The 70,797-nt window shown below is 53.7% G+C and overlaps 1 protein-coding gene across 1 annotated transcript; it reads left to right on the forward strand.

Annotated features, from left to right (window-relative positions):
* The first annotated feature begins 10,478 nt into the window (after window positions 1-10,478).
* Window positions 10,479-43,805, forward strand: H6PD (hexose-6-phosphate dehydrogenase/glucose 1-dehydrogenase). The gene is made up of 5 exons (XM_075550693.1): window positions 10,479-10,738; window positions 24,173-24,809; window positions 26,233-26,350; window positions 37,742-38,011; window positions 40,901-43,805. The coding sequence occupies exons 1-5, from the start codon at window positions 10,734-10,736 to the stop codon at window positions 42,262-42,264; spliced, it is 2,394 nt and encodes a 797-aa protein (XP_075406808.1). The 5' UTR covers window positions 10,479-10,733; the 3' UTR covers window positions 42,265-43,805.
* Window positions 43,806-70,797: the final 26,992 nt, after the last annotated feature.

A 70,797-nucleotide genomic window follows, 5' to 3' on the forward strand; every position in this document is an offset into this window, starting at 1 on the left:
TGTCTCACATCTATACTGCTTTATAATTTAACTGTTTATTTCTACTGTTATATATATATCTGTCTGTATATATATAATTATTAGCAATCCAATTTTGTCTCTCTAGAGAACCCTGGCTAACACAGCGTGTGTCAGGGTTGTATCCTTTCACCACACTGGATTCTATGAAGAGGCTGTGGCTCCAGGACTGGAGGAAGGCTTAATAACAAGCTGTGGTCTGCAGATGACACCACCTTGCTTGCTGAAAGTGAGGAGGACTTGAAGCCCTTGCTGATGAAGATCAAGGACTGCAGTTCAATGTGAGGACAATAAAGATCCTCACAACCGGACCAATGGTCAGCAGCCTGATCAATGGAGAAGCGATAGCGCTGTCCAGGGTTTCCCCTTACTTGGCTCCACCGTCAATCCCATGGAAGCAGCAGTCGAGAGCTCAAGCAGCACAGTCTTGGGCAAATGTGCTTGTACAAGTGTTGAAAAGCAAAACTGTTACTTGGAGGGCTGAGGTACTCCGGACCCAAGCATGGCCTTTTCCACAGCCTCCCACGCACGTGAAAGTTGGACATCGGATAAGGAAGACGGAAGATCTGATGAATTATGATGCTGGCAAAAAATATTGACCAGACCATGGGCTGCCATTAGCATAAACATTTGAAAAACAAAACAAACAAAAAAAGAAGCACAAACATTTGTTTTGGAAGAAATACAGCCGGGACGCTCCTCAGAGGCAGGAATGCAAGAGTTTAGGTCCTGTACTTTAGACCTGTTATTGTGGGGGATAGGCCAGCCTCCCACAACTAATCCTGGTTCAGTAAACATAATTGTACAGTTAAGATATATAAAGATTATAATAAAGTCATAGAGAACAATAGGAGAGAGTAAAATAAAGAAGGCAGACGCATTTCATGGCAGTATGCCCACCTCAGCTTCTCTTGGTGGTACAGGGCAGGAGAGAACCAGAGAGAGACTTATAGCTACCCAAGGCTTTTATATCTTTGGGGGGGGGCGTGATTCCGGGTAAGCACACACGTCACAGGAAGGGGCTGTACACTAGGCAACACGAGCAATAGGAGGAGGATATACGATGAGCATAAGCGTAACAGGCAGGGGATGAGCTAGGGGTGTAGACATGATAGGAAGGGGAGGGGCTAAGCATATTCATGTGGCAAGGGCGGACCCTAGACTCAATATGGCGGCCTAACCTTGGTGACTCTTGAGTGGGCTTGGCCTCTCTAGGGTCTCCTACAAGGAAACAGTCAACCACTATCCTTTTTTTTCTTCAGTTTTTAAATTTTATTTATTCATTATTATTATTTTGGGGGGACAGTTTTAAAGAAAGAGATTTTGAAGCTGCTAGAGCACACAGCAATAAGAGTAGAATAACTTCTCTACAGGATAAGGCATCAAAATTAACAAAATAAAGCCACAGATTGCGATGACAGATTCTTGTTCCCATTACTCAAGCTCGGCATGTGTCCCAGGATCAACCACTATCCTTATCAGAAGGGAGTGGGCCCTACTTATTGTGGGATAAACGGTGGTGTCTGCTGGTTCCCGATGGCTGATAACCCTTCGGGAGAATAACCCCTGACCTACTTTCGTTGACCTCCAAGTGTATAGTCATTTGCCACGTGTAGCAAGCAGCTAGGTTTGGCATATATTTGGGGGAGACAACTTGGGAGAAAGCTTTCTGTTTCCCGCACGTTATCAAGAGACCAGTCCCTGGGAAAGGACATTATGCTTGGTAAAGTAGAGGGACAGTGAGAAAAAGAGCAAGAACCTTGACAGGATGGATCGACATCTTGTCTGCAACAATGAGCTGAAACCCAAGGGAACTGGTGAGGGTGGCAGGGATTGGCAGTGCTGCCTTCTGTTCCACACGGGCACTGTGAGTAGGAACTGCCCCGAGGGCACCTGAGAAACAAATGAAAAATGGCATTTCTGTTTCTAGTTGTTTCAGGAAGCACCATATCACTTCCCCAAGGCTACATCTCAACTTAAAAAGACCGTTTAAAACAACAACCACCACCACCAAAAAGACAAATCATGCAATTTAAAATGGGTAAAATTGAAAAAAATTAATTTAATGGGTAAAACATTTGCACACTCATTTCTCTGAAGAAGAGATGCCAATGGCAATAAGCACGTGAAACGATGTCCAAACACCATTAGGCATCAGGAAATGCAAATCAAAACCCCAATAGGATACCATCTCGCCTGGCAGAGGCTGCCTAACATAACAAATGCAGATAACCACAAGGGTCGGTCAAGACAAGGACCAACTGGAACCCTCAAACACTGCCAGCGGGATGGTACAATGGTACCGACACTTTGGAGAACATGTTGGCCCTCCTCAAGAGGTTAAGCATAGTGTCACTGTATGACTGAGAAAGTCCACTTCTCAGTGGGATAAGAGACATGAAAGAATTACAGCCACAGGAAAACAGACACACAAAGCTTTGTTCATCATAGGCCTCAAGTGGAAACAACCCAATGTCCATCCTGGAGGATGCAGGTAAACAATGCAATAGCTGCACACAGTGGAGTACTACTCGGTCATCAAAAGGAAGTACTGATGTATGCTACAACATGAACACGAAGACAGAAGCAAGTCACCAAAGGCTACGTCCTGTATGATTCTATTTACACGAAGGATCTAGATTCTAGAAATCCATAGGTGTGAAAAGCAGTTGAGTGGATGCCTTGGGCTGGGGGTGTGGTGTGGGGTGTGTGTTACAGGGAAGTAGGCAGTGACTGCTAATGGGTATGTGGTTTCATGGTAGGATGACATTAATATTCTAAAATGGATTATGGTGATGGTTGCACAACTGTTAATATGTTAGAAACCATTGACATAAATACTTCATGTGGGCAAATCATATGGTATGCAAAATAGGTCTCAGCAGAGCTGTGATTGAAAAACAGCAGAGGGCAAATAGCCTGGGCAATCAAGAGGGTTTGAGAATCTGAGCATTTACAACCTGGTGGGGGGGCGGGGAGGGGGAGACAGGATACTATCCTCCTAAGAATGTTGAAGGGTCAGTGATGGTTAGGGCTAAGAGTCTCACCTCCCCCGAGAGAGACCCAACTTCCATTTCTAGCCAATATACCTTGCATGCAGCCTCCGTCCGTCTGTCTGCGGAGGTTTGTGTGTTGCTGTGATACTGATCAGAACTTCCAGATTAAGCTGGATTAGGAAGGAAGGCCTGGTGGTCTTCCAAAACTCAGTCAGTGAAAACCAGGCGATCGCAATGGCTGCCTGCGATCAGCCATCCGACTTCATGGTGTCCAACAGCAATGTACAGGTCTTCATCCTAATCCCAGTCACCTGTAAATATGCTACCTGACAGACAAAGGGGCCTTTGCTGATGTGATTTGGAGTTATGGACCTAAAGATGATGGGGAGATGGGCCCAAGCTATTCCCATGAGTCTTTAAAAGCAGAGACCCCTTCCTGTTGGGCCTGAGAGAGGAACCAGAAGAAGAAAGGGGAGAGATTCAAAGATGAGACCTACCCTAGCTGGCTCTGAAGGTGGAGGATAGGACACCAAGCCATGGAACAGGGTGGCCTTTAGGAGATGGGACCACCCCTGAGCTCACGGTAAGCAAAGAACCTGACCTCCTCTTCGGCCCACAACATTGAAGACCTGAATTCTGCCTTAATGCAAAACAGGCCCCCACGAGACAGTCCTGCCCACTGTGGTCAGCACTGTGAGCCTGTGTTGGGCCTCTGACCGCAGATGATAGTGCATTCATGTTAAAGCCAATACATCTACGGTGGGTTATTACGGGAGAAACAGAGACTGAATATGTAACTACAGATTTTATGAAGCCAATCTTAACAATGACAACAAGTTCCCTAGGCTTCTCCTGTTGACATTAAAAGGCCTCCACGTGGCAAAAACCTGGACCCCTGTTCAGCTTCCCGCCCCCCTCCCCAGCACCCCAGGGGAAGAGTCGTGTGAAGCAGAGGAGCAGAGTTGGTGAGTGGATACTGAAAGAGAAGCTGGGACACAATTGTGTTTCTAACTGCACAGGCAGCTCTAGTGAGTCTCTCAGCTTTCTGGGCCTCCCCTGCCTGGCGGAGGAAGATGCTTCACAAACATAGCCCCAGGGGGTCCTCATCTGGCTGGGCTAAACCCCAGGCACAGCGTGGCCACACAGGACACTCAGGGACAGCCCTCCTTTCTCTGGCTCCTTCATGGCGTTTGGGCACACCTGGGCCCTTGCGATGGGACCCGTTACCCTGTAACTGCTGTTAGAACGCAAACTCAAAATTCACTGGCATCGAGTCGATTCTGACCCACAGCAGCCCTGTAGGACAGGGTGGAACTGCCCCTGTGCGTTTCTGAGACTGTCACTATTTTAAAAAAAAATAACATTTTATTGGGGGGCACGTACAATTCTTATCACAATCCATACATCCATTGTCTCAAGCACATTTGTACATTTGTTGCCATCATCATTCTCAAAATACTTGCTTTCTACTTGAGCCCTTGATATCAGCTTATTTCCCCCCTCCCTCCCCGTTCTTCCCTCCCTCATGAACTCTTGATAATTTATAAGTTATTTTGTCATATCTTACACTGTCTGACGTCTCCATTCACCCACTTTTCTGTTTTCCATCCTCCAGTGAGGAGGTTATATGTAGATCCTCGTAATTGGTTCCCCCTTTCTACCCCACCTTCCCTCCACCCTCCAGGTATCGCCACTCTCACCACTGGTCCTGAAGGGGTCCTCTGTCCTGGATTCCCTGTGTTTCCATTTCCATCTGTACCAGTGTACATGCTCTGGTCTAGCTAGATTTGTAAGGTAGAATTGGGATCATGATAGTGGGGGGAGGAAGAATTTAAGAACTAGAGGAAAGTTGTATGGTTCATTGTTGCTACACTGCACCCTGACTTGATTGTCTCCTCCCACGACCCTTCAGTAAGGGGGTGTCCAGTTGCCTACAGATGGGCTTTGGGTCTCCACTCTGCACTCCCCCTCATTTACAGTGATAGGATTTTTGTTCTTTGATGCATGATACCTGATCCCTTTGATACCTCGTGGTCACACAGGCTGGTGTGCTTCTTCCATGTGGGCTTTGATGCTTCTGAGCTACATGGCCAAGGCTGTCACTCTTTACTGGAGTTGAAAGCCCCGTCTTTCTCCTGAGCAGCTGGTGGGCTTCAAAATGGACATATGCATCTCCAAATGGACAGCTGATTTCAGTAAACTTGATTTGGGAAAATTGGTTAAGATGGTCTCAAGAAAAAACAAAGACACTTCTCACAATAGCCCCAAAGTGGGAACAATTGAAACGGTCATGTGGCAGTTACATAATCTGGTGTCAACTTCAGATTATTAAGAATGAAGAGGTGGAGTTTAGCCTGTCAATCAGGTCTCAGCTTGATGGCCTCATTTAGAGGTACTATGGAGATAAATAGCTCCTTGGAGGCGGGACACTGGCTCACTCCCTGCAAGACATGCTTGCTGACAAGACACACGGAGCGACCATAGAGCCCTGGAGCTAGAGGAGCCATGTGGAGACCCCTGCCAGTGCTGAGATGCTTCTACCGCCACTGGATCCACAAGACTTCCAACCCACTGGCCTGTGATCTTCCTACATTCGGTGTCATTGCATGTGTTTTGTGAGTCTGAAGAGGAATTTATAGATTGGTATTGGACATATGGACTAATATTGGACTTATGGACTTGATCTGGACTGGGCTGGGATGTTTTCTCAATATTCAATTGCTCTTTTCTATAAAGCTCTTTTTTTCTACACATATGAGTGTCTGCCACAAACGGACCGATATTGGATACAATAAGCCACTATACAGAAACCCCCAATTACAAGTGGTCTCAGGGATGGGAGGGGGGGAGTTTTTGCTCTGGGGCAGTGAACCTAGTATGTCAACAGTGGAAGACTCGTTTTTCAGGGTGATGGAGAATGGTGGCCCAACTTGCAGACTGTCGTCAAGGTCACGGAACTGTAACATTGCACAGTTGTGAGGATGGCTCAGGACCGACAGCGTTTTGTCCTGTTGTACGTGGGGTGGCTCTCAGGAGGAATGGACACAACAGCAACAACATATTGATGAAATGGTGTGTTTATTATTATTATTATCATTTAATCATTTTATTGGTAGCTCATAACATTCCATAGGTCAATCACATCCTGCAGTGTTGTCCAATCACTTTCAAAACATTTTCTTTCTTCTTCAACTCCTTGATATCAGCCCCCCTTTATCCCTTCCCTCCCCAATCCTACCCCCAGGAACCCTCATTCCTTTTTCTTTCTTTTTTTTTTTTTGTGCGCAAGAAGATTTTAATGTTAAGCTCCTGACAACATAACACGTTATGCATAGGTGCGTCCAGTAATGCATACAAGCAAATATACCAAGGAAAATCAATTCCAAAATGTTTGCAGTGGTGAATGCTGAGAAGAAATGAACTTTACATCTAAATGGTCCTCAAATCTATTGTATCAATTGGAAAACTGAGTCCCAGAACCTCCCTTCATATTTCAGGACAAAATGTTGCGGCTCACTTTGATTTTCTGCAGTGACAACCGTTGATGCGCCCTCTTTCCCCCCAAACAAGAAAGCCAGAGGCGTGGTCCCCAGTGCTCAAGATCTAATTCGGGCAAGCAGGCTGAGAGTGACAAATGATTCAAGCAAACAGTGCTCTGGGAAGGAAACACTGGGCACGATGGGGAGGAAGCTTAGGCATCAGCCCCCCTCTGCCCTTCGGGGTTTCTCAGACCTGGAGGTGCCAGGCTGGCAAGATGGCGTTTCACCAAGCTAAGTTGTTCCAGGAAACAGTTGTTGGAAACTCGCAACGCAGAAATGTCTTCTTGATTCCATACAGTCAGGACGCTGACCTGAAGCGTCAACTGCATATCAATCTCTTCTTGGCAGCTTGGTGAAGCGAAGGTCAGGATATGTAGAGCATCCTCTGCCTCCAGAGGAGTCCGGAATGGAACAGCGATTGTGAATTCGAGATTTCGGTTTGCTGGACCTCCAGGTGCAGGCACCGCATCTCCGACTGGCTCTGGGGCAGCCTGGGGCTGCACTGCCCCAGGAGCGGGAGGGCCGGCTGTGTCCACGTCCTCTTCACCACTCGGGGGCTCAGGACTCCCAGGTGCCACGAGGCCTCCGAGGGCAACCGGGTGCTCTTGAGGGCCACTGCCAGGGCTACCAGTGTCATCCGGATGGATACCCCTGGAGCTACTTGCATCTTGGGGAACCTCAGGGCTCCTGGGCTCCTCTTGCTGGCTCCCATGGGCCCCATCCTGGCCTGCATGCCCGCAGGCAACAACAAGGCTGCCTTGGCCTCTGAGGCCTTCACGGCCACCTTGGTCATCGTTACCCTCGGCTCCACTGTGACCACGCTGGCTCTCAGGGTGGCGGGTACCTTGGCCGCCAGCCCCTTCGCTGGCTGAATCCCGGGCCCCTTCACGTTCTCCGCCACCTGAGGCCCACATGGTGCCTCCTGGACCTGCGACTCTCTGCTCTGAGCGCACGGGAAGCCCTCCTTTTTCTTTCTATAAGTTTCCCCATATCTTACACAATCCAATATATCCATTCACATGCAGTTAATTCAGTTGTTCAATCCCATTGGGTGGGGTCATACAGTCATCAATGCCATCAGCTCATCCCCCCCACTTCCCGTCCCCTTAGGGACCCATTACTCCCTTGATTGTTTCAGATGGATTCTCTATCTTGACTTTCACTTACCGAACAATCTTAAATATACAGATGAACATACACACATCTGACATGATGAATGAGGTAAAACAAATAAAAACCATAGTGGTAAGGGGAGGAAATATTCAAGAACTAGAGGATAGTTATGTGTTTCATCAGTGCTGTCCTGCACTCTGGACTTACCATCCCTTCCATGTGGCCCTTCAGAGAGAGACTGTCCAGTGATCTTACAGGTGGGTTTTGGGTCTGCCCTACATCCAACACTTCTTCACAACAATTTGGTTCCTTGTTTTTGAACTTCTGATCTATCTTCCTGTCATATGACCATATAGGCTGGTGTCCTTCTTTGTTGCTTCACTGCTAGATGGCTGCTTGTTTAACTTCCAGCCTTTAAGACCCCAGGCACTATATCTTTTAATAGCTGGGCACCATCCGCTTTCTTCACCACATTTGCTTATTCACCCATTTTGTCTTCAGGGATCTTGTCGGGCAGGTATCACTGCCACATTATTAGAACAAACTGTTCGTATACTGAGGTAAGAGTTAAGTACAGGCCCAAAGTCCAGCTGCTTCCTTGTTGCATTTGCATTTAGTACATATATATTTACATATATATATTTCTTCCTTCCTCTCCCTCCACCCTACTATTATGTTTACCCATCACTTACCTCTCAGAAACACCTCAATTGATCAGAGGTGACAGAAAAGCTACACCCTCCTCGACCTCAATTTTAGAACACTTACTAATCCCCTGTACCCGTCATTATTGGCTCTCCACTCACCTCCCCCCACTCCTCTGCTCCCATGCCTCCAGAAACCATTGATCCAGTTGCTGTCTCCGTAAGATTGCCTATCCTGCCTATCTTGTATAGATAAGAAATGGTGTATGTTTTGATGTATCCTGTTCACTACGGTAAAACTTAAAGAAAAAGACGGCACCTGCTTTCTCCCATCTGAGCCTCCACTGGTGTTCAGGGCTAGGTGGGTCCTAGGTACATCGAGGACAACGGAGTGTGGGAGGGGCCTCTGGGCCCAGTGCTGGCGCTGCATAAGTCTAGCTTGATTAGCCTTGGGCCAGAACCCTCAGGCCCACTTCAGCTGTGGAAGCAGTCAGGGGACCCTGTCTCCTAGGGGCTCCTGGCATGCCCTGACTCTGTCCTGTGGTCAGCAGCCCATGGCTGGCCCTCAGATGACCTCGGGCTCCCCAGCCTTCCTGGAACTGCCTTGCCCAACACCCTGTGTGGTAACCACACCTATTGGCCTGGCTTGTTGGTAACTGCCAAGTTCCCTCTGTTCCCAACACCCAGCCTCAGTGAACCTTTCTGAACTGAAAAGCTGTCTGGAGTCCCTTCTCAGGTCCAAGCCCAGGGTGCTTGCTCCTTTGCAGAGGGGCCGCTCCCTCTCCTGTTTCTGGGGGTGGGAGGGTGGTGGCTCTAGGAGTGGGCGTGGTGACCAAAGCCCAGGCCACCAAAGCCCAGGCCACCAAAGCCCAGGATGTGGCCCTGCCTGCATGGACCTGAGCTCACTCAGGCTGTGCTGAGGAAAAGATGCAGGGAAGGGCACAGCTGCCCCTCCAGAGGCAAGATCCCTTGGGGACAGTGACACTGTTGAAGGGTTTGGAGGATCGTGGGCACCAGGTGACTGCGTCTCAACAACTCTAACTCACTGCCATCAAGTTGATAGCAACCCTGCAGAACAGGGTAGAACTGCCTCTGTGCGTTTCTGAGACTGCAACTCTTTACAGGAGTAGAAAGTCCCGTCTTTCTTCCAAGGATCGGCTAGTGGTTTTGAACTGCTGACCTTGAGGATTGATGGGCAACATGATTTCATTTAAACACCTCACAATTCCCCCTACCAAACCCCATTCACTGTCATGCAGGCAATCCTGACTCAGGGTGACCCTGCAGGGCAAGGTATAACTGCCCCTGTGGGTTTCCTACCTGCAGTTCTTCATGGCCTAGAAAGCCTCTTCCCCCTGCTGAGTGACGGGCAGTTTCCAATTGCTCATCTCAGCGTTAGCGGTCCAACTTGTAACCATGGCGCCACCAGGGCGACCCAGTAACCTACAGAGAGGCCTTACGGTTCCCACGGACCGATAAACAGATTGTATCTCTTAGTCACGCAGGTACAAGTGGACATTTTCTGAACACTGATGTGGTGACTTCCACCGTCCGTTCCCATGGCACAGATGAACAGTCTCAGGTTAGTCTCCTCAAGGTCACAGAGATTTGCAACTGTCTAGTGGAAGAGTAGAAGGCGCATGCTCCCCAACCCTTCAACTTGACAGTGGGTGGGGCAAGCCCCTCATTCTGCAGATGGGGAAAATCCGGGGCCTGGGGACGGCCCAGATTTGGTGCCAGATCTTGGAGAGAAAGCCCCTGGCCCCGGGCCTTCCACGAGGACATAACCACCGCCCTAGGCGACTCGGACTCACTTGAGGATCGTCCCTAGGAAGCACGACAGAACCTGTGAGGCCCGAGACCCGCAGAGCGCGACTGCTGGCCCGGCCACCTCACTACCAAGTCCTGCGGCCTCCTAGGAACCAAGGAATCCTTCCGGAGGCCCCGCCTCCTCCACTTTGGACTGGCAGCTCCGGGGCGTGGCCTTGCTTGCGCCCCGCCGGTGTCCCGGCCCCTGGGCGCTTGGGACCTTCCTCTGCGCGCGCTGCTCCCCTGGGCTCCTGTGCGTGTGTGCGCGCGCGCGCGCACCCGGCCCCCAGGCTTGAAGCCCTCTCGCAAGGGGATGGGGGTGGGGTGGGGGCGGGGAGGGGGCGGGAGCGCGGGGCCGGGAAGGGGCGGCGGCCTCGGGGGCGGCCTGGGCCTCGCACCGCCCCTCTCGCCGCCCCCCACTCCGCTGGCGAAATTCGAGCGGCTGCCGGGCGCGGAGCCTCGTGACCACGCGCACCTGTTGGAGCCCGCGCCCGGGCCGGCCGGCCACCCGCCCCACGGACGAGCACGGGTGGGGGCCCTGGTCGCACGCCCGCGCTGGGGAGCGCCCTCTCCGCGGGGTCCGCGCCCCTCCCCCCACGGCCCAGACGAGCGAGATGAAGTAAGCTGCACCCCCGCTTTCCCTCGGGCGGCTTTCGCCACGGGTGCTATTTATAATCGGGCCGCGTCGGCGGGCGCGCGCGGGGCCGAGCCGGAGGGCGGTCGCGCGCGCGCGCGGGGCTGGCCGCTCGCCGGGGCGCACATCTTTGGGCACTTCGCTGGTTAGAATCCGGCGACGCGGGCAGGGCCGGACCCTGCACTTGACCTTCCTCCAGCCCGCCTTCCGCCCAGTGCGCGGCGTGCACTTCCTGCTTTCCATCCCACGCGGGGCGGTGCTGGGAGAGGCAGCCAGGCCCTTCAAGGGCAGTGCGGCAGGGGCCTCGCTCTCCCGAGCTTCTGGAATTTAAGTTCTAGGAGCGTAGGCAGCCGACACTTAAATATATATATAGCCTGGGATCGATTTAAGCTTTGCATCCGCCACCTAGGTTTCAACAGCGCCCCCAATGCACCGTGCCCCGAGTGATTGATTCACCAGGGACGTACCGCACTGGATCGCTGTATGTCGCATGCTTCCTCCCACCTGAATGAAGTCTATCCCAAAAGGACCTAGCACAAGATTGGAATTCCCCCTTGCACCCGGCACATGGCAGATGAGGGGTAACGGGCCCCATGAGCATATTTTATGGGCAAATTATGGTCTATATTCTCTGGAACCGGTGTGGGTTACTAAATCAGGCTGCTAAACTACTGACCAGTCGCACTGCGGGAGAAAGATGAAACTGTCCACTCTGGTCAAGAGTCACCATCCCAGAAACACATAGGGCGGTTCTACCCTGCCCTATAGCGTCGCCATGAGTCACCATCGACCCCATGGCACCGGGGTTGATGGTGTTTGGGGCTTTTTTTTGGACGCCTGATAAGGTTTCTGCTTCTGAGACTAATCCTTTAGTAGGTTTGGGGACATTGGAGATACAGTGTTTCATGTGTGGCTTGGGTGGATCCTGGTGGCATTGTGGGTTAGCACTTGAGCTGCTAAAACCCCAAGGCTGCCGGTTTGAAACTGCCAAGCAAGTCTGAGGCATGAGGACGAGGCTGTCTGCTCACCTTAGGATTTAGTGTCAGGCAGCCACAGGGGCAGTTCTGCTCTGTCCTGCAGAGGCGCCTAGAGTCGGAATGCACTGTGTGGCAGTGGGTTTGGAGGCTTGTTTGAGGAGAATGACTGCTCACAAGGAGGCAAGCTTGCCTATCCATCTGTTTTTGATAACCCAAAGACTGGAGTGTACGAAGTTACTGTTAACCATCCCTGGTTTTGTTGCTGGGTGCCATTGAGCAGACATTTGACTCTTGGTCACTTCTTCGCACAGCGGAGCAGGTCCCCTCTCTTCTCCCGTGAGTTGGTAGGTGGGTGTAGCTGCCCATCTTTCAGTTAAAAAAATCAAGTCTTCGGGCAAACCAAGGGCAGCAGAGGCATCTTGGATCATTGAATAAGGCAGGATGTACCTGCTTGGTGCAGAGGCCTAATTGTGACTTTCTGCCATGCTCCACCAACTTGGGGAAGATAGAACCTGCCTGAGTTAGGAGGCAATGGATCTGGGAGATTTCTTATCTCCACGCCCTCCCATGGCCACGCCCTCCCAAAGAGCTTCATGACCACGCCCTCCCAAAGAGCTTCATGGCCATGGTAAGGTGGTTTATTGTTTTGTGTTTTGAGAGGCGCAGGGGACAGACATTAAACTGGAGTGGGTCATCCCTACTTCACAGCTGGAGAAACAGAGGCTGGGCCCTTAAGGGATAGGCTACAGGATAAGAGGTGTACACTTCACTCTTACATTCTCTGAGTCAGATCATAAACCCTTCAAGGGCTTTTTGACTAGTAAGCATTTCAGCATTACATCCTTTAAATTTTTCCTCATTGTGATTCAGAGATCAAGATAAGGTGTAACTTGGCTTTTTCCCCCATCTTTCTTTTCTTTTATGATGGGGGTGGTTCCTTGATTTTGCAGCAGTTCGAAGTAAGAAAAGCTTCTCTTTTTGTTCTTTAAAGCTTCTTCTTAAAAGAAGGGGGGTAAGCACTGGACCGCTAACCACAGCGTTGACAGTTTAAGCCCACCAGCTGCTCCGCAGGAGAAAGGTGAGGCTGTCTCTTCCGGTAAAGATCTATAGTCTTGGGCGCCCTGTATAGGGTTGCAATGAGGGGGCTTGACTCGATGGCAGTGGACTTGTGGTTTTCCCCTCTTTTTGTGATGATGTTGTTTGTCGAATAGGGCCAGAGGCTACCATTTTTTTGAGTTTGGCAAGAATCAGGCCCAGGTCCTTATGTAGATGATCTCTTTTGTGCCAAAGGCACAAGAGAGTAAATCATTTGTCTCAGGTCACAAGCAGGAGCCCTGGTGGTGCCGTGGGCTGATGCCGGGCTGCCAATCTCAGGGTCTGCAGTTTGAACCCACCAGCGGCTCCTGGGGAGATTAGGCTCTTTGCCCTCGGAAAGAGTAACTGCTTTCAGAGCCCCCAGGGGCCTTCTACTCTGTCCTCCAGGGTCACTGTGAGTCTCGATCCACTGGACGGCAATGGGTAATGTCACACAGTTACAGACACAAAGCAAGGATCTTAATTCAAAGTTCAAGCCTATAACTGTTTCTCCAAAGTCAATACCTCAGGGCTTTTCAGGCTTTAACTAAACTTTCCAAGCTTGCTGGTTTACAGGGACGATAGCTCCCTGGCCACTGATGTAGAGATTCATATTTGTGCCCATTCCAAAGAAAGGTGACCCAACAGAATATGAAAACTATCAAACAATATCATTAATCTCAAGATACAAGTAAATTTTTTTGAAAATAATTCAGACTCCACGGTAGCAATACATTGACAGGAATCTGCTAAAAATTCAAACTGCTTTCAGAAGAGGGGGAAGCATCTGGGAGATCATTGGGGTGGATAGATCTTGGCTGAAAGCAGAGGATACCAGAAAGATGTTTGCTTGTGTTTTGTTGATTGTACAAAACGATTCCACTGTGTCAGTCATAACAAACCATGGATAACACTGGGAAGAATGGGAATTCCTGGACACTTCCCGAACACTTCGTTGTGTTGATGTTATGTGGAACCTGTACTCAGACCAAGAGACAAATGTTCAAACAGAACAAAGAAATACCATGTGGTTTAGTGTCAGGGAAAAGGTGTGTCAGGCTTGTCTCTTTTCAATCTGTATGTGAAGCCCAAAGAGCCCTGTTGTGCAGTGGGCTCTGCATTGAGCAGCTACCCCAAGGCCAGCAGTTGGACCCCCAGCCACTCTGAGACAGAAAAGCGAGACTGTCTGTCCCTGTCACAATTTAAAGTCTTGGAAACCCAAAGGGATCAGTTCTGCTTTCTTTTTTAGAGTTTCTAGGAGTCAGAATGGACTCAATGGCAGTTGGTTTATGCGGAGCAAATAATCTGAGAGGCTGGACCGAATGAGGCATCAGGAGGAAGGCTCATTAGCAACCTGTGACATGCAGGTGACACAGGCCTGCTTGCTGAAAGCCAGGAGGACTGGAAGCACTTGCCGATGCAAAGCAAAGACTATAGCTTTCAGTTTGGATCGCAACTCCGTGCAAAGAAAGCCAGAATCTTCACAACCGGACCGATAGACAGCAGAGAAGAGGTCGACGCGATCAAGGGTTCCCTGTTGCTCGGATCCACAATCAATGCTCATGGAAGCAGCAGTCGGGAAATCAAACCATGTACTGCGTTGGGCACATCTGCACAAGGCTGCTTTTAAAGTGCTGAAAGCAAGCATGTCCCTTTGCAGACTAAGGTATGGCTGACCCAAGCCGTGGGCCTTTCAGTCGCCTCACATCCACGTAAAAGCCGGACAAAGAGAAAAAACAAACACAACAGGTCTCTTTCTATCTTGGAAGAAGTAAAACCAGAATGCTCCTTGGAGGCGAGGATGCTAAGACGTCACCTTACACACTTAGACGTGTTGTCAAGAGAGACCAGGCCCTGGAAAAAGACATCACAAAGACTACGAGAAGGAGGAAGACCCTTGAGGTAGGTTGACGCCGTGGCTGCCATCATGGTGTCAGACCTCAGAGTTGTGAGCCTGGCGCAGGGCTGGGCAGGGTTCATTCTGTTGTACAGAGTGGTCACGAGTCAGACCAACTCCACAGCGCCCACCACCAACTACCACCGCCCGAGCTTGTCTGTGATGTCTTCAAGACATCAGAAGGAAGGAGGGGAAACCCCTGTTGGGTCTGGAAGGCGGAGGCTACTTCCGGCAGTGTAAATATGTTCAGATCAACTTGACTTCAGGGAGCAGCGCAGGGTGCCAGCCTGAGCAGCTTCGGTAACACAAGTAACCGCTCTGGTTTAAAACGCCGCCGCTTCAGTCTCTTGGATGTCCACACGGCACACAGGGTTGAAAACGTTGCCAATTGGAATTGCCACACATCCTGCAGATGGGTAGTATGAGTCTTCCTCTGAAAGCGAGAGCTTTGGAGACCCACGAACTGCCTGCGTTCAGAGTCTCCCAGCCCCAAGCTGCCAGGCCTTCAGTGCGTTGTTTTATTGCCTCTCCGTGCCTCCGTTTCTGCTCTGCTCCCGGCTCACAGTGGGGAGAATCATAGTGCCCGGTGAATCCATGTGAATCAGAACGGAGTCGATGGCAGTGAGGTTTTTTTCGCGTTGCTAATCTTTTTGGTTGCTGCGTGGTGTGTTCCCGTGCTCGAAGTTTCCCCCGTTGGAGATGGACTCCTTTGTGCCCCCGTTGAAATGTGGAGACCGCCAGAAGCTGTGGATGAACGAGACTGACTTGGGCAGGAAGTGTTTATACGGTGCCTTCGGCGTACCAGGCCCTGTTTCGGATACTGGAGATGCGTCAGTGGATGAAACCGACAAAAGTCCACACCCACATTGTCACTTCACATTCGTGGTGCAAGGGATCGACAGACAAGGAAATTCTTATAGAGTATATTAGAAATGATATGTACTACCAAAAGAAACGAAGAAAACCTTTTTCTGTGGCATCCACCCTGCTCGAGGTGACCTGGTGTTACAGAGTAGAATGGCTCCGTATAAGATTTTCTTGGCGGAAACCTTCATAGAAGCAGATTGCCAGACTTCTCTTCCACTGTGCAGCTGGGTGGATTCGACCCACCAATCTTCACGTTAAGACTCGAGGGTAGACCCCTTGTACTGCTTGGGGAAAGTAACAAACTATTAAAAAAACCAAAGCACCCCCCACCCTGCCATCGAGTCGATGCTGGCTCAGAGCCACCCTGTAGGACAGGGCAGAACTGCCTGTGAGTTTCTGAGACCATCCCTCTTTATGGGAGTAGAAAGCCCTGCCTTTCTCCCAAGGAGCGGCTGGTGGTTTTGAATGTCAGACTTTGCAGGTGGCAGTCCCACGTGTAATCTCACCACCAGAGAGAAGTATAGCAGGGGAGGAGGGTGGAGAGCATGAGGCGGCGAGCGTGACTTATGGTTTCTCACAGGGGTCTGAGAACCCTCTTGAGACGGTGACACTTCAGCCAAGCATTGATGCCGCAGAGGCTGTGAACCACGGATGAGGGGAAAGTGGGCCAGGCGGAGAGAGCAGGTACAAAGGCCCTGAGGCAGGAGCCTGGAGAGACCAGAGGAGTAGAGGAGGACAGCGAAGAGATGGTGGCCGGCAGACTATGTGCACCCCAAAGGTGTCAGAATAGGAGTGGCAGGGACTGAGCTGAGGCTTAGCAGTAGAAGGAGCCAAGGCAGGTGCTCCGGGCAGTAATGCAGACCAAGATGACGGTGGCTAGGGCCGGCGTGGAAGGGCCCTGGTGGCGCCCTGGTTAAGTGCTCACCAGAGGACTGAATTGCCAGGGGGTTGAAGCCAGCGGCTCTGTGCAGTGCAGCGATGTGGCAGTCGGCATCTCATAGGGAACCGTTCTACCCTGCCCAACAAGGCACCAGTCAGAATTGAGGTGAGGACGGTGGTTTGGGTTTTGAGGACCTGCGTGGAGTGTTGGAAGGTGGCCAGGAACGTTTGTAATATAGATACAGTTTGAAGATAGAAGCTATGGGATTTCCCTGAGGACGGGGACCCCGTTTGAGCAGGTTGGAAGAGCAGCCAGTGAGTCGCGCAGACGGCCACGCGACGCCTGCCGAGAGGCAGTCGGTCGGTTGAGCAAGTCGAGTGCAGGAGGAGACACCAGACTGGAGGTAAAGATTTGGGACTATAAACCGTGATGCACCAATAAATATGGATTAGTTGACTTTGCTGGGGCCAGGGCTGTCTGGGGACCTCTGTTTTATAGTCCTGGTCAATTTCTGGGGTGTAAGTAAGTACTCCCCCCTGGCCAGTACTTGAGGATCCCCGGCGGTGCAGTGGTCACACGTTAGACTAGACTGCTAACCACAAGTTCAGCGACTTGAAACCCCCGGCCATGCCTCGGGGAGAGATGAGCCTTTTTACTCCCCTAGAGTCTGCAGGCTCGGAAACTCACAGGGGCAGTTCTGCCCTGCCCTTCAGGCTCACTATGGGCCAGCAAGGACTTGACAGCAATGAGTTTGGTTTGGCTTTTTGACCAGCGTTCAAGCACAGCGCCCCAGGATGACCACAGCCGTCCATCAGGCTCAGAGTCAAACCTAGTAAAGTGATGAGGCAGTGGTGGGTCAGAGCATTGATACTTACCTTTGTTTTTCATCAACTTTATGGAATTGCAACTTTATGTAATTATTCCTAATAATGACTGTTTGCTAACGGGCTTAACAAAACCTCCTGAAAACCTGTGGGTGCAGAGACGAACTGACTCCAGCACACCGCTGCTTATAGTGACCCAAGGGAAGTCGTGGAACCCAGGATCCTCTGAGATCAGGGAGGAGTCAGGGCAACAGGTAGGAACCCTGCTGGCACAGTGGTTAAGCACTCGGCAGCTAACCAAGAGATCGGCAGTTTGAATCAGCAGCTGGATTGTGGGAGAGAGAGAAGTGACAGTCAAGATTATAGCTCTGGGTGACCCCCCCTTTCCCCCTCCCCAGTAGATTGGCTCTGGCTGGGTTGGAGTGGGCCTCCCAACCACAGGTTTAAGTGCAGCAGAGCCTGGCCTCCACACTCCAGCCCCTGCTCCTGCCCCGAGGGAACGAGGGCAGATCAGAACTCACTGACTGATGTCTGCACTTCGGGCTTTGGCACGGGAGGACCGGCCGGTCTAGAAGAGCAGCACTGGAAAAAGACTTGAGCTGGCCTTTGAATCCAAGCCTGGGCACATCTTGTGCATTAGTTAAGATGATCTTGGGCTTGAACTTTTGTCTTCTCCCAACAGATTCTTTCTAAATTTCCAGACTCCGTGGGCTGTGATGATAGGGAAGTTTCCATTTGCCCTCCTGCCCTCGGCAGAAGCCAAAGGTGCGAGGTGGAGTTGGGAAAGGGACTGGGCAGCAGCACTGACCTTTTCCCAGCTCCTTTGTGCCGTGACCCCCTCACCCCCAGCAGGGAAGAGAGGCTCTGAGCCGAAGGCTGTGGGTGACCAGAAGCCGCTCTGCCACGGGGACTCCCGTCCAGGCTAGGCTGTGTGGGCTGACCGGGGACAGCTGGGACAAAAACAAGGACCGAGCCCTGGTTTCCTCCAGACCCTCTGGCTGGCCAAGTTAGTACTCACGCCTTTGGCAATGCCAGCTGAGCAGGGCCCGAGAAGGTGAGTCTATGGGTTGCCTGGTAGGAGCCTCTGAGATGCACAGTTGGGGCAGCGAAGGGGGGCCCTAGACATGACCATGGCCAAGGGAGCCTGTTAGAAAACTGACTTATATACCTCCCTGGAGCGTGACCCTCCATGCATGCACACAGCCCGTGCTTGCTTTGTGTGGGAGTTTGGGGCAACTCTGGCCTGAGGCTTGTCGTGGATGAACTCTCCCCCTCATGGGAATGTGCGGCTGCACCGTATTGTCTCCTCACGTCTGAAGGACACCTGCCATCCCATGTGTCCGCTCACCTCTCTGTACTTCGGAGCTCTCTCCTCCTCCCCTGCTACAGGGGCTCGGCTGCAAGCCCAAGGGGACTTCCTGGTCCAGAGGTGGCCCTGGCGCCCTGGTGGTGGTTGTTCGGTGCTGTCCAGTTGGTTCAGACTCAAGAGTGACCCTGTGCCCAGCAAAGCAAGCCGCTGCCCGGTCCTGCAATGTTCTCACCATTGTCCTTATGTCAGAGCCAATTGTTACAGCCACACTTGCCCAGGGCCCATCAACTTGCCCAGTCAACCCATCTTGCCCAGGGCCTCCTTTTGTTCGCTGTCCCTCTACTTTACCAAGCACCATGCCCTTCTCCAGGGCCTGGTCTCTCCTGACAACCTGTCCAAAGCACCTGAGATAAAAGCTTGCCACCCTTGCCCAGGGGGTACAAACAGTTCAGCATTTGGTTGCTAATGAGAAGGCTGGTGACTGGAACCCCCTCAGGTCTCTGCAGGCAAAGCCCCAGGATCTGCTTTTGCCAAGAGGACAGTCCAGCAAACCCTGAAGGGCAGCTCCGCTCTGTCATGTGTGGTTGCTGTGAGTTCGAATCCACTCAATGGCACCTAATGCCTTTCCTTGGGAAACAGGGCTTAGGAGTGCCTGGGTGGTATCAATGGTTAAGCACCCAATTATTAATGGAAAGGTTGGTGGTTCCACTCCATCTGTAGGTGCCCAGGAAGAAAGGCCAGGTGATCTACTTCCAGAAGGTCACAGCCTCGCACACTCTGGGAAGCCCAGTTCTCATCTGCACAAGGGGGTTCACTGAGTCTGAATTGGCTCCACGGCCATTAGTTTTGTTTCCTGGGTTGAGAAAATGTCATAGACACATTTCACCCAATTCCTTCATTTCAGGGGAGAAAACTGAGGCCCAGTCCCTTACAGTTGTTTGTTCAACGTCAGGGCCTGGACAGGAATCCCCAGAATCCAGTGTCCAATCAGATGGCCCGTGCTTCTGGCCCCACAGTGGCTCCAGCGCCTACCCAGGGGCTCCTAGGCTCACCTCAGTGCAGCTACTTAACTTCCAGAGTTCTTTCCCAGCTGCGAGCCGAAAGGTTGGTGCTTGGAGCTCACCGGACAGCGAATGCCAAGGAAGCAAACACTGACGGGTTGCTTCTGGGAGGGTGATCGAGCTGTGGAGCCGGGCTCTTCTGTAGCGTAGCGGTTTTCCTGGAGGCAGGAGGGAGGCAGGAGGAGGAGGTTTGGACAGTGCGTGAGTGAGTGAGTGTGTGTGTGTGTGTGTGTGTGTGTTTGTCGGGGAGGACTTGTTCGCCATCCCTGCTGCAGCCCTAGATGAGGTAGCTATACACTAAGGCCCTGTGCCCCCTTGGGGACCAGGGGACGCTTTGTATTCAACTAATTTAATGAACTTAATTCGCACGTGGATGAGGGTGGGCCACATGTCTCAGCTCATTTCACCTTCACAGCCTCCTGTTGAGGTTGGTGGTATTAGCCCCGCGTGGTCGATGCAGAGACATGGGCCCAGATAGCTTCGCTGGCTTCATTGAGGCAGGCACCTAAGGTCACTCCCTCGAACCTGCAGCTGTAGGGAGTGACCGCTAACGAAGCTCTGGCCCGAACTCCCTGCACCTCCTCGGGGCCAAGGAAGCTGTGCAGCCTCGTGACCGGGGGCGTGGAGTCTGTGGCTTGCCAGTCTGTTATCTCACCTCCCTGTTTGCTGGTCTGTAAAGTGGGAGTCACCGCAGGACTGCTGTCAGGAAGGATGGGGGCTGAGCATCGAAGCAAGGGACTTCCAGCAACGACTTGGTTAACATCGGCTGTTACTACCGGCCGGTTTGTAGCTAGCTACCCATCCACTTTGCTGGGGGTGAGAGACTAAATCGCCCAGGCTCCTTTGAAAGCCCTTCCCTGGACCTCTCTCGGCCCTGCCAGACCTGCCTCCGGTCCCGTGAAGAGAAGGGGTGGGGGGCCACACATGCACTGGACCCCCTCCTCTGCTTGACTTCTCCCCCTCAATGCCACTGCTTGGCGTCCCTGGCCCCTTCCCAGACCTTCTAAATCAGAATCTACATTGAAAACCAGGTCCCTGGGAGTTTGGAAGGCACATGAAGGATTGAGACACACATTAAGATGGGGAAAGAAAAAACAACCCTGTGGTAATGAAAAAAGATCCACCTTGAACACACTCACACACTCTCTATCCCCCCGACCCCAGCTTGGGCGAGAGTCCTTCCCTGGCTGTTCAGCAACCACACAGCAAACACTCGTGTCGAAACGCCTGGTAACTTCCAGTTTGTACTTGGAGATGGAAGTGGGCCTGAGAACTGGGGCCCAGGGCAGAGCTGGGCAGGCAGGACCGCAGCAAGCCAGAGTCAGAGCAGGGCCCATGGGGTCAGGCATCAAGCTTAGCTGCAGTCTTAGGGGGTGAGGTGGGGTTGGGGCACCCCCCCCCCCCGCCCCTTCCTGCCCGGGCACTCTGAGGTTCTTGGGCTCCTCCCCTTGTACCAGGCACATCCTGGAACCCTGGCGCTCAGGAGGACTCAGGAGCTGCCAGCTGGCGGCTGTACCTTCACCAGGCTGTTCTCTGGGCTTCGGGTTTCTCCCTGCCTCCCTCCCGCCCTGACCTTGCAGTGTTTCCTTCCCTCCAGACAGGGGCGACCGCCAGATGGGGAAGGACTGCTCTGAGTGCCAGGGACAGGGGTTGGAAAGCAGGGGAGGAGGGTGGCCCTGTGGCCCTCTGTGGATCTGGGGGTGAGTGCCGATGGAGGGACTGTGGAAGAGGAAGGTGGGTGAGCCCCTCAGATGGTCCCGTCCCTGGCTCCTCCGGAAGCTGAAGCTCCCTTTGAGGGGAAGTCTCGATGAGCAGATGGCTGGTGTTCTGCAGCCGCCAGGCAGGCACTGCGGAGTCCTTGTCATCTTCAGGCAGGAAACGGGAAGAGGGGTCTGATGCCTGCGTCCAGGGGCAGACCTGACCCACGTGGGGAGAATGGTTGAGAAGGTGAGCTGGCAGTTTCTGCAGTGCTAGGTGCCAGGGTGTTTCATAAGAAATTGGTTTTATAAACCAATTTCTCTTCCTCTGGAACCGTGGGTGGCACCAACAGTTAAGCACTGACTAGCCCAAAGGTTGGGAGTTTGAATCTCCTCAGAGGTGCCTCAGAAGACAGTCCCAACAATCTGGTTCTGAATAGTCTCTGCCTTGGAAATCCAGCAGAGCCCAGTTCTACTCCGCACTAGTGGGGGCAACTCACGTCGGAACCGGCTTGGTGGCAGTGGGCGTCAGTGACATAAGCTAGACAGCATCAAAAGATTGTTGCAGTCTTGCCAGACATCCACCTGAGAGGGGTCCCTGAGTATCACAAGATAGTTTGCACTGGGTCCCACCCGGGGACCCTGGAAGCAAGGCTTGGGATCCACTCGGGAAGATGACAGCTAAGAAAACCTATGGAGTGTATATGGCGTCACATTTGGGGTTGCCTGGTCCGCATTGACTTCACGGCAGCAGGGTCTATCTGGTAGAGTGCCTGCCCCAGCCCCCCCCAAAACTTATTGCCATCAACTCAGTTCCGACTCGTTGCAACCCTGTGGGGCAGTGGTTCTTAACCTTCCTGATGCCGCGACCCTTTCATACAGTTCCTCATGTGGTGGCAACCCCAAACATAAAATTATTTTCGTTGCTACTTCATAACTGTCATTTTGCTACTATTATGAATCAGGCGACCCCTGTGAAAGGGTCATTTGACACCCCCAAAAGGGGTCGCGACCCACAGGTTGAGAACTGCTGCTGTAGGAGGTTTCTGAGGCTGGGAGTAGATACCCTCATTTTTCTTCTTTGGAGCAGCTGGTGGATTGGAACCGCTGACCTTGAGGTTAGCAGCACCATACTCATCCAGCATGGCCACCAAAGCTCAGATAGCTGGCACAGCTAAACAAAAATCCCAAACTCACTGCCATCGAGTTGATTCCGACTCATAGTGAACTCCCTCCGTTTTCGAGCCTCAAGTCTTTATGGGAGTAGAAAGCCCCATCCTTTTCCAGGGAGCAGCTGATGGAGTCTAACTGCCGACTCTGTGGCTCACGGCCCAACTTATAACCCACTATCCCTGCCTAACACAAGCCCAGCCAAACCCACTGCCGTTGAGTTGATTCTGATGCACGGAGACCTTGTAGGACAGGGTTGGACTGCCCCTGTGGATTTCTGAGACTGTCACTCTTTGTGGGAGTAGATAGCCTCTCCTGTGGAGCAGCTGGTGGTTGTGAACTGCTGACCTTGCAGTTAGCAGCCCAGTGATTACCCAGCAGCACCACCGGAGCTCCGGAGTTCTGTGGCCTGCTACATAGTAAGCGTTAAATCAGTCATCTTCGTTCTTTGTCACCCTGCTCCCCAACTGCCCTAGGCTGGCCCCATTTCTCATCTAGCCCAGATGGTCAGTGCTACTGGCCAGGGTTACTTTCCCTGAAATCCCTTCTAATCCTCCCCCAGTACATCAGCCGCTGGGGGAATTGGAGAACCAGCTAGGAGCTGTGTTTTGAGAGTTCAACCCATTAGCCACACAACCTTGTTGAGAATGCAAGGCCAGGAAAACATCCTGCAGTACAGGTGTGACAGGCCTGAGCACTCGTCTTTCATGCTTGTCATCTGTCCCCAGCCAAGTCAGCAGTCAACCAAGATGCCCGCCTTACCCTGCAGAGGCCAGGCCATCAACTGCCGCCACTCGGCTCAGGAGCCAGCGCGCCTGGTGCCAGGCCCGGCTCCCCGACTCACTCTCGCTGAGCCTCAGTCTTCCCATCTGTACAAGGGGCGCAGTAATCGTGTCCATCCCTGTGGTTCTTTCTGGGGCATTTGTCTGGATGCACGGGCACATGTCCGTTCCGAGCTGGGCACATGCCAGCTCTCGGTGCTTGGCACGGTGTTTGCTGCCCTGAAGTTTCCCCAACAGCAGCCCCCATTTACACGGTAGCAGACCGTGTCCACAGGTGATCATGCCCCTTTCAGATGAGCAACTGAGGACAGAGGTTAAGTACCTTCTCCATGGTCAAGCAGCTAGTAAGGGGGTGGGCGGAGATTAGGATTCGGGCTCAGGCAGTTGGCTGCAGGGTCTGTATTTTTAATCACTCTGCTATAGTAATTCTTCCTCGTTTGGGGAACTGCAGAGAGAAGCGGGAGGGGTTGCTCAGGTGTTCCCAGTCCTGGCAGCCAGCGGAGAGCCAGCTCCCTGTCCCCGACTGGGGCTGCCCAGATGGCCCAGCCTACCTCTGCTCCTGTGTGGAGCTGGCTGTGGTGGGAAAGTGGACAGCTCCAAGCCCAGCCTGCGGGGCCTCCCTGCCCGTCTGTCTCCTGGCTGCCCAAGGCCCCGTCCCCAGCAGGGACTTCTCTGGTCCTGTCCCTGTGTGCAGGCAGGCTCCCTACCCCTTGTCTTCCTGGCATGCTGGCCAGGCTGCTGAGGATGGAGGGGACGTCTTCCTAAAAGACACGTGGCCGTGTCTTGCCAAGCAGGAAATGTTGGCGACCTGAGAGCCGTGTCCTCCCTTCTTGTCATCTCATCCTTCCTTGTTCCTTGTCTGTCTCTCCCGTGTGCCCCAGGCACCCAGGCTTCTGGAAGATACTCGTGGTGGCAACCTGCACGGCCCTTCTGGGCTGCCTGCAGGCCGGGGAGCTCCAGGGACACATCTCCATAGTCCTGCTGGGAGCAACCGGGGACCTGGCCCGGAAGTACTTGTGGCAGGGCCTGTTCCAGCTCTACCTGGATGAGGCGGGCAAGGGCTACCGTTTCAGCTTCCACGGGGCTGCCCTGATGGCCCCCACGCAGGGCCAGCAGCTCATAGACAAGACCCTGGAGACCCTCTCCTGCCCCCAGGGCATGGCCGCCACTCACTGCACTGAGCTCAAGGGGCAGTTCTTGCAGCTGAGCCAGTACCGCCAGCTGAAGACAGCCGAGGACTACCAGGCCCTGAGCAGGGACATCGAGGCCCACGTCCAGCAGGAGGGGCTCCGGGAGATTGGCAGGATCTTCTACTTCTCCGTGCCGCCCTTCGCCTATGCAGACATCGCCCGCCACATCAACAGCAGCGGCCGCCCCGGCCCGGGCACCTGGCTGCGGGTTGTCCTGGAGAAGCCCTTTGGCCATGACCATGGCTCAGCCCAGCAGCTGGCCACAGAACTTGGGAGCTTTTTCCAAGAGGAGGAGATGTATCGGGTGGACCACTACCTTGGCAAACAGGTGAGCTTCAGCTGGGCCTGTCGTCAGAGGTGGGATGAGCTGGTTGCAGGCAGACCCTTCAACAGTCCCCCCACGGTCATCCAAGAACAGGGGACTTGGTCCTAGCCTACGTGTCTGGCCTTGCACATGGGGGCTGTGTCCTTTTTGTATCGCCCGGCCACATCTAGGTCCCCACCAGGGCCTGGGCTCTGGGCTCTGATCAAGCAGGGCCGCCCTGCCCCCTCTCCGGAGGTGTGGCGTCAGCACGCAGGTGTCAGCATCGGTTTCCAGTTGGGTGTGGGGTGTGGGTTAGCATGAGCCTTCTCAGTTCCCATTCACCTGTGCTCCCCTTTCATGGTTTGTTTTGTTTTTGCTCCTCCTGATGCCTGTTTGCAGCCACGAGGCTGGCAATATCTCAACACTGAAGGGAGGGAAGGGGTCCGAAGATGAAGCTTCTCGGCCCGGCTGAGTAGCAGGAGCCCGGGGCTGCCCATCATGGGCCATGCCTGTGAGTTGGCCAGCTCACACTGAATGAGTCCTCAGAGCCCTCCATGGCGTCTGCTCTGCCACCCCAGCAGGGAGTGCTGGCCCCCCTGTTCTCTGGTCCTGAGCAGGCTGCTGGGGGCCGGGGCAGTTGGGTGGAGGCTTCTGTGTTGATCTGGAATCAGCTCTGGGCCAGCAGCCGCCAGCCTGTGTTCTCATTGGTGCTCGCCAAGCACCTGGCCATTCTGTCTGGCACTCTGCAGTGATCACACTTGCCTTCCTGTTAGGCAATGCTGGTGGACCGTCGCTTCCAGAGCCGTGTCTGGGAAAGCATATGAGGTGGATGAGTGTCACATGGGGCCCTGGCATCCCTCTGGGACCCAGACCCACTGGCACTGACCACTCATAGTGACCCTAGATATGGTCCCCAAGGCTGTAAACCCTTAAAGGAACAGACAGCCTCATTTTGTTCCTACTGAGCGGCCAGAGGGTTTGAACTGCTGACCTTGCAGATAGCAGTCCAATCCTTACCCAGCAGTGCTGCCAGGCCTCCTTATTCTCTAGCACAAAGGCGTTTTTGTCACCTGGCTCACCTGGAGTTGCCCAGGGCACTGGTTCTCAAATGGTGGTCGGCAGACCAGCCAGGTCCCCGTATTGGAAAGTACTGGGTGTATTCAATCGAGAGATTTTCTTGCTATACAGTTGGTATTAAATTGCCTTCCCCTTTATGAAAAGCTGCTAGTAGTGGAACAGCGGAAACAACATGCTTTTCTTTCTTGGTCAAACAGAAGGGTGATTGAGGCTTTGGGGGTACTCTCCTGGGCTGGGAGTCCCCGATGCCCACGATGGCCTGAGCTAGGGAGCAGCTTTTCCTCTAAGCCAGGATGAGCGAGACCGGAGCGAGGAAGCCGTCTTCATCTTGGGCAATGCCTGGAGCTCAACCAGTCTTCTTCCTCGGTAGGCGGTGGCCCAGATCCTGCCCTTCCGAGACCAGAACCGCAAGGCCTTTGACCACCTCTGGAGCCGGCACCACGTGGAAAGGGTGGAGATCATTATGAAGGAGACTGTGGATGCAGAAGGTGTGTGAGAGGGGCGGGGGTCAGGACCCTGTCAGGCTGCCATCTGTGGGGAGGAGTCTGTCTACCAGATTGGAGGGTCAGCCAGGCTCCTCTGCTCGTGTGTGGTACCCTGCCAGGGAAAGCTCTGTGCCCAATTCTCAGGTAGTGTTGAACCCAGGGGCCCACCAACTAAGCCCTCAGGTGGGTACCATTCAATGACATGAACTCGAGGGTAGGAGCTGTGTGGGCAGCGTGAGCCCCCCCTGTGCCCTCCGAGGCCAGGCTGTGTCTGACGCACAGCAGCCTGACCATTAGCAGAAGGCAAGGCCCCAGGTCTTTCTCCTCCTCCCTTCTTGGCCCCCACCATCCACCCACCAGGCCCGCAGCTCCCTGCTCCTCCCTACTGCAGGGGTGTGTGTGCAGCCCCGCCTGCTCCTGCAAAAGGGGCTCCTGGTGACTGACCCTGGGGCAGCCTTGACATCCCTCCTAGCCCCCACTGCCCACCAAGGCTGGAAAGGGCAGGGGCAGCGGGTGAGGCCTGGCAGACCACTCTGTCCCCACGCAGCATGGCTGCAGGCCCCAGTGAGGGACTCAGTGTGTCAAGGTCATGGGGATGTCCTCCCCGCTCCCACTCACAGACACCAAATGGCGGAGGTGGCTTCCCGCTCCCTCCTCCACACTGTGTGTAAGGGTTTTTTCCCTGCCGCAGCCTCTGGCCCAGAGGAGTTTGCTGCAGTCGAAGCTGCTACACAGGCAGGGGGGTGGGGTAAGGGGAGGAGGGAAGGGAGAAACCATTGCTCAGCTGCTGCCGGTAGCCAGCTCCCTCTCCGTCTGACCCTATGTGCTCCCTGGGGGAGGCCCAGCCAGCCCCCAAGTCACAGACACCCTGGCCTCTCAGGTCAGCATGGGCTTGGGAGGACTGTCCTTGGCAGGGTCAGTGGTCCTTCCAGGTCTCCATCGTGGGTAGTATGAAGGGCTCTGCGGGCAGGGGGACTCTGCTGTCAGAGACTGAGGTTCATCTCTCCCCACCTTGCCTTTGGGGAATATGGGCCACCTTGTCTGTGACCCCAGAGCCCAAGCTGCAGACCACCACGTGCTGCAGCCTCCCAACCTGGCCAGACCCCAGCACCCAGCCTTCCTCCCAGTGTGTGCCTGGGGACTGTCTTCTCCCTTGGTTCCCCTCTGGGGAAGAAAGAGACTTCCTGTAGCCGGCGAGGCTGCCCCTGGCTGGGAGGGTCTCATGTGGCTTTGGGGCTGGATGACCAAGCAGTGCCCTCACCCAGGGGCAAGGCCACGAGCCCTCAGCCCACACCAGCTGCCTACTGACCCGCCTACAGCCCGTCTGCAAGGAGAGCCCAGCGCCCCAGAGAGCGTGGCTGGCCAGCCTGCACGGTGTTTATTTTTATCTCCCAGAAGGTGCCGGTGGAGATCGCAGCTGGTGGTTAGTTAGGGTTGTTTTTTCTTCTTCTCCTAAATATGTTTTTGCTGCTCTCACTGAGCCTTCCGCACAGCGGAGACCCGGGGAGGGAGTCTCTGGTGCTGGTTCCGAGCCTGTGACCTTCAGCCCTGTCCCGGTGCAAACTGCAAACCCTGGCCCCTCTCTCCCCGTCTGGCTTTCAGGATAAAATCAGATGATGTCCACGGAAATGCTTCACAAATGGAAGTGTTGTTCTCCTTCCAATTTTTCAAGGAGAGGAAGAGACAAGGTTCTGTCTTGCAGTCTTTCTGAGCTCCTTAAGACTTACACACACACACACACACACACACACACACACACACACACACACACGGGCATACATACATATTTAGGTTTCCCTGCACTAATAATCTGCCTAAGAACTCTCCAAACCAAAATCTGCCATCCAGTCAAGTCTGACTCATATACCTCTTCATGTCTGTCCATCTGTGTGTCCTGCTGGGTCTGCATCAGTCCTTTATCGCCTTATACTTTATTATCATTTTTGTCATCTTAAATCTTATTCTGTGAGCTCTTAAAGAACTGAGGCAGAACCCACAGGCAATAAAAACCACCCCGCTCAACGGCGCAGCCACACCGCCCCTCCTCCCTGAGTGTTTTGTTTGCGGGCCTCCTAACGGAGTGCTTGCCCTTCATCCCTAGGCCCGAGGATTCAACTGGCTTGTCAGCAGTGACTGCCGGACTGTTTTCTAGAAACGGTGCACTGGTGACAGCAGTGTCTGTGTCACAGGATCACTTCAGCCGTGCCCGGCGCTGCCCTTTCCTGTGGTCACCAGCGTGTCCCTGCAGAGGCCCCTCTACTCTCCACTGTGGAGGTTTTGAAGGGGCACCATGTCTTGGGGGCTGCTCTCTTGCCTTGTGATCTTCACAAGGGTTAGGCTATGAGGGCCTTTCGTGGGTGTTTCTCTCCTTGTTCCTACACAGATGGGTTTTTAACTCTTTTCAACCCAGGAAAGTAGAGTGGGCGTCAGCATAGATTCTTTTCAGGAAAAAGAATCCACCTCTCTAATGTCCCTTTAGATGACATCCAACCACATAGATTTCTGTGGTCCTATCAGAGTTTAATTACCCAAACCCACCGCTGTGGATTCCAATCATACTGACTGTAGAGGACGGGATAGAACTACCCCATGGGGTCCCAAGGCTGTCCTTCTTTATTGAAGCCGTCTGCCGCATCTGTCTCCCATGGAGTGGAGGGTGGGTGCAAACCACTGAGCTGTCAGCTCCCTTCTGGGCGCTTTCACCAGGGCTCTGCATGGTCACAGTGGAGCTCAGAAGTCCCTGTGAGAACAGGAGGTAGCCAGTGCAGTACCCACTGGAAGACGACACCCACACCTCGTGTCTCTTACAGACACAGTGGTTGTGCTCCCAGGCACCGAGCCTCTGTCACCTGGCGCCTGTGTCTTGAGGGTCAGAATCAATGCCCGTGAGCCTGGCTTGTGGGCCTCCTTTTCTCCGGGTCTCCCAAGTTCACCGTGCAGCAATGGGCACGGCTGGTGGGCAGTAGCATCCGGCCTCACACCTTGTGCGTCTCTCGAGTGCCGTGATGTTCACCTGGATTCTTTTAGAAAATCTTGCTGTCAGGTGTGCGATGCTCCCAAAGACAGCAAGCCTGGTGCCGGTGGCAGCAGTAAGAGGCAGGGAGAACGGCCAACCCAGAATTCAGACAGAGGTTATTCAAGGACATGGAGGCGGAAAACCAGTGGATCTGCTGTGGCTTGAGATTTAGGCAGGTCCCACTCGACACTCTCCATGATGCGTGCGCGCGTATGCGTGCGCGCACACACACACAGACACACACACAGTGCCAATTATTAAAGGATCTATTTCACTGGAAGGTTACAGGGCTAAAGACGGTGTAGATGGGGCTTATGTCAGAGAAAGATTGCTAAAGCTTCAGGCTGAGGCCCAGACACGGAAGTGAATCCCTCAGCCTGGGGAAGACCCCTGCTAAGTCGCCAAGCTTGTGCAAGATGCTTAGAGAGAAACGGCGGACCAGACTGCTACCCAAGCATCTTGCACATCCGGCAGCACGTCCTGTTCCACCGGACATCTCGTGGGCATGAAGCCACTCGAGACTGCCCTGTAGGCACTGCACGGTGGGTGTCACCAGGAGGAAGCTTTGTTGTCTAGTCAATTCTGACTCACCGTGACTGTAGGACTGACCAGCACTGCCCCATAGGGTTCCCAAGGCCCTCTGCCCATCTTCACAGATGCAGACTGCCACAGCTTTCTTCCTGCAGAGAGGCTGGTGAATTCAAACCGCTGACCTAACCGTTAGCAGCCGGCTACTTAAGCACTGCACCAGCAGGGCTGTGTGGCTCCCTAACTCCTGAGCTCACACTCAGCAGCCTGTGCTGGGAAGAGCCAGGTGGGATCTGGTCACTGCACTTCCGCGCTCTGCAAAGACAGGGTTAACGAAGACAGGACCCGAGGCCATCAATCTATTGGCTGCGTTAAAACAGTCGGCGCAGCCCTGAAGCTTGAAATTAAGAAAGAGGGAGCCCTCTTCTGCACAGCGGGTCGTGCGCCTGCAGAATGCATTCTCCTCACGAGCTGAGATGGGATGAAAATAGGAAAAGGGCCACTGAGGGATTTGCGAAGCTAATGAATAGTAAGCAGATAACAGGGCCTTTAAGGGCTCTGCTTTCCCGGAGCTCTCCATCAAAATCCATCTCTTCTCAGAGCTTCAAGCATCCTCCTTGCGCCCTTAAATCTACAGCCGTGCCTTTTGAGATGCACCTCGGCTCGGGGGACCATCTCGGCAGCTGGGGGGGGTCTCACTCTTGAGGGGGTCGGGTAGTGGAACCGGCAGCCCTCTTCTGCTTTCAAAAATAAGAAAACCCAAACCCATAGCCATCGAATCTGCGTTTGCCCCAAAAGGGTCCCCGAGGCTGGGACTCTGCCGCAGAGGGCGTGTTCTATCCCAGCTGGTGGGTTTGAACTCCCAAATCTGCAGCGGGCACACCCGTGCTTACCTGACAGCACCACTGGGCCCCATGTTTCTGCGCTCGCTCACTGCCATCAAGTCGGTGCCAACTCATAGCCACCCTGACGGACAGGGCGCAGCTGCCTCCCGGGGTTTCCCAGACAAGCTTCTTCAGGAGTAGAAAGCCTTGTGTTTTCTCCAGGGAGCCGTGGTGAGCACGAGTAGTGAGTTCTTCGCCTGTTATCACCTTCTTGGTCCCAGCCCTGTAAACCCCGCTCCCCTGCCGTGACACACACACACACACACACGTCCCACCATCAGTGTCGTGACAGACAGACACACACACACACATGTCCTATCACTTTCTTGGTCCCAGCCCTATAAACCCCACTCCCCTGCCGTGACACACACACACACACGTCCCACCATCAGTGCCGCGACAGACAGACACACACACACACACGCACACACACACATCCTATCACCTTCTTGGTCCCAGCCCTGTAAACCCTGCTCCCCTGCCGGGACAGACAGACAGACAGACACACACACACACACACACACACACACACACACACACACGTCCTATTACCTTCTTGGTCCCAGCCCTGTAAACCCCGCTCCCCTGCCGCGACAGACACACACACACACACACACACACACACACACACACACGTCCCACCATCAGTTCAGGCTCAGCTGGTTACGGAATGAACCCCTCACTGCAGTTTTCTCCCAGCATGCACACTCCCTCTCACACTGCCCCGAGCTGCCCCACCCCCCAGCCCCTGTGATAGAGCAGGGAGGGTCGCTGCCTTGGTGTTGCTCTGGACTCAGCGTGGCCACCTGGACAGCGCCGGGCCCCTGCACCGGGTTTTCCAAACTGCGATCTTTAATCGCCGGCCCCGCCAGAGCCCCCACCCATCTTCGTGGGTGCCTTCCCACCCTGCACTCTCATGCATGCTCCAGCCTCACAGCCAGCCCCAAGGGTGCTACCAGGAAGATTCCTGTGTCACACCTGAGCTGGAGGTCTCAGCCCAAGGTGACAGCCTGCCTGCAGTGGAGGTGTGAGCCGCGCTTGCAACTTGGGGCTACCAGAGCCAGCCGGTCTGTATGTAGATGCTTTGATTCATCCTGAGAGCTGTCTGCTTTTCCCCTCCCTTGCCTTTCCTCCCCCTCCGCCTGTTGCTTCATCCTGCCCTGCTCCAGAATGTTCTTCGTTTATTAAGGGACCCTATTGAGACTTCATTCACATACCGGCACCTCAACCCTACCCACACCAGCCCGTGGGTTTTCATACGTCCATAGAGGGGTGCACCCACCCCACTGTCACTTTGAGGACCTGGTCACCCTCCACAAAGAGGCCCAGCAGCAAATGGTTAATGTGCTGTCCCTAGCTACCACCCCAGGCCCCTCCCCACTCTCTCCTCCCAGGCTCTGGCAACCTCCAGGCTACTTCCGGTCTCCATGGGCTGACCTAGCCTGGATGCAGACGCCCTGGTAGTGTAGTGTTGGCTTGTTGGCTGCTAACTGCAAGGTCAGTGGTTTGAAACCACTAGCCGTTCTGTGGGATGGGGCTTTCTACTCCTGTAAAGAGTGACCGTCTCAGAAACTCACAGGGCAGTTGTACCCTGTCCTACAGGGTCACTATGAGTTGGCATCAACTTGACAGCCGGCAGTTTGTTTATTCTCTACTGGTTTCGGGGCATTTCACGTGGGTTCCGTCATCTGCAGTGTGGCCCTCCTGCCACTCAACCTGTTTTAAGGTCTGCCCACCTTGTAGCATGTATCCGCCTTCTATGTCTTTCTATTATCAGAGTCTTGGATGTGTGTCTCATGTTGATTGATTGACTGATCGGGGTTCACATTTGACTTGGTTGCGCCTTTGGCCTTAGACATAATGTTGCTACCAACACTTGTGCGCACGCGTTTGTGCGGGCTTGCATTAATTCGGATTAATGGCTTTTCTTGATGTCCTTCTCAAGCGTACAGTGGGACCGTGAGGGCCCGAGCCCGTTGTGGAGCAGCTCAGCCCTGGTTTTCTCCGTGGGGCCCTTGTGGCATTTTGGGTGGTCCGGTGGAGCTGGCCTGTCTTGCGCATTTCACATTCTTGTGCCGTGGCCGCCCCCTCAAGCTGCAGTGGAGAAGGCGTTGTCCAACTTCTGCCATTGAGGACGCACGGCCGACTTGCTTCAGTTCCCGCTGTCCACACGGGAGCTTCTGTCCGGATGGCGCGCTCAGAGCGGCGTGCCGTGCCGTGGAACGGACCACGCTCACAGTCCTCCATGTGAGTCCATTGTTGCAGCCACGGTGTCGGCCCGGCCCCTTGAAGGTCGTCCTCTTTCCCACTGGTCCTCCTCGGTCCAGCATGATGACCTTCTCTTCTGACACACAGTCCATGAGATGAAGTCGCAGGACCGCCCTTGCTTCTAAAGAGCAGTCTGTTAGCCCTTTCTAAGACGCATGTGTTTGTCCTTCTGGTACATGCAGTGTTCTCCACCAGCATCACCTAGCTACATCAACGCTCTTCAGTCTCCCGATTCATCCTTCCCACGCATGGGAGGCATTTGAGAACCCCATGGCTCGGGCCAGGCGTCCCTGAGCCCTCGCAGTGACGTCTTTGCTCTTTGACTCTGGCAGCTTCTTTTGCCGCAGATTTGCCAAATGCAGGATGCCGTTTGGTTTCTCGATGGCTGCTTCCATGAGCATTGCTTATGGATTCAAGTAAAATAAAATCTTTGCCAACTTCAGTCTTCCCCGTGTCGCAGGGTCCAGTTGTAAAGAGTCCGTATCCTGCACAGGTGTAATCCTTTCGTCTTGGAAGCCGTAGAGTCTGAGATATTCAGCATCACGGGCTTCAAGTCCTCTTGGCTTTCAGCAAGTTCGTGACCTTGGCACAGTGCCTTCCTCGAATCCGGTGGGTCTCAGCCTGCCTGGTGCCGCGACCCTGTAATGCAGTTCCTCATGGGGTGGGGACCCCCAACCATAACATTATTTCCATTGCTACTTCCTCACTGTCATTTTGTGAGAACCGCTGCTCCAGTCCCAGTGCAGTGCTCTTCCGCGTGCCGTCCGGCTGCTGGGAGCGCCTGCTCGGCATTCAGACGGAAGGAGTGTGGTGAGAGGGTGCTTTGACATCACGTGCTAGCCCCTTGCTCTGCTCCAATGGCTGTTTCTCAGATGCCGCGTGGGGTCCGCGAGAGCAAATTAGGTGCTCCGGAATTCCCGTTCTTCTCAATGTTATCCATAGCATGTTATGATCCCATGAACAGGAATCGACTTGATGGCGGTGAGGTTTTTGTTTTTATTTAATAAATCCTATGATGGTCTCATTCAAAAAGAGTCAGGAGCCGTACGTTTCAGCTCCCAGCTGCACGGCCTGTCGGTCGCGTTACATGTCTTTATCTGATAACCCCCAATTTCCCGAGATTTAAACTCCCTACCTTCCGCATGCTGATCAGTAATGGTTGCAGCTGATTCTTCTCCTTTCGAATCTCTGCTAGAGACGACGGAAAGTCGCCCCCCAAGGTGACCTGGCTGCTACTTGAAATGCTGACGGCCCCCCTCCCTCCCAGGATCCTTAAGACACCACTGTCTGACCAAGCTCCCGGGCAGGCAGCGTGGTGGGCGGCCGAGTGGGCCACATTACAGGACGGGCCCCGCTTGTTCTCCGGCAGCCTTGGCGAGCGCTGCAGAGCTTGTGGGGCCCACTGCGCAGGGCAGGACCGGTGCTGAGAGCCGGGGCCACTTGAGAGGCGTGTGCTGGCCTAGGCAGGTTGAGCTAGGACCCGTTCTGATTGGTTTGTTTAAGTTAAGTAGTGACCAATGACAGGATGGAAAAAGAATGCTTGCAAGACACAGAACTATGCCGTGACAAACACCAACGTACCTGTCAGCCACGGAACTCGCCTGTTGCTTTGCTGAGAATGGACACGTCCAGCCGTTTCGTCCTGGACAGCTCACAGACGCTGGAACCATTCTCCCCGCTTTTCCCAGCCGGTCCTGCCCCGGGGTTCCCGTCCAGTCTCGCTCTTGTCAGTTTGATCCCGTCTAGAGAGTTCCAAAAAGAACACGACACTTAGGGAGACTTTGCTCCCCAGTGAAGCGAAACTATTGTTTGCTTTTAAGAAGACTTCAGCAGATTAAACAACAAAGAACTTCATCATCTTCTGTGCCCCTTTCTATCCCATTTTCTCTCCTTTTCCAAATTCTGGGAAGGCCTTTCCCTTCCTTCCCTTTGTTCTTCGAGGACCTGTGCAGTATAGTCCTTAATCTTGGGTGGGAGTCCAGGTCAATGCATCTTTTTGTCTCTTTCCTGTCTTTGGAACAATGTCTTCTCTGTCTTCTATTAACTGGCTCTTTCCCACGGCCCTGGGGTGCATAGTTACTTGCTCAGCTGAGAACTACAAGGCTGACCAGCCACGGGAACCCATCCAGTGACTTGGAGACCTGGCAGTCTGTTCCTATGAAGGTGACTGCCTGGGAAACCCTATGGGCCAGTTCTGCCCCGCCACACTGGCCCACTCGGACAGAACCGACTGCATGACCTCCAGCAATAACATGGAATCTCTGATTGCCTACAGTATTTCCTTTCTTTTTAAAATCATTTTATTGGGGGCTCGTCCGACTCATCACAATCCATCCATCCATCCATTGTGTCAAGCACATTTGTACATTTGTTGCCATCATCATTTTCAAGACATTTTCTTTTTACTTGAGTCCTTGGTATCAGATCCTCATTTTTTCCCTTCCCTCCCCCACCCCACCCCTTCACGAACCCTTGATAATTTATAAATTATGACTATTTTGTCATGTCTTGCACTGCCCAACATCTCCCTTCACCCACTTTTCTGTTGTCCATCCCCCAGGGAAGGGGTTATATGTAGATCCTTGTGATCAGTTCCTCCTCTCTCCCCCACCTTCCCCTGACCCTCCTGGTATCGCTGTTCTCGTTATTGGTCCTGAGGGGTTTATCTGGCCTGGATTCCCCCAGCTCTGATCTGTAGCCAACGGTATTTTTGTTTCCTGAACTTCTGTCATTTTCGTCCCTTTGCACCATTATTCCAGAGTTCGTTTTGATTTTGTCACTTGGCGACGGCTGCGCGGGTTCATGGTCCCTACTGGAGTGAATGCGGCACTGTGTCAGGGGCTAGGGATGCGGCAGGGAGTGGCAGAGGTGGCCCTGCTCAGCAGGTGCGGGGGGGGGGGCGGTGGGGGTGCAGTGGGTGACGGGGCAGTGGTACAGTCTGAGGAGCGAGCAGGTGCTGGTGGGAGAGACCCGTCGGGGCTACAGAGAAGGCACGCGAGGCCTTCGGTAGATGATTGCTCTTCATGATACAGGGTCCCTTCCCTGTCCCTAATTGTGCCTTCGACCTGATCCCAACTCATAGAGGGCAGAGTAGAGCTTCCCACAGCGGTTCCTGGATTGTCACTGTCACAGCATCATATTGCCAGATTTTCCCCACCACCCCCGGGCCCCTACAGAAGCCTCTGGGTGGGCTTGAACTACGGACCTTTTAGTTGGCAGCTGAGTGCTTAGCCACTGTGGCCTGGACTGGGGCTGTGCGAAGTCTGTGGAATGGAAACTCTGTCACGGGGTGCTGTGGACATGAACCCTGAGATCCAGACCCCGGGGTCTATGGAACCAGGCTGCTTGGTTGGAGGGCAGCCGGGGGGGGGGGGGGGCGGGGGAGGAGGGCGCGGCACTGGCGTGTGGTGTTAAGCGTGGCCCTGGAGTCTGCAAGCTAGCTGCTGGCCTGCCCTGGCTGTCCCAGTCACTCCTCCTCACATGCAGAGCAGGAATGGCCATGTCCCCTGGGGAGGGACTGAGGGTGACTAGCTGCCAGTGCTGGACATGGACACATCGGAGCCAGCGTAGCCGTGGGTGCCATTCCGCAAGCTGGCCCTCCGCCCTGGGGCTCGGCTCGTGTTCACACTCTCACCTTCACTGGGAGCCCTCCCTCCTGCCCCAGGGTGCTCTCTGCCTGGGTGTCTGGAGTGGAGGCTCCCCTTTGCCCCTCCCTGAGTGGCACCCTGCTGAGCTCCAAGGGAGGGACTGTCCTGGGCTCCTCCTCTTTGCTCACACTTAACCCACGTGATCATTGAGTCCAGCCAGTTCCGCTTTGCGCTGCCCTGCCCTTCTCCTTTACCTCTCCCCCTCCTGAAAGCCCGTCCACTCCTGGGCAGCAGCAGGGTCCCCTCTCAGGTTTCCACATTCTTCTCCCCCAGCAGTTTGGGGTTCTGCTGCTGCTACAGACCCTCCGGGGCTCCACTGGAAGTCAGGACAAAGCCTGCCTCATATCCTTGTTCTGCCACCTCCACACCCCTGTCCTGCCTTTCCCTATTGTTTCCTTCCTGCTCCCCGTACCCCCATCCCCACGTCCTCTCCTGCTGCAGGCCTCTGAGAGATTCCCGACTGCATGGCTGGCTTTCCTCCCCTCGAGCCTCAGAGGGGCACCCTGATGGCCCTCGATAATTAGCCCCCACTCCCTCCTCTTGTTATCTCCATTCCTTATCTGCTTGCTTCTCCCCTCCCTCCCGTGCCACTGAGGCAGAGGCCCCAGCCTGCATGAGCAGCCCCTGTTCATTGCTGGGTCCTGGGCCGGTATTTGTTGGTCCCATTCGATGGCAGGATGTGGAACCCGGCTCAGAAGCCAAGTGAGCCACCCAAGGTCACACAGGAGGAGGTGCAGGCCGCCTCCAGTGCCGGGCCTGAACCATCACACTGTGGCCTCTGCCAGTGCCCAGTGCCAGGTGGGGCTGGGCAGGAGGGCTCACTCTGTGTGCTCTGGCCGACCCACCCAGGCAGGTCCCTGGAGGTCAAGGAGCGACACTTCCTTTGGAGTGGCTTCCAGGGAAGGCTGGTGGCACAGAGGTCTCCTACCTGCCCTAGCATGGCTGGATTTAGGGGCTCCAGGGGGTAGGATTGGGGAGGCCAGGTCAGTGGTGATGGAGAGCCCGGTGGGGAGGCTACACAACGACCTGTGCTTTGTCTCCCCCTGCCCAGGCCGCACCAGCTTCTATGAGGAGTACGGCGTCATTCGGGATGTCCTCCAGAACCACCTGACAGAGATCCTCACCCTGGTGGCCATGGAGCTGCCCCACAATGCCAGCGACCCTGGCGCCAAGCTGCGGCACAAGCTGCAGGTCTTCCGTGCCCTGCGGGGTCTGCGGAGAAGCAGTGCCGTGGTGGGCCAGTACCAGGCCTACAGCGAGCAGGTGCGCCGGGAGCTGCAGAAGCCGGGTGACTTCCAGAGCCTGACGCCAACCTTCGCAGGTGGGCCCTGGGCTCCCAGGCCCAGCAGCCTTGCTCTGGGCTGGAAGGGACCTATAGGGGGTGGGCTTGCCCTGGACTGGGTGCTTATGTGGAATGCCTGCCGATGCCCCTGGTCTCTAACTCCTGAGAGCAGCAGTCCCCTCCTGGCCTCTGGGTGAAGGGTATCCCAGTGGCATCTTCAGATCAGCCCCTCTAGTTAGCCCAGGGTCACGGAGGCTCACTGGGGCTGGCCGGTTGGACGTAAAGAGCCCCAGACCTTCCAGCCACAGGGGGCACCCCAGTGGTCTGAGCTCGAAGGAGAGGGCTGGGGGAGATGGCCGGGAGGCGATCACCCCACAGCTAGAACAGCGTCAGCCTCCAGGGCACTTGCTTGTGCCAGGCTCCTGAATACACCATTTCCTTCAGTGCCGCGCACACCACGCGGCTGGGTAGGCAGTCAGCCTGCATTATAGAGGAGGAGAGGTGAGGCTCTGTGCAGCTGTGAAAACCTGCCATGAACTTGCAGAGGGCGCTTGGAAGATGGGTGGGTCTGGAGGGCCTTCAGAGGCTGACTGGCCCCACCAGGTTCCCGCTGCAGGCAGCCTCGCCCTGCAAACCATGGCCCTGTGGCCCCTCACTTGTGCCCCTGACCACTGTCCTGGGTGAGAGTATGTCCCGAGTGCTCCCCAAACAGGGCTGCTCTTTTCTCTATGGGACCCCAGAGTCAAGACCGCCCTCCTCTATGAGACTTCTCCCTTGGATCCCCCAGGCTGGTGATGCTTGGCTCAGCTCCCCGAGCTCTGTGGGCTGAGATTTATGAGGCAGGTGCTTCAAGGGACATGAAGGTCCAGTGGCCCACGTTCTAGCCCTGGCAGAAAAAGACTCGATCTATGTGTGTGTGTACACGTCCGTGCGTGTGTGTGTGTATGAGAGAAAGATTAGTACCAGTCACTGTATGTGTGAGATGAGTACTAGTCACTGTGTGTGCGCGCGCGTGCAAGATGAGTACCAGTCGCTGTGTGTGAGATGAGTACCAGTTATTGTGTGTGCATGTATGTAAGATGAGTACCAGTCGCTGTGTGTGTGTGAGATGAGTACCAGTTATTGTGTGTGCATGTATGTAAGATGAGTACCAGTCGCTGTGTGTGTGTGAGATGAGTACCAGTTATTGTGTGTGCATGTATGTAAGATGAGTACCAGTCGCGGTGTGTGTGTGTGTGAGATGAGTACTAGTCACTGTGTGTGCGCGCGTGCAAGATGAGTACCAGTTACAGTGTGTGCATGTATGTAAGATGAGTACCAGTCACTGTGTGTGCGCGCGTGCAAGATGAGTACCAGTCACTGTGTGTGCATGTATGTAAGATGAGTACCAGTCGCTGTGTGTGTGTGAGATGAGTACCAGTCACTGTGTGTGTATGTGATGAGTACCAGTCACTGTGTGTGTGAGAGATGAGTACCAGCCGCTGTGTGTGTGTGAGATGAGTACCAGTCGCTGTGTGTGTGTGAGATGAGTACCAGTCACTGTGTGTGTGTGAGATGAGTACCAGTCGCTGTGTGTGTGTGTGTGTGTGTGTGTGTGATGAGTACCAGTCACTGTGTGTGTGAGATGAGTACCAGTTATTGTGTGTGCATGTATGTAAGATGAGTACCAGTCACTGTGTGTGTGTGATGAGTACCAGTCACTGTGTGTGTGTGAGATGAGTACCAGCCGCTGTGTGTGTGAGATGAGTACCAGTCACTGTGTGTGTGTGTGAGATGAGTACCAGTCACTGTGTGTATGTGAGAGATGAGTACCAGCCGCTGTGTGTGTGTGAGATGAGTACCAGTCGCTGTGTGTGTGTGAGATGAGTACCAGTCACTGTGTGTGTGTGTGAGAGATGAGTACCAGCCGCTGTGTGTGAGACGAGTACCAGTCGCTGTGTGTGTGAGAGAGATGAGTACCAGCCGCTGTGTGTGTGTGTGAGATGAGTACCAGTCACTGTGTGTGTATGTGATGAGTACCAGTCACTGTGTGTGTGAGAGATGAGTACCAGCCGCTGTGTGTGTGTGAGATGAGTACCAGCCGCTGTGTGAGTGTGTGTGAGATGAGTACCAGTCGCTGTGTGTGTGTGTGTATGAGATGGGTACCAGTCACTGTGTGTGTGTGAGATGAGTACTAGTCACTGTGTGTGTGTGTGAGATGAGTACTAGTCGCTGTGTGTGTGTGTGATGAGTACCAGTCACTGTGTGTGTGTGTGAGATGAGTACCAGTCGCTGTGTGTGTGTGAGATGGGTACCAGTCACTGTGTGTGTGAGATGAGTACCAGTCGCTGTGTGTGTGTGTGTGTGAGATGGGTACCAGTCACTGTGTGTGTGTGTGAGATGAGTACCAGTCGCTGTGTGTGTGTGAGATGAGTACTAGTCGCTGTGTGTGTGTGTGTGTGAGATGAGTACTAGTCACTGTGTGTGTGTGTGTGTGTGAGATGAGTACCAGTCGCTGTGTGTGTGTGTGATGAGTACCAGTCACTGTGTGTGTGTGAGATGAGTACCAGTCACTGTGTGTGTGAGATGGGTACCAGTCACTGTGTGTGTGTGTGTGTGAGATGAGTACCAGTTGCTGTGTGTGTGTGTGTGTGTATGTGTTATGAGTACCAGTCGCTGTCGAGTGAATGCTCCTCCATGTGACACGGAGGACATGTGCTCCATGAGGTGTTCGTCACTGTGTTTGGGAGTCGATGGCTGTCTGTCTTCTGAGGTGCCTCTGGGTAGCCTCGGACTTCCAGCTTTTAGTTAGCAAGCAAGCCTGTTAACAAACCGGTTCCTCTCCTTTGGCCCTGAGCACACGGCTTGGGACTCAGAAAACAAGTGGAGGGTCTCAGCACCTTGTTCTCTTTGCCGGAGCATCACTGCCACTGTCCCCTGTCCCCTCAGGTGTCCTCGTTCATATCGACAACCTTCGCTGGGAGGGCGTCCCTTTCCTCCTCGTGTCGGGCAAAGCCTTGGACGAGCGCGTGGGCTACGTGCGGGTCCTGTTCAGGAACCAGGCGTACTGTGCGCAGAGCGAGAAGCGCTGGGCCACGGGCCAGAGCCAGTGCCTGCCTCGGCAGGTCATCTTCTACATCGGGCACGGTGACCTGGGCCACCCTGCCGTGCTGGTCAGCCGGAACCTGCCTCGGCCCCGGCTGCCCTCGGACAGCTGGAAGGAGGTGAAGGCGCCCCCTGAGCTCCACCTCTTCGGCCGCCCGCTGTCCGATTTCTACACCTACCGCCCCGTGATGGAGCGGGACGCCTACTCCGTCCTCATCTCACACATCTTCCACGGCCGCAAGGACTCCTTCATCACCACCGAGAACCTGCTGGCCTCTTGGCGCTTCTGGACGCCCCTGCTGGACAGCCTGGCCCGGGAGGCCCCACGCCACTACCTTGGAGGAGCTGAGAGCGGCCACCTGTTGGACTTCGAGCTCAGGGGCAGCCAGCTGTCCTTTGCCCAGCAGCAACTGGAGCAGCTGGTGCCCAGGCCCGGTGCTGCCCCAATGCCCAGTGAGTTCCGCGTCCTCAATGCCACGTACCGTGAGAGCCCACTGATCCTGTCCTGGTCAGCAGAGCTGATCGCAAAACTGGCCAGCGACATCGAGGCTGCAGCCACGCGCGCTGTACAGCGCTTTGGCCGCTTCCACCTGGCGCTCTCCGGCGGCTCAAGCCCTGTGGCCCTCTTCCAGCAGCTGTCCCTGCGGCACTTCACCTTCCCCTGGGCCCACACGCACCTGTGGCTGGTGGACGAGCGCTGCGTCCCACCCACGGACCCCGAGTCCAACTTCCAGGGCCTGCAGGCCCACCTGCTGCAGCATATCCATGTCCCCTACTTCAACATCCACCCCATGCCTGTGCACCGGCACCAGCGACTCTGTGCCGAGGAGGACCAGGGCGCCCAGCACTACGCCCAGGAGATTGCAGCCCAGGTTGCCAACAGCACCTTCGACCTGGTACTGCTGGGCATGGGCACTGACGGCCACACGGCCTCGCTCTTCCCCCAGTCGCCCGCCGGCCTGGATGGCGAGCAGATGGTTGTACTGACCACCAGCCCCACCGAGCCCCGCCAGCGCATGAGCCTCAGCCTGCCGCTCATCAATCGGGCCAGGAAGGTGGCCGTGCTGGTCATCGGCAGAATGAAGCACGAGGTCACCATGCTGGTGAGCCGTGTGGGCCACGAGCCGAAGAAGTGGCCCATCTCTGGGGTCCTGCCGACATCGGGCCAGCTGGTGTGGTACATGGACTATGAGGCATTTCTGGGATGAGGGCTCCCGTGCCTTCCTGCTGGCTCTCTCTGTCCTCCCTCCCCACCAGCCACCTGCCCACACACCTGGCTCTCTGGATTCCGGTGCCCAGGGCCAGACCTCCGGAGAGGGGAGGACCAGGCCCGCTCCTCTCCCCCAGCCTTGTGGGTGTACAGACAGAAACAAACGCCGAGTGGCCTCCCTGCTCCCGGGAAGCTTCAAATCCAGGTTGGGAGAGCGACCACACCTTAACCAGAAGACGACTGCTCCCCCAAGCTCACTGCCACTAAAGTGATTCTGGCTCTGACCTGAACACCCACCAGCACAAAACAGGCCTGTGAGGACGCCCAGGTTCAGAGACCCTGGGTAACCGGGAGTACTTTCTGGAGGAGGAGGAGGAGGGACCAGCTCCCATGGAACCAGAAGAGTGCGGGTGGGAGTGGGGGGAGCCGGGCATGGTGGAGGCCTTGGGCTGCCAGGCCCTGCTCCCCTGCACAAACCCCCCTGCCTCCACCTCCCTCCTGCTCCTCTTGATGGCTGCCTACCTGCTCCCTCTCTCTGGGCTCCTCTCGCCATCCTGACCCGAGCTTTATTCAGCCGCCCCCCCCCCTGCCTCTTTGCCATCCTTCAGAAACAGCGCACGGGGCGGGGGTGGGCAAGGTGGCCGTCATCTCTGCAGGAAGACAGGTGGGTGGGTGGCAGGGACGGTTCTACAGCTGCAGGTACCAGGCAGCTACGGGGGGTCCCGAAAATTATAAGACTGGTGTTTGGAGCACCCTTTCTTGGCTGACGACCTTGTCAGTGTGGGGGTCTGGCGCCCTCAGGAAGGGACCCTGCCCTCTTCCAGACTCCAGGAGATATACTGGGTGCAGGTGGCCAGGCTATTCCGGGACCCCCACTTAACAGAGCCATTAACATCTCAGGGGTCGCGTGTTCTCAGGGGAGACTGAAACCAGCCGTTCATCCCGGCAGACAGCCCTATTGGGACAGGCAGGAGGCAGGCTCCGTGGCCAGTGAGGCGGCTCACTGGCAGCGGTGGTGGCCCTGTGCGAGGAGGGCAGCGCAGCCTGCCCATCTCCTGCCCACGGTCCTTCCCTCCCGCCTCTCACCTCTCCACTCTCCCGCTCCTGCCCTGGGGAAAACCCACCGCCACCGGTGCCTTTTGTTAGCCAGGCTCTCCGGGAGCCAGCAGCCAGCAGCACCTGTTTCTCTGAAACCTCCAGGAGTGGGGGGGTCTCTGGAGGCTTCAGCCCCCACACTCTTGACACACTGATGTTTCATGTCGACTTTCAGCTTAGGTGTGCTGCCCCTCCCCCAGGTACAGGCATAGGACAGGGTGTCCGTGCCACCTGGTCATGTCACACACAACTCTGGAGGGGAGGCCGTGTGTCTGGCAAGCAGGTGCCCCTTTTCTCTCCCCTTCAGATGGTTGCCACTCTCCACAGAGACTGACAAGGAGGGACAAAAGTCTCCTTTATTTGAGCCTGTTGCCCGGGACAGGGCCGAGCCAGGGCAGGGCCTCCTCTACCCAAGGCACTCTTATTAAAGTTCTGCTTACTCTGGCCTCCAGCGACCCAGTCCAAACAGCATCTCTCTTTATCCCAAGGCAGTTGACCTTGGGAGTCGGGGCCAAGCTGCTCCTGTGAGAACCCGCCTCCCTGTTGATTGGGGTCAGCAGTGTGGCCTGTTTTGGACATCTGGTGGGCAGGCACTCAGGAGTGGACACCGGCAGTGGTGCTCCAGATCCCACCTCTGGCCACACGGGGGCATTCCTGCGCCAGCCCTGCCCAGCTGGCTGGCTTCTGCTGGGGATTTGTTTGTGTTTCCGTATTTTCCTCCCCAGGTCCTTGGTCCCAGCACACCCCCATCTGTTCTTTGGGGACTTCCTCGTCTGTGTTCGAAACACCAGGGGGAGGGGCCGCTTGTGGCCAGACCTCATGCAGGGCTCGGATGAGTAGTATTTCTGAGCAAGCCTGAGTCATGCCAGGCCCGAGCTAGGATGTCCTGTTCTTGCTCCAGAGTGACGACTTCAAAATGTGCCCATTATCTACGATGGGGGCTGGGGGCAGGAGAGGACAGGTCCGCGGGGCGGGGGCGGCAAGCGAGGCCAAGGCTTCCTTTCCAGAGTCAAGCGTTTCCTTAAAATCACATTGGGAAAAGTCTGAACTTAGAGGATTGGGGGGTGTCTCAGATCCGGGCCACCTTGGCCACTGGACTCCAACGTTGGCCTGTGACCCACAGCAGGAAGCAAGCAGGCCTCACCCTCCACCCCCAGCCAGTGCTCCAGCAGAAGCCTCTTAAAGGGATTCTTCCCCTCTGACCCTGGGCTGCCCTCTGTCTTCCATTTGGAAAAATGATTCCGTTAAAAAGCATTTAGCAAAAAAAAAAAAAAAATTTTTTAGACAAACCTCAAATTGAGGTTTTGGAAGTGACGGCTTTCAAAGGTTCTGAGCCGGCTTTAACACCCCCTGACAACTCTGCGGGAGAAAGGTACGACCCCATGTTTCTGTCAAGACCCCCAAACTGATCGAAGTCGACTGGATTTCTACTTACGATGACCCTAAGGGCAGAGCTGCCCCACGCGGTCTCCAAGGCTGGCATCTCTCTGGACACGGACTGCCACAGCATTCTCCCATGGAACACCCGACCAGAGCACCTCCCATACAGGTCACTCTGCCTGGAAAGCCCTGTGGGGCTGCCCTTTGCTGGTGCACAGGGTCACAATGACGGCGCCCGGCACCACCAGTCGACTTCCTGCCATCCTGGGGCTGCTCCAGACCCTCTGTCCCAGCCTCTTAGGTCGCTGTCCAGGGAGGCTGTGTGGGGCTGCCCAGTGGGGCCCGGCTCCCAGGACTGTGGCGCCAGATCCCCGCTTGGGAGCCGTTGTCAGGAGCACACCTGAGTGAGAGCCCTGTGTCCTTTGTACAGAGGGGCCTCTAGGGGCCAGGCTCGACACCAACCCCTCCACGGAACGCCACCTTCTTTGCACCCTGTAAGGGCCATGAGGCGGGTGGTGGGATTTTGAAGCGGAAATCCGGGTGTAGGGTATGTTGTGGACAGTGAGGTCCCGGGGACCAGAGGAGGTGCCTGCGTGAGCCCTGGAGACCCTTGGGGGGACTTTGTCGGTTAATGAGCCTCTCCAGTGCCACTGGCCTTGCTCTTTGGGAAGCCATCTAGCGACTCCCCGGGCTGCTGAATACTAGGTTCTGCTGTGAAAGGAGGGGCAGTTGTACCCACCGCCTGGGAGTTCCGACAGCTTTGGCTTACAAGTGCTTCATTCTCATTCTCGGGCCTCCAACTAAGTGCATAATCAGAGGTCTCTAACCCAGCATGGCTGGGGCCTGTGCCCTCCCTGAGCACTTCCGCCAGTCTCCCCCAGCTCTCCTCCCACTTCCCCTCCCTTCAGGGCCACCCAGGGAGCAGGGGGGAGGGGTGGGATGCCAGGCCCTGCGAAGCACCTATGAAAGCCCAGTGGGACGGGAAAATGTAGCTTCTCAGCTTCTCGGTGAGTCTCCAACTTCTCCCAGCAGCCGTCTGCGGCCGGGTGCTTGTCTGCAGATGGGGCCACCCCACGGGGTCCCCAAGGCTGAAATCTTTCCCGACACAGACCCCTGGCTGCTGGTGGAGAGGGAGAAGGGCAGTGAGGGGGCAAGGGTGAGCCTGCCCACCGTAGTGGTGATCCTACAGGGTGTAAGCCACTCAGGGTGCTGGTCAGTTTGTTCAAGTGACCTTTCCAAGGGCGGAGAAGGTGGTCCCTGAGAGGACGCCTGGCTGGCACAGGCCCACTCAGGCCCAGCCGGGCCTGCAGCCCGTCTTCCGCATACAGCTGGTGCTGCCCCCTGGACACACGGATGTGCCCCTTTCCTGCCCTTGGGATGAAGGGATGTGTTGTGACCATGCAGCCCCACCTCCTGGCCCCACACCCGCGGACACGCCGGCCTGGGCGCACACAGCAGTCCCTGTCTTTCCCAGCCCGTCCTGGTAGCCCAAGCGGCCGGTTGCTGGGCCCTGAAACCTTGTGAAAGCAGATGTCCCCGGGGTGCACGGATCTCACAGCTGCCCCCCCCCCGCCCAGGCAGCATATCGGGGTGCGCTCACTGCCAAGCACGGCACTGCAGTCAGCACAAGACAGGGCTGGCTGGGGCCTTTGGGGATGCGCAGCTGCAATATAGCGACGACGGGGAAGGCCGTCCCTGGGGCTGGGCAGCCAGCCAGCCTTCTGGAGGGCATGGGCTTGCGAAGGAGTCACAGGGCAGGGTGGGGGCGGAGGGTGCACTTGTCAGAAAAGGCAAGGGATTTCGAGTATCTGGTGCAGCTGCCGCCGCCACTCCCCAGGCTGGCCTTTGCCGAAAACTCTGGCCTTGCTCCTAGTGGTTAAGGACTATCCGTGCATCTTTTCTGCCCCCGTGGCGTGGGGCGCACTTCCGTTTGCTGGAAGCTGTGTGGAGTATATTTCAGTGGCTAACACTCAGCCAGGCATGCCGGCGCTTATCTATGTGGGGCCTTAGCTGTACCCCGCAGATGACCAGGAGGGCCCTCGTGTCAGCGCTTGTCTTTGTGAATCAGAGAACCGTGCTCCGTGGGGGTTCCGGACGGTGGGTTTTTCTATATCAGCAGGCCTTTCTTCTGAGACGCCTCTGTGTGACCCAAGTCTCCAGCCTTTCAGTTGGCCACCCAAGTGCATCGGCTGCTCGCACAACCCACGGACCTCGTCAGAAGTCTCCCCACTGTGAGCGAGTGACCCTGTAAGACAAGGCAGAACCGCCGCACAGAGCATCCGCTGTCCCAGAACCAACCGGCCTCATCGCTCTCCCTCATGGTGGCCGGTGGGTTCAAACCACCCGCCTTGCCGATTAGCCAGAAGCTGAGGCCATGTGCCCTCAGGGACTCGAGTCGAGGCTCAGAAAGAGACAAGGAAAGCCCAGGTTAGCTAGTCACCGAGAGCCGGGTTCCATCCAGGTCTCTGGGATGCTGTCCCAAGTTGAGCCCCCCTTGGGAAGATGGTTGAGCAGAGCTTTCCTGCCCTGGCCTAAGTGGAGAGGCGTGTTGACAGCCAGAGAAGGTCAGGGTGGACTGTGCTCAGGGGTGGGGGGTGAGGGTAGCCCTGCTGGGCAGCTCAGCACCCTGGGTTCATGAAAGGGCAGGAGAAGGGAGCCATCTGTCTCAGGGAGTCGCGGGGGGTGGAGCAGGCAGGGACTTCCAGGGCCGCAGGGATGGACGGTGCTTTATTTCAGAGACGCCACACTGGTTCTCATGGCAACACTGGAAACGTTAAGATGCCTGGTGATGACACACATTCAGAACAAAGTTTGTAAAATGCCTTTTGTATGTTGTGGAAATTTTATTTTTAAACAATAAAACTCTTTTACCAACATCCATGTCCTGGAGCCTCCTTTGGAGGGAGGGATTGGGGTGGCACGCAGACCTCGGGATTCTGTACCAAGAGCCCTCGGGAGAAGGGCAGTAGTGCATCCGGGCTGGAGTGAGGACTTCTGCCACCAGTGGGCGGACCCATCGCCAACTACAGAGGGTATCTGGGCATTTGCCGAGGGTCCAGTGACAGGTCTCACTCGGCCTGAGAACTGTCCTTGGCATGCACCAGACGGGGCAGGTCCCCCCAGCCAGGGGTGCCGATGGTAGCAGAGGGAGGCACTGGGAGGCTATCTTGAGAGTGTAGCCTCCCACCCCACCCCTACCTCTGACCTGGATCGTGTTTCTAGAAGATAGGGATTGGGGGCTGGGGCCCAGGGGAGGTCCGATTGCAGGGCTGTGGAGGTAAAGCGGGCAGAGAGCAAGCCTGCCTGATCACTGCCGATCGCCACCTTGGGCTCACGTGGGTCTGCGGCCACCACAGGGCAGCCACAGGAGAACAGTGAGCCTGGCCACTGGGCCACTGACAGGTGAGGAAAGCAACTCAGGACATGCCCAGGGCCTAAGGGGAGGGCGGGAAGGCGGCCCCCAAGGGTCGCAGGGTCTTGCTTCCCATGCTAGTGGGGCAAGCACTGTCTGTTCCCTGTTCCCCTGGGCCGAGGGCGGAAACAGCTGGTGGCTGCGGCCAAGAATTCCAGGCCACGGTGAAGGCAGCCTCGGGGAATGGCTGAGTTTATCACCTGGGAATCTTCTATTGTGAATGAGATGTGAGTTTACATATGTGAGTTTCATCATGTTGGCATTCAACAACACAAATCGCCTATTACACCCACCTCTTCCACCCCTACACACAGCTTGCCCTGTTCCGGCCCCTGCTCCCTCTCCCTCCCCCTCGTCTTCTTCACCCAAGTTTATACCTATCTACCTTCTAGCCTGTGACCTTCACACCCGTTCGTCCCCGCCCACCGCAGGTAAGCATCAAAGTCAGTTTCTTATGGAATGAAAATCTCAGTTTTTAAAAATACCTGTCAGTGACCCCACACAATATTGTGTGCCTGCCCACCTTACCTATACCTGAAAATATCACACCCACCAGCCTGGATATATCCACATTAAATCGACCTCCCTACACGAATACGCCAGTGTCGTGTAATTCAGATTTTAAAGCATACATTCACACCTGTCACAAAGTCTACACTAAGTGCCTGTCCTTTCGTGACTGACAAACGTCACTCAGCATCCCCCTCCCTGCCACTGCGTCCATTCTGACTCAGAGAGGCCCTACAGGACAGGGAGAGCGGCCCACCGGGTTTCAGCGACTGTCACTCTGCAGAAGTAGAAAGCCTCATCTTTCTCCTGCCGAGGGGCTCGTGGGTTTGAACCGCTGACTCTGTGCTTGGCCACTCCACGTGTTACCCACAATGCCACCAGGACTCTTTCACTCAGCATAATGCCACGAGGTACTGGTCATCATTCTTTAGAAATAAGCACTCCTTCCATTCCAATTTTAATCATTAATAATGTATTAATAATAAATGGGCATTCAGCTTAAGCTAAGTTACACATTATTTGACTAAGGCCTCAGAGGGCCCCTCGTTGGGTCACAGCATCCCCCAAATATAAAATACCAAGTGCATGACATCACAGGTCCAGGGGAGCATGGGGTGGTCAGCCGTTAGCCCAGCAGGCTGCCTTATTTAAAGGGAAGGAGTGGGTGCTTTAGGTGAGGGGGGCTCATGAAAGCACCAGACGTCTGGTAAGAAACCCTGACGTGGTGGGGCCCGGAGCAGGAAGAGAGGTGAAACCCGGAGAGTTGCTGGTTCTTGGAAGTTTGCTGACTCAGGAAAGATATGGGAAGCAATCTGGATGGTGAACAGGACAAACTTCGAGATGTGTTTTGTCTAATGAAGCTTTGAATGTCTATGTCCTTGTCGTTTAAAAGTTGGACAAGGTAAGCTTAGTGTAGACTTTATGACAGGTGTGAATGTATGCTTTAAAACCTGAATTAAATGACACTGGTGTATTCGTGTAGGGGAATCGATTTAATGTGAATATACACAGGCTGGTGGGTGTGATACTTACAGGTATATGTCAGGTGGGCAGGCACACAATACCGGAAAGGGTATACTGGAAAACAGACGGATGAAGTACTAGGAATAAAGTCAATGATAAAATACTTATCAGGAGAAGAGGGAGGGGGAAATGAGGAGCTGATGCCAGAGGCTTAAGCGGAGAGCAAATGCTTTGAGAATGATGAGGGCAGTGAATGTACAAATGTGCTTTACACAAGTGATGAATGTATGGATTGTGATAAGACTCATATGAGCCACTAATAAGATGATTTAAAAAAATACTTATCAGGAAAGATTGTGTTGGTAGTGGGGCAAGGGTCATCTTCCCTGATGCCTTGGGGAGAGGATTTCCCCCCCCTCCACCTGTACTTTACAAGACTATCGTAATAGTGATACTCCCAGGGCTCCTCATTTTATTAGGCCATCTTCAAAATGCTAATGGCTGCCAGAAGAACCAGGGTAAGAATGAGATCTAAGAGAGCTTCCAGTTGGCCAACGGTGAGGGGAAGCATCCTAAAACTCAGCGCCTGCTAATAGGCCGTCCCTTCTGCTCCCCAAACCTTTATTTTCCACGGAAAACAAAGCAAAGTAAGGGGAGCATCAGCAAAACACAGACGCACACAAAGAGGGCACAGCAGATGCCCGGCCCAGCAGTAAAGCCCTTAGCGCTCTGCGCATGTGCTGTGCAGAAGAACTGGGATGGAGGTCGCGCCACAGGGACCATTTCAAAACAAACCAGTGACGTCGAATACAGTCCTAGCATTGGGCAACCACCACTTCCGGCTCCAGGACACTTCCGTCACTCCAAAATAAAACCCCAGACCCGGGAAGGATTCGCTCCCTCTGGCCCCACCCCCACCCCTGAGCAGCCCCTGTTGTTGTTGTTAGGGGCTGACCCATAGCAACCTGATGGACAGCCGAAGTAAACGGTCCCGCCCTTCTCACAATTGCTCAGAAGTCGGAGCCCACTGTGGCAGGCAGCCACCGTGTCAATCGTGCTGCCAAGGATCTTGCTCATTTTTGCTGCCCCTCTGCTTTGTCAAGCACGATGTCCTTCTCCAGGGACTGGTCTCTCTTGATGACATGTCCAAAGTATGTAAGGCAAAGTCTTGCCATCCTTGCCTCTAAGAAGCTCTCTGGCCGTACTTCTTCCAAGACAGATCTGTGTCCGTATAGCAGTCCCTGGTTTCGATACCCTTCGCCAGCACCCCAGTTCAAAGGCATCGATTCTTTGGTCTTCCTTATTCCATGTCCAACTTTCACATGCATACGGGGTCATTGAAAATACCATGGCGGGGGTCAGGTGCACCTTAATCTTCCAAGTAACCTCCTTGCTTTTCAGCACTTTAAAGGAAAGGTTTTGAAGATGATGATGGCAACAAATGTGCTTGACACGATGGATGCATGTATGTATTGTAATAAGAGCTGTTATGCAGCCTCCAATGAAATACTCTTTTGGAAAAAAGGTCTTGTGCGGCACATTGCAATACATCCTTTGAGCTCTGGACTGCTGTTTCCATAAGCATTGATTGTGGATCCAAGCAAGACAAAATCAAACGACAACTTCAGTCTTTTCTCTGTTGATCAGGATGGACCTAGTGGTTTGGTTGTGAGGATTTGGGCCTTTCTTTACATTGACTTGTAATCCGTCCTGAAGGCTGCCATCCATGATCTGTGTCAGCAAGGACTTCAGGTTCTCCCTTTCAGCAGGCAAGGCTGTGTCACCTGCACGTCACAGGTTGTGTCATATGTCACAAGCTTTCCTCTAATCCTGATGCTGCGTCCTTCTTCATATAACCCAGCTTTTTGGCAGCCACCAATGGACTTCCGGTGTCTGGATAGCTCACACAGAATCATACGCTAACTTGGCCTTTTGAGTCTGCCTTGCCTCACGTGGACTGTTGTTTCTGAGATTCGCGTATGTTAAGTGCCTCCATCCTTCATTCTTGTCTTCTGGCTCTCTAGCATTTCCTGGCAGGATTGTGCTGCCATCCCTTCATCCACCGGTGAACATTTGTGTCGTTTCTGCCTGTTAGCTGCTGTGAATGATGGTGTCATGAGTATTCATGAACATGTTTCTGTGCAGACATATGCATTATTAATTTGAAGCTCGGTGACGTTTCTGTTTCAAATAGAACTTGGTTTTCAAGTTTCTGAGACATCTCCCTGAGAGTGGAATTGCTGGGTCATAAGGTGATTCTCTGGTTAATTTTATGAGGAACATCCAACCTGTGTCTTCTCCTTTTATATTCCATCAGCAATGGACTAGGGTTCTGGCCTCTGCATCCTTGCCAGTCATTGTTCTTTTCTGCTTGTCTGCTTATCACAACCGTTTTTCTGGGTGTGAACTGGTGTCACATTGTGGTTTTGATTTACATGTTGCTAGTAAACATGAGAAGAAAAAGTAAAGTATCATCAAGAACTGTGCACGCTCAGGATATACTAAGCTGAAAGACCTGAAGAAAAAAAACTCATGCCTTGAGAGGCAATACTGAAAGATTCAGTGGGAAAAATATTGAACGATCCAATAAGCTTCAGAAGAAGGCAAAAGGAATACAGAGTCAGTGGGCCAAAAAGAAATGGTTTACATTCTGCTCGACACAATGGATGCATGCATGGATTGTGATAAGAGCTGTATGAGCCCCCAAGTGATTTGAATGATTTTTTAAAAAAGAAGAAAGAAATGGTCCCCATTCAACCATTTCAAGAGGTAGCATATGATTCAGAACCCAAAGTACTGAAAGAAGTCCAAGCTACGCTGAAGGCATTAGCCAAAATCAAGGCCCCAGGAATTGACAGACTACCAGCTGAAATGTTTCAACAACCCGAAGAAGCGCTGGACACACTCACTCATCTGTGCCGAGAAATCTAGAAGCCAGCCACCAAGCTGAGGAGGTCCGTATTTGTTTTCATTCCAAAGAAAGGCGAACCAGCAGAGTGTGGAACATATCGAATCATATTTTTAACGTCACGTGCAAGTAAGGTTTCGCTGAACATCATTCAACAATGGTTGCAGCAGTGCATCAACAGGAAGCTGCCAGACATCCAAGCCAGAGTCAGAAGAGGATGTGGCACCAGGAGTGTTATCACTGACATCAGATGAATCCAGTCTAGGCTGACAGCAAAGAATGCTAGAAGTATGTTGACTTGTGTTTGATTGTTATTATTAGTCAAAGGTATTTGACTAACGTGGATCATAGCAAACGACAGAAAGCATTGAAGAGAATGGGAGTTCCAGAACACATCATTGTGCTTGTGGTAGAATGTAGAAGCCGTCACTCAAACAGAACAAGGGGCTACTGAATGGTTACGAACCAGGGAGGACAGGCATCACGGCGATATCCTTTCACCACACTTGCTCCATCTGCACGCTGAGCAAATAATCCAAAATGTTGGATGATGTGGAGAAGAACATGGAGGAAGGCTTATTAACATCTTGTGATCGATCGGCAGATGACACGACCTTGTTTGCTAAAAGCCAAGAGGAACTCGAGCACTTGCTGAGGAAGATCAGCTGACTGCAGCCTACAGCACTGATTGCAATTCAATGTAAAGAAAATCCAAATCCTCACAACTGGACCAAAGCATAACATCATGATAAATGGGGACAAGATTGAAGTTGTTAAGGACTTCGTCTTGCTTGGATCCACAATCAATGCTCATGGAAGCATCGGTCTGGAGATGAAATGACACATTTGTATTGGGTGAATCTGCTGCACAAGACCTCGGTGAAGTGTTGAAAAGTAAGGATGTTACTTGGAAGACTAAGGTGCGCCTCACCCAAACCATTGTATTTTCAGCTGCCTCACATGCACGAGAAAGTTGTGCATTGAAGAAGGCTGACCTCAGAAGAATCAGCGTGTTTGAATAATGGGGCTAGCGAAGAACGATGCTGAAAGTATCACACATAGGCTGTCAGCAGCACCAACAGTTCTGTCTTTGGAGGAAGTACAACCAGAATGCTCCTTAGAATGGCATGACTTTGTCTCAGGTGTTTTGGACATATTATCAAGAGGGACCAGTCCCTGGACAATGACGTCATGCCTGGATAGCGTAGAGGGGCAGTGAGATAGAGGAAGCTGGCACAGGGGCTGCCACGATGGACTCAACCATGAAAACAGCTGTGAAGCTGGCACAGGGCTGGGCAGCGTTTCGTTCTCTTGGGCGGAGGTTCACTATGAGTTGGAACTACCTCGATGGCACCTTCCCAGTCACAAGTAATGATCTTGGCGTCGTTTCACGTGCTGGTTGGATATTTGTGTGCCTTTTTTGGTAAAGCCTCGCTTTAAATCCTTTGCCTCTTACGAGTCAGATTTGACCCCACAGCAATTGGTGGCGTGGCGCATTTGTCTTTTTTCTTGTGAGTTGTAAGATTTCTTTATAGAGTCCAGATTCTAGCCTCTTATCCGGAGCCCCGTTGGGCTGCTAACCTCAAATCAAAGGTTCAAACCCTCCAGCTGTTCCATGGGAGAAAGATGAGGCTGTCTGCCCCAGGAAAGATTTACAACTGCGGAAACTCCGCGGAGCAGTTTTGCAACGAGTTGGAATTGACTCGATGGCAGCGGCTGTGGTGAGGCCCACAGCCTCAGATCGGTGATTTACAAATATCTTCCCAGTGGGTAGCTTATCTTTTCACCTCTTTGATCATGTCCTTTGGTGCATATATTTGCTATTTTTTAAAGTCTTTTTAAAAAAATTCATTTTATTGGGGGCTCTTATCTTTTGTTACAAACCAAACATTGATCATATCAGACATATTAGGACATATATTCCATCATTCTTTTCTAGACATTTACTTTCCGCTGAACCCTTGGAATCAGCTTATTTGATAATTTTTAAAGGAGAAGATGATCATGAACCTTTTAATAAAAGCCGGGCATGCTGGTTCCCAGGAGTTCTGGCGGTGCTGAAACGCACCCAGATAAATGGGAAACCAAGGAGCCGCTATCTGACCACCCAGGCGTCAGCAGCGCCAGGTTTTCTAAGCCTATGTACACAAATGGAGGAGATGAAGCATATATTTTATAAGAGTGGGGTCCTTCCCTTGATGCTATTTTTAATTTTAATCACTCATTACTGGTTTTATTAGAAACTGGAGGAATGGTCGGATTTCAAATATGTTGTCACGCGATAAATGGGAGTTTTCAAAAAGCTGTCTTGAAGGTTAGAAATGGATGAAGGACACAGAGAACCTGGAACCCTTAAGGCTGTTTATCTCCATGCTTCGATGTGGGTTCGAGGGTCTCTTGATTTCGGCAAGGAGCCCTGATGGTACATGGCTGCAATATGCAGCTGCAGCAGTTCAAACCCACTAGCAGCTCCACGGGAGAAAGGTGAGGTTTTCTTCTCTCGGAAAGATGGCCAGTCTCAAAAACCCACAGAGGGAGTCTACTCTGTCCTTTCGGCTTGCTACGAATCAGAACCGACCAGGTGAGGTGAGCTTTGCTGAGTTGATTGATGTGGGCGTTGACCCTCGCATGGCTTTCCGTGGCTCAGCTCCAAATGCCAGATTTTGCTCAGCTGTTTCATTTGGTTCAAACCCACTAGCCTGTCTGAGGGAGAAAGATGAAGCAGCGGCGCCTGTGAAGATGGAAAAGTCCTAGAACCCCCAGGAGGCAGTTCAACTCTGTCGCATCGGGTCTCCCTGAGTCAGAAGCCACTTGATGGCAGGGAGGTTGCTTTGTCTTTTGTTGTTGTCTCTGGTGGTCCACAGGCGAATTCTTACCTTCTATGTGGGAGACCCAAGTTCAATCCCCAGTCAATGCACCTCATGCACAGCCACCCATCCGTGTGTCAGCAGAGGCCTGTGTTGCTATGGTATCGCGTGAATTTCAGCAGAGCTTCCTGACTAAGATGGACCAGGAAGAAAGACCTGCTTCCAAAACGGGTTCGCAGCTGATCGGAGGCAGAGTGCAGTACTGGCCTGGTTCTTTCCTTATTTTCAGAATCATTTTATTGGGGTTCGTACAACTCTTATCACCATCCATCCATCCATCCATCCATGCATCCATCCATCCATCCATCCATCCATGCATCCATCCATCCATTGTGTCAAGCACATTCGTACATTTGTTGTCCTAATCATTCTTAAAACATTTGCTTTCGACTTGAGCCTCTGGGATCAGCTCCTCATTTTTCCCCCTCCCTCCCCTCTGATAATTTATAAATCATTATTTTTCCATGTTTTACACTGACCAATGTCTCCCTTCATCCACTTTTCTGTTGACCATTCCCCAGGGAAGGGGTTATATGTAGATCCTTGTAATCAGTTCCCCCTTTCTACCCCACCTTCCTTCCACCCTCCCGGTTTGGCCGCTCTCACCAGCCTGGTTCTTTCTACTGGGCGGCAGCCTCCTGTGAGCCAGGCACGGCCTCCACAGCAGCTCGTAATATTCTTTTTATCTTGCTCTTGTTCAGGAAGATCCTTCATCTGCTCTTCCTTGTGGGCTCTGGGAGAAAGTCTGGCTCCTGTGGGCTCTTCGTTCAGCAGTCTCCCCCACCTTCCCTGACGCCCGGACTTGAAGCCCCTCCTGCTGTGGGGGAAAGCGGGGGTGGCCTTGTCTCCTTTGTTTTCCATCTGTGCTTGTACCACCTTCTGTGCCTCCTGTCTTGTCCAGGCCGGTGCTAGGCCAGATGCTGCATCCATCCGAGCGTTCACCAGCACACGTGGGTTGGAGCAGCAGCTACTTAGTGCCAGGCCGTGGGCAGCCTGACCACACAGCCCTGCCCAGCCCCACTCAGGGAACTCACATTCCTCTATCATCCGGCAGATGCTGAACAGCTGCTAGTTCGGGGCCAGGCCCATGGGATGCAGCAGAGACCAGAGACCCTGTCCTGAGGTGCTGATGGCTGCCACGGAGTGGACCCCCAACGTGTGCGCAACAGAATGAAATGCTGCCACTTCCATGACGTGACTGGTTTCAGCTTGGACCACTGTGATCCGTAGGGTTTCCACTGGCTAATTCTCACAAGGAGATCAACCGGTCTTTCGTCCTAGTCTGCCTTGGCTTGCACGCTCCTCTGAAACCTGTTGGCGATCACAGCTCCATGCCAACGCCACTGACAGATGAGGGGCAGGTGGCTGAAAACGAGGGGCCTGGACTGGCACTCAAAGCCAGGTCTTTTGCATGCAAGGCAAGAGTTTTATCACTGGCCACCGCTGCCCTTTCGTGTATAAATGAACATCGTAGCAAGCATGAAGTGAAGAAAAATCTTCACTAGCCACCAGGCCCGCCACTCTGCCGATTCATTTAAAGCGCAGCATGGCTGTCCGCCTTAGAAGTTTCACATCTTAGTAGTCTTTGTTTACCCACTCATTTGTACTCTGCTTTATGTTCTTTCTGTCTGATCATGAACATTTCCTTCTTCACAGTTACAGCTTCGATGTATGCGCAGCATCCCTGTGAATTGAAGTGCACAGTCTTCTGTCACTGAAAACTTAAGTCCTTCCTACCTCTCCACTGCTGCAGGTGATGCAGCAGCAAAGCATATTGGCGGTGTGAAACTTCCCTCGTGGAGTTCTTTTTCAGTGGTGGGAAAGGGCAGTAAGCACGAATGATTTTGCAGTTAGAAATCAACCGCGCTTTTGGTAGTAACGACAACCACCACTAAAAGTGGCCCGGGGGAGGATAAGGAGAGGAGTGTTGGCAAGATGGGATGTGTTCCAGACCCAGGAAGAGGCCCAGGAAAGCGCTGTGACAGAGGAACGAGGAGGGCACTGAGCATGTCACCACAGGGCACCTGCTTCATGGGCCACCGTGGGGCACGGTGTTGCCACAGAAGAAGGTGGCCTTGGGTTGGAGGTAATTAAGTCAGGGCCCCAAATCCTCCACACCATGTAATTAATTGATTTCTGAATTTTGGCCATCACTTATCATCTTTAAAAAAAAAGTGGGTTATTCCTTGAGAGTGAATCCATCGATCACATCATGCCCTAGTTCAATCGCGTCAAGCAGAATTGACCATTGTCACCACAGCTTCCAGACATTCTTTTGTCACCATGACCTTTCCCCTGAGTTTTGGTCATCCCTTGCTATATTAGCCATGACTCTTCAGATTGCAGGTGACAGAAATCCAACACAAACTAGAATTGATGGATTTTTGGAAAAGCTTGGTTCCTTGTTTGGGAGTTTCAGCGTCGTGGTTTCAGGGGACATCCCAGATGATTGGCCTGATCATGCGTTCAATGCTTCTGTTCTACCTCCAATCAAGGTGCGTAGTGCCTGGGGTCTTAAAGGCTTGTCAGTGGCCATCCAAAGCTTGACCATCGGTGTCTATTCACTTAGAGTAACCTAGGAACAAGGAAAGTCAGGAACGGGAGGGGGATCTGGAATGGGTGGCGGATTGTCTCCTTGCCATGGAACCAGTCGATGGTATCCAGCCACCACGATTGACCATTTTGATCAAGGCTTTGATAGAGGGAACCTGATCCAAGGGGGGGATAGGTAGAACAGAATTTCAGATTGTTATCGACTCCAGATTTTCTAGTGCCAAGAAGGCTCCATGAATCCCTGAAACTACTGCCCTGAGATGATCTTTCAACCTAAGGTGAGAGAGAGAGAGAGAGAGAGAGAGAGAGAGAGAGAGAGAGAGAGAGCGAGAGAGAGAATCTCCTGAAGTCTGAAAACCAAACATGGTTAGTTCAACTTGTTAAAAAATAAAAAAAAGTCTGCCTGGAGCACCATTCTCTTTTACGAACTGCTCTGGGAAGATTAGCGAGAAACCTTTGGGAGCCCAACATTTACGTTCATGATTGAGAGGAAGGGAGGGTGAGAATGGTGGTCCAGTGAGAGGAACGCCATCCCTGTCCCCGAACTCTCCGTAGAAATTATGGAACTGGTATGTGAGGTAGTTTATTGTGCCAACCTGGCCAATAAACACAAGTGGGATTAATTGAAGGGCAGAGGGATAAATGGCTCGGTGAGCCTCGCCTCTTGTCTCTTGCTCTTTGATCATCGGACCAATGTGCGGCTGCCTTGCTTGCTCTGTGCCTCAATTTGCAAGCTGCACTACCTGTGGGACACCTAACCCATGGACCGTGTTGCTGTAATTTGAGGTTCCTTCAAGACCTGTTTCGCCACACAATTGGAATTTACATCTCTTGAGCTGGGGACTGTCAGCTGTTATCTGGCTGACTGTTGGTGACCTGCCTTGCTGTTGGCTGCCTGTGCCCGGATCACCTGAAATTGCTCTACAGACCCGGCAGCCTTCAAGACTTGAAGGACTGCCAGTGTCTCCCAGCTGTCTCACAGGAGTGAGTTGCACTGAGCCCTTTGTACTGCTGTATAATTTAATTAATTGTTTATTTCTTATGTTATACATCTATCTATCTGTATGAATCCATCTAGAATTATTAGCATTCTGGTTTGTTTCTAAAGAGAACCCTGTCTAGCACAGTATGTTTTGCTGCGTATGTTCTTGGCAGCATGAAGGAAGAGGAGGGGGCTTTGAAGGAGAAGAGAGACATGTGTGGCCCCACATCCTTGGGGAAGTCAGAGGCGGAAGCAGCTTCTTCAGGCTGCTGGACTCCCGGTCGGATTGGAATGTCAAAGTGGGGTGACATGAGCTCCTCGATGCGGGCTTTTGCGCTGCCTCTCTAGTAAAGCAGCTTGAGAGACCCCGCCCCCTCAAGGAGCTACTTTGCCCCAGTTTTCTACCCCCAGAGGGGCTGTCAGTTTTATCCAGATGGATCGACATTTCCTGGGTAAGCTGTAAGCCTGCGGTTCTCCACCTTCCTCATGCCGCGACCCTTTCATACGGGCTGGTGACCCCCAACCATAACATTATGTTCATTGCTACTTCATCACTGTCATTCTGCTACTGTGATGAATCGGGCGACCCTCGTGAGAGGGTCCTTCGACCCCCAAAGGGTTCTCGAGCCACAGCTTGCGAACCGCTGCTGTAAACCATGTCTAGTTTGATACTTTTTGTCTGGCCCTGAGCGGCAGCCTGTCCTTGATTGGCATGTCCAGGAATTGGTCAGTAGACGATGCAGATGAAGTACCTGTGACTCACAGAGGGGACTGGTGAGGGGGGGGGGTCATACCTTGGAATGGCTGAGGAGTTGCCGACAACGCCATAGAGACAACAAACAGAAACCGAAGAAACCAGAGGAGGCAAGGGACCTCTTAACACAGGAGCTGGAGCACAGGTCCCGGGCTCTACCCCTGAGGACAGTGAAAGGCCTGGGAGGGCCCCGAAGCAGAGCCGGCGACGACGAGGGCAGCCCCTGCTGCTGGGGTGCAGCCAGAGAGCTGCACAGAGCCAGCCTGGCCGGGAACTAGGTCCATGAGCAGGGCAGAGGCGGATGGCGGGGAGGCCAAAAGGCAGCGAGGTTTGCACAGGTGAGAGGGACCTGCACGGCCAAGAGCAGGTCTCTCGGGGGTGGTGGTGATGGGGCGGGGAGTGCACAGCACCCAGAGGGTCTGCCCACTTGCACAGTCAGGAGAAGCTGGTCGAAGGAGGGAGCTGTGCTCTCCTAGGCAGGGGGGCCTTCCCGACTTGGCCTGTGTGTGTTTCCTGATTCAGGGTTGGCCGGTCACCTCGTTCCCAACCACCTGGCTGTAAGGATGGTCTGTGAGTTCTGAACGGCCGTGGCGAAGGATGATAGAAGCCAGGGCAGAGGCGGACGTAGGAGGGTGCTTGGCGTCAGAGCAGGTCCAAGGTTGGCGAGTGGAAGCCTGTCTACGAGACCCCAGCGGGATCAGACTGGGCTGCCATTGGTGTTGATTTCCCCTCTCGATGACGTTAGACGAGGGCTGACGGCACTCTAAATAAATAGCAAATACGATAGTTTGTTTGTTTGTTAAGTGCCCGCAGACCCTCCATGACTGCATAGAATGTTCCTAGACTAACAGTTGGTTTCCTTCCCCTACAGTTCAGTTTCTGGCAGATCAGCTTGCGTGTTGGCTTCCTCTGCCTTCTGCAGAAAGCTCGTTGGTCCGGTAAGAGAAGGTGACTCCGGGCAGGTCCCGCTCAAGGGATCTCGATGGCTCACGGTGTCAGCGAAAGAAAGGGTTGGGCACTGTGGCTCTGCCTGGACACCCTTGGCCTTGGGAGGGCTTGTTTCAGTCCAGCACGGGCCACTGCATTGGCGGCTCTTGGAGAAAGTACCTGGAGCTACCTCATCACCTCCCTTCATCTCCACTGGCTGCCCTTGCCATCGGAACGCAGAATCTCCACCGGCGCTGTTGCCAGATCCAAGTACAGGGTGAAGTATCTCAAAGCCCTCTTTCTATCCAGATTTCTGCCCCAACGCTTTCCTGTCCCTCCCCACCCCATCATGGAAATTCTGGGAAGGGCCCATCTCCAAATCAATCACTGGATGTAGTGGGAGCAGGGGTGGCTGGGTCCTGAGGGCCACGCCCACGCAGGAGAAGGAAGCCTGGTAAGAGGCTCAGACGATGTCTCTTTCCCAGCCTCCTGACGGACAGAACCAAGGGCAGCCTCGTTCATGGAAGCAGGTGTTCTTCCTTGTTTCCTTGTCTTTAGCAGGTGTTCTTCCTTGTTCGGGAGATAAAAACAGCCACCTGAATGCTTTTCCCATGCCAAAGTATTCCAGAGGCAAGCCTTACCCCAGGGACACCCCACCCACGGCGTGTCCACACCACCACATTGTAGGCTGCCTGCTGGCAGCACCCATCGCGTTGGGGAGGGAGGGTAGATGCAGCTCCAGCTGAGGGTAGCATATGCCCCCCAAAAGCATCTCAAAACCCGGGTTCGGCTTCGCGAGCCCTCCCAAGCTCCCTCACAGCAAACTTGCTATAACGGCCCGCCGTGCCCTGCGATTCCAAGGCCCCCACAGCCATTCTCAGAGTGGGCCGAGTCCAAGTTAATGTGACTGGTGAGGATTCCCCCTGCTCTAAGGGCCGGGCGGGGTGGGGGTGGGGCTTGGAGAGGGGAGGCCTAGGTGAGGCTCCTGAATGCCAGCGAGCAAGCAGGCAGCAGGCCTGTGGTGAGCTGAGCTGTGGCAGACTCAGGGTGGCACTCACCTCAGGTGGTGACCCCAGACTAGACCCCAGGTGACAGGGAGGCGCCTCCCCTCCTTCTGAGAGCTGCATCCACCCACACAGATGCTCCCTGCACAGCCACCCCTCCCCCTACCGCTCCCCCAGGGCTCCTGGGCGGAGTGTCCCCAGAAACAAAGACCCAGTGGCAACACAGGCTCCATGTCTCCTGAAAAGGGACTCTTTTCTTTCCGTCTCCCTCAGCCCCACCCTCCTCCTCCACTGTCTTCTGCCTGCCCTCTGCTGTGTTCCACTCTGAGAGCCCAGCTCAGCTGACTGAGGCACACCCGCTCCCCAGGAAGCTGGCTCAGCTCTGCCCACAGAGCGATAGCTCAGAGCCTGCCCTTGCCCGGGACCAGGAGCTGTATGGCCGGTGCGGGGCTGTGGTCGCTTGAGGGGAGGAGGCAGAGGGTTGAGCCCGTGTGTGGTGGCCCTGTGCCAGCGTCTGGACACAGGCCCCAGGGAGGCGCCTCCCCTGGGAGTGCCCTGGCATGGGCTTCACAATAGCATCTCTCACGCAATCGTTGGATGAGCATGCGTTTATCCCCATTCAACCCTGAGGACCAAAGGAGGGTGTCTTTGCCCTGGACCAGATCACAGCAAGCGCCGTTGCCTTCTTGTGATCTTGCAGGATGTCTTCCCCAGCCTCTGGGTGGGAGGAGCCCCACCCCCGCTCCACAAGGATGCAGACACCTGGGGCTGAGCTGTGGACTACTCATCTCCCACAACAGACAGGTCCGGGGGCAGCTGGGCACCCAGCAGGCACCAGAGACCCTCTGGGTGGGGACTTCTGTTTGCCCATCTGCACCCTTCCCATCCCTGCCCACCCTGGCTGGGCCCCAAGGGCAGGTGTTGGGGCCCCAAGGGCAGGTGTTGACCAGTTCTTCGTGGACTCCAGATGGAAATGGGCCTATCAATAGAGAACCCAACCCAAGCCCACTGCCGTTGAGTCAATGCTGACTGGTCGCAGCCCTAGGTGGGGTTTCTGAGGTTGCCTGTCTTTATAGAGGCTCCTGCCTTGTTTCCGTGTGCCAATCAAGCCTGCCTCTTTTTCAACATAACTCATTTTAATTCTTTTTTTCCTCCCCCCTCCACAGTAAGAGAGTCCTAGGTGTTACCAGGGGACAGGCAGGCACGGACCAGGTGCTTCTCGCCACTGTATTAAACGCCGAGTTGCCAGCCAGGCTGATTCTGACTCCTGCCAACCCGTGGTGTCAGAGTAGCCCTGGGCTCCAGATGCCTCTCCAGGGCTGCTTGGGGAATAGATCTCCAGGCCTTTCTTCCAAGGCACTTCTGGGTTGGTTTGAATTTCCACGTTATTGTTGATTAGCCGAGCGCCTAACCAGCTGCACTACCCCAAACTCCCAATAGGGCATTACCCACTGCATTCGGCTTGCTTCTGACTCTTGGCAATCCTATTGGACGAAGCAGAGTGGCTCCTCAGAGGCCTGGGACTCAATCTTTACAGAAGCAGACAGCCTCATCGCTCCCCTTTCTATCAGCATGTGGGCTTGAACCACTGACCTTGTGGCTAGCAATCCGATGCTCAACTCACTCACCAGGGATCCTTGGAAGCATCATAATAGAGTGACATGTCATCCGGAGAGACCCATCCCTGGACAAGGACATCATGCTGGGTAGGTGAACAAAAGGAAGACCGTAGACAAGATGGACTGACACGGGGCTGGAAGAATAGGCCCAAATGTGAGAACCCGTTCGGTGCAGATGGCGTAGGATGGGGAGGTGTTTCATTCTGTGTCCTTAGGTTCACTAGGGGTCAGAACCAGCTCGATGGCCCCTGCAACATAGGCTTGGGCAGAGCCCTGGTGGTATGGTGGGCTAAGGATCGACCTGGGCTCAGCAAGGCTGCTCTGCTCTGTCTTATGGTCTCTATACTGAGACCTCTGCTGCCTACCCCCCCCCCCCAACCTCGGCCAGGGCACGGGGAGGTCTGATATGTGCTCCATTGGTGACTCTTCCTTCTCCAAGACCCTCAGAAGCGCTCTCTCCCTGCTTCTGAGACGACTCCCTTAGACGCTCAGTGGGAAGCGAAACTGAACAAGGCCCTGCATCAGGGGTCCACGCCTCCTCTCAGCAAGGCTTCTCGTGGGGTTTGCAAAGACAGGGATCGATAGCAAGCAATCTCTCCTCACGACAGCAACCTTCGGGACGGACGACAACTCAACGCAAAGAGAATAAAAACCTTACAACTGGACCAACATGCCGCGTCATGATAAACGGAGAAAAGACAGACATTGTCGAGGATGTCACTTTACTTGGATCCAAAATCAGTGCTCCTGGAAGCAGCCGTCACAAGGCTGCTGCAGAAGACCTCTTTAAAGTCCCGGGGAAAGAGCCACGGTGTCCATTTGAGTGCTGAAGCCAGACATTGACTCAGGAAAGCCAAGGGTGAACAGAGAGCTGTGAGAAACTGTGATGAAGGTGGTTGAAAGTACCACAGGCCATTCAAAGTCTAAACAAACAGTCTCAGAAGAAGGACAGAGTGCATCTCAACAGTGACGATGCCAGGACTCTGTCTTCTATCATCTGGACATGTTATCAGGAGAGGTTGGTTTCTGGAAAGGGACCTTCTGCTTGCTGTAAAGTAGACGGGCAGCCAAAAATGCGGAAGACGATTGACAAGATGGATGGACACCGTGGCTGCGACGACAGGCTTTACCCACCAGAACAATGGTGAGGATGAGGCAGGACCCGGGGGCTACTCTGTTCTGTTGGAACCTACTCGATGCCCTGAACAGCACTTGGCCGAGGGTTGCTATGCGTTTATGCGTCAGAGCACTGACCAACAGTGACATGGAGTCGAGCAGGAAGGCTTCCTGGAGGAGGAGGTGCTGAGTGCTGAGCAGCAGCCAGGAGAGGGGGCTGGGCGGAAGAAGGGGCAACCAGACTGTAGGCAGAGCTCAGGGTGAGAAGCAGCCTGAAATGGGATGGGTGGAGACCACTAACTGTTGCTGGAGAGCCTAGTCCTGCAGAAGCAGAGGGCGGTCCGAACCCTGAGCTCCTTGATCTGCCAAGGAACTTGAGGTCATCCTAGACAGGTTCACACACTGATTTGACCTACTGACCCCTACTGGAGGGGGGGGGATATTACTCAATGCCCCTCTCTCCCCACGTATCACAACTGCCAATTAAAAATGTTGTGCCATAGCCCATCATCCAGGATAAAGAGTAGGTATCTGCTTTAGGACTATTGGTGCATTCCAGCACCCCCCCCAGGGGGTGGAATCACCCCCTTTGGGAAACACTCCCCCAGGCTCATCCCAGTCTCTCCACTGGGGTCATTCCACAGGGTGAATGAGAGACTTGAAGCCACTGGTCCAAAGAGGTGTCCTCTCCTGGAAGGAAGACTGGTCTTCAAGAAGAGGAAATGCTACTTTGACCCTAAAACACACCTGAACTGGAAGGTAAAATTCCATCCCTGTTGTACCTCAAACACAAGACTTCAAAGATAGTCCCACGTGCGGCAGGCTCGGGCAGCGTGGGGGACAGGGGGAGGGGAGTGGAGTACGACTTCTTCATGGACCAGGGAAGACACCAGAGTTTTTAACCAAGGAGCGGGCTTGCCAGGCCTGGCCGCTCAGCAAGGGCATAGGCCGAGCTGCCAAACCAGCTTGCACGTCATATTTGCCCATTCATTCGCATGTCCATTCTTGGGCTCATCCATTAAGCAACTCTTGCGTGCCAGGTCCCATGGGGAGTCTTGCAGACAGCTCCGTGAACAAGAGGGCTTGTGAATTGCGGGGCCACAGCTGCGTGTACAGGCAGCTTTCTGAGCTGAGCTGCACACCTGGCCCCCTGCCTTGGGGGGACCTGGTCCACTAGCTTCCTCTGCACCGAGGTGCTACCCAGATCTGCCACCCTTCAGGTCTTGCTGCAGCACCCCAGCCCCTCCCTGCTGCCTTGGGAGACAGCCAGCCTGCTCCAAGCAGCCCTAGGCCCTGCTGGGTCCTCAGGAGGGGACACAGGTTGACCGTCCCAGGATGACCCTGGCTTCAGGCTGCTGAATGTCCTGGAGGCGGGCTCCTGCTGTGCCCAGCCCACTGGTGGTGGATGCCAGCCTCCTGGGTGGTCTGGTATCTGAATGAGATCTAGAGGCCAGAAGGAGCCTGCGTTCAAATTGCCATAGATTTCCGGAAGGTTCCTTCTGGAGGTCCAGGCAAACCCACAGGCTGAGGGTGGGGGTGGGAAACAGACCCCCTCACTTAAAACCAGATGTCAGCATTCATCCTCCGAAGGCCCTGCCTCCCCCTTCACTCTCCTCCCCTCCCCCGCCTCCTCTCCGCATCTAAACTGGAGCCTGGGACAGCCACTGTCTGGCTCCCGGCACAAACCCAGAAGCCCCTCCATGAAGGAAACCACTCCTTCACCTAAAAATATTGACTTGTGATTTTTTTCTTCTTTAAATAGCAAGAAAGTTCACCTCACTCCACCCCAGACCGCCTTCTTCTGGATTCTGAGTGGGCATCAAGGGGACCTCACCCAGACTCAGCTGGCTGCACCCTGCATGCCTTAGGGTGGGAAGGGATGGCAAGGACAGGGCGGAGGGCAGGAGGTGGTCTCAGGAGCAGGCGGGCAGGAGGGAGGGCTGGCTGACACATGCCATCCTCACCGTCGCAGCAAACCTCGCCAGAGAAGACAGTCTTCGATTCCAGCACGAGGATCTCCCAGGCCTGGGAAAGAAGGCTCCGACTCAGAGGCAACCGACAAGCCGAGAAAAGGATGCTGCGGCCTGGGCCAGGGGGCACCTCTCCCACACGGAATCCTCCAGTGGACCTGCTTGGGAGGCCACGCGCAGCTCCAGTCTCTGTAGCTGGCTTCCCAAGTGGGTCCTCATCGCACTGGGAGGTGGGAGGATTTTTCTTTTTTTGGGGGGGCGGGGTTGGTTAACAAGGTTAACCTGCAGCTGAGTCATACCCCAGTTGGAAGACCCGTGGACTCCTAGACAGACGATGGAGGGAAAACAGCCTGAGGGAGACCAGGTGCACAGGGAAGCAAGGACAGGTCTGGAAGCCCGGGACAGACAGACAGAGGAGCCTGGACAGAGTGGTTACCATGGCAAGGCTGGGGGAGGGATTCTTCTGCCCTGACATGCCTTTTCTCGGTCTCATTTTTCTTTTCATCAAAGGAATCCAGGAAAATAGTTTTGAATAATCAAAGGCTTATAAGTGAAACAACACCCCCAGCCCCAGCAGTTTCCTGCCACGCCCCGCGCCGCTCCCAGCTCCTGCACCCCAGCGGTGACTTCTGGCGATTCCCTTTCCCCCGCAGCTCCTGGTACCTACGGCCCTGTGTCTTCTCGCTTCTCCTCGTCCTCAGCACCCATCTTTCTTAGACATCACTTAAGAGACAGCGGGGGTAGTAGCTAAGCTGCTGATGTTGGAGCTAGACTCCCGGGGTTCAAATCCAGATCCCGTCCCCTCATAACTGTGCAGCTCAGGCGGAGCAATTCATTTCATTCCTGTCTCATTTCCCTTATCTATCATATGGGATAGTGGTGCCCGCCCAGCAGGCTTTGGTGAAGATGAAGTGAGTTGACATAGCTAAGGACATTATATGAGCTAAGGCCATTAATAAGCTCTCAGTAAGAGTTGACTAAGGAGTTTGGTAGATTGGTTAGGAGTTGGGCTGCTAACATCAAGGTCAGCAGTTTGAAACCACCAGCCACTGCCATGGGAGACAATGAGGCTTTCTACTCCCGTGGAGAGCTACAGTCTCCCCTGGGGGAGACATCGGATGGTGTGGGACATGAACAAATAATCATGATTTGTGAATTGTCGAGAGTTTGGGAGTGGGGAGGGGGAGAGAGAGGGGGAAAAGGAAAACATGAGGAGCTGATCCCAAGGGCTCAAGTAGAAGGCATATGTTTTCAGAATGATGATGGCAACAAATGTACAAATGTGCTTGACACAATGGATGGATGGTGATAAGAGCTGTATGAGCCCCCAATAAAATGATTTTTTTTTTAAAGAGAGTTTCCAGTCTCAAAATCCCATCGGGCCAGTTCTACCCTGCCCTTTAGCGTCTCCATGACTCCGAGTTGACGCCGGGGCAGGACGTTTGGCTTGGTTTTTTGCAAGGAGCCTGGGTGGCATTGGAGAAGTGCTCACCTGCTAACCAAAAGGTTGGTCCTGCCAACCAACGTGGTGGTTCTTTGGGAGAAAGGCATGGTGGTCTGCTTTGTAAAAACTCCACAAACAAACAAACAACAACAACAAACTTACTGCTATCAAGTGATTCTGACTCACAGCGACCCTATGGAGCAGAGTGGAACTGCTCCTGTGGGCTTCTGAGGTCCTACAACTCTTATCACAATCTACCCACCCATCCATTGGGTCGAGCACATTTGTACATTTGTTGCCATCATCATTCTCAAAACATTTGTTTTCTACCTGAGCCCTTGGTTTCAGCTTCTCATATTTCCCCCTCCTTCCTCTACCCTACCTCCCTCACAACCCCTTGATAATTAATTTTTTTTCATGTCTTACACTGTCTGATGTCTCCCTTTACCCACTTGTCTGTTGTCTGTCCCCCAGGGAGGGGGTTATATGTAGATCCTTGTGATCAGTTCCCCCTTTCTCCCCCACCTTCCCCTTACCCTCCTGGTAGCTCTACTCTCATTATTGGTCCTGAGGGGTTTATCTGTCCTGGATTCCCTGTGTTTTCAGCTCTGATCTGTACCAGTGTACATGCTCTGGCCTAGCCAGATTTGTAAGGTAGAATTGGGATCATGATAGTTGGGAGTGGGGTGGGGGAGGGAGGAAGCATTTAAGAACTAGAGGAAAATTGTATGTTTCATTGGTGCTAGCTCATCTTCTCCCCATGACTCTTATGTAAGGGGATGTACAGTTGCCTACAGATGGGCTTTGGATCTCCACTCCATACTCCCCCTCATTCACAATGATATGATGTTTTTGTTCTTTGATGCCTGATACCTGATCCTATCGACACTTCATGAACACACTGGCTGTTGTGCTTCTTCCATGTGGGCTTTGTTGCTTGTCAGCTAGATGGCCGCTTGTTTATCTTCAAACCTTTAAGACCCCAGACACTATCTCTTTTGATAGCCAGGCACTATCAGCTTTCTTCACCTCATTTGTTTATGCACACATTTGTCTTCAGCAATCATGACGGGAAGGTGAGCATCATAGAATGTCAGTTTAATAAAGTGTTCTTGCATTGAGGGAGTACTTGAGTAGACGCCCAATGTCCATCTGCTGCCTTAATACTAAACCTATAAATATATGCACATAGATCTATTTCCCCATCACCACATATAAATATATTTACATATGTATATGTACATACCTGTATTTAAACCTCTATAAATGCCCTTTGCCTCCTAGTTCTTTCCTCTATTTCCTTTTACTTTCTTCTTGTCCCACTATCATGTTCAGCCTTCATTTGGTCTTCAGTAATTCCTCTCAGTTACATTTCCCTTGATCAAGCCCCACCAGGTCACCTACATCCTCCTCACCATCGATTTTGGATGACATGTTGTTCCCTTGACCAATAACCAAAAAAAGAAAAGCCTGTAAGTAGTTCAAGTTCTTTTTGTTGACCTTTAGGAGCCTGTAAGTTTTGCAGGAGCAGAAAATCCCATCTTTCTTTTGAGGAGCGGCTGGTGGGCTCAAACTGCAGACCAGGCGGTTAGCAGTCTAACTCGGATACCACTATGCCACCAGGGCTCCAACAGCCTTGAAAACTCTCAGGGGTGGCTGTGAGTTGGAATCAACTCCATGACACCACACAACAAACCGCCAACCAAGCCAAACCAAACCAAACCAAACCATCGACGCCAAGACCATTCAACCCATAGGAACACAGCAGGGCCATGTAGAGCTGCCTGAGATGAGCAATCTTTCCAGAAGCAGACAACAACAAGGGTTGGTGAGATAGTTAAAGTTTATTGTGCCAACCTGGCTGATAAACACATGTGGGGTTAATTGAAGGGCGGAGAGATAAATGGCTCGGTGAGCCTCTCCTTTTGAGCTCTCGGGTCTCTTGCTTTTTGATGGTCGGACCAGGGTGCAGCTGCCTTAGCCAGTTCCCTGCTTCAGCTGGCAAGGCTCACTTCCTGCAAGACATCCTTGAGGAGAAGCCACATGGACCTAGCCTGATGTAACCCTGGGTGCTGGAGCAGCCACGTGGAGACCCCTGCCAGCGCTGAGATGCTTACACGTTCACTGATTCGGCTTTCCTCCTGCAGTCTATGTCATTGTGTCTGTTTTGTGAGATGGAGGAGGACTTAGTGGATTGGTGCTTGGGCAGCGCTGGGTTGAGAAGTTTTCTTGATGTGCACTTACCCTTTATAAAAGCTCTCTCTTAGACATATGAGTTTCTGTGGATTTGTTTCTCTAAAGCACCCACACTAACACAGTTGGCTATCCTGTCTGGTGGGTTCTGGGTGGCTCAAGGGTTTTGCATTTGGCTGCTGACCTAAATGCTGGTAATTCAAAAAGAAAGGCAATTTGCTTTGGAAAAGCTTGGAGCCCAAAAGCGACTATGGTGCCCAATTCTAAGGCAAGGCAAACGGTCAGCGTTGACTTCATGGCCATGTTTTGTTTTTGCTTTTTGTTGCTGTTAGGAGTCCCTGGGTCGTGCACACAGATTACATGCTTGGCTACTAACCAATGGTTGGTGGTTCAAGTCCACCCTGAGCCATCTTACAAGAAAAGTCTGGGGTCTAATTAAAAAAGCAAACAAATCAAAAAACCCCAGCCATTGCAACCCCTATGGCGTGACAGTTCCCCTCTGATACACATGAGGTCGCTGTGGGTCATAGTTGGTAATGATTACTGATGTTGTCATTTGACCTTTTGCCGAGTGGTGAATTCCTCATAAATATGTCCCTTCTCAACAGCGTGTTGTGTGACTCCCACTGGATGACTGGTTTGGAGCATGCAAATAAAATGTATGAGACCCTCTGTGGAGATTGGTCTGTTTGACCATTTCGCTGGGTATAAAGTGAGCCATTTCAGAAGCAGAAATGGGAGATCTCATGGCCTTCAAGAAGAGCCACAGCAGGGCATGTTCTTCGGACTATGAGGAGGAGTGGAAGTAGCAGAGCAGCTGTGGATGTGGCAACA

The sequence above is a fragment of the Tenrec ecaudatus genome, chromosome 1 (genome assembly GCF_050624435.1).
Source record: "Tenrec ecaudatus isolate mTenEca1 chromosome 1, mTenEca1.hap1, whole genome shotgun sequence".
NCBI lineage: Eukaryota > Metazoa > Chordata > Mammalia > Afrosoricida > Tenrecidae > Tenrec > Tenrec ecaudatus.

Bases quoted from the DNA above. Each gene is read 5' to 3' on its own strand.
- H6PD (XM_075550693.1), top strand. The intron at 24,810-26,232 runs GTGAGCTTCAGC...CTTCCTCGGTAG, and splicing joins ACCACTACCTTGGCAAACAG to GCGGTGGCCCAGATCCTGCC. The intron at 26,351-37,741 runs GTGTGTGAGAGG...CCCCCTGCCCAG, and splicing joins GGAGACTGTGGATGCAGAAG to GCCGCACCAGCTTCTATGAG.